This window comes from Perognathus longimembris, chromosome 1 (genome assembly GCF_023159225.1).
Source record: "Perognathus longimembris pacificus isolate PPM17 chromosome 1, ASM2315922v1, whole genome shotgun sequence".
Classification (NCBI taxonomy): domain Eukaryota; kingdom Metazoa; phylum Chordata; class Mammalia; order Rodentia; family Heteromyidae; genus Perognathus; species Perognathus longimembris.
The window spans coordinates 151,651,838-151,706,315 of record NC_063161.1 but is presented as its reverse complement, the minus strand read 5'-3'; the positions used below and the strand labels follow the sequence as shown (position 1 = coordinate 151,706,315).

Genomic DNA, 54,478 nt, shown 5'->3' with positions numbered 1-54,478 from the left:
GTCACTTTGAACATCAGATTCCCCATCTGCCAAAGGCAATGCCCAGCCTTCCTTGCAGAGAAAATTGCTTGTGTCTGACAGTTATTTAACTAGGTATACTGGTCATCATAAGATGATGGTTCTCAAACTTCTTATACCTTAAGAGGTACCTGGGAAGGCAATTCCCAGAGATTCTTGTGTGTTTTGTATTCTCATAGATTCTTGTTTGTTGGTTTTGTTTTGTGCTACCACTGGGGCTTGAACTCAGGGCCTGGACACCATCCCTGAGCTTTTGTGCTCAAGGCTGGAACACTACCACTTGAGCCATAGCTCCACTTCTGGCTTTATGGTGGTTAACTGGAGATAAGAATCTCACAGATTTTCCTACTCATGGTGGCTTCAAACCAAGATCCTCAGATTTCACCCTCCTGTGTAGCTAGGATTCCAGGCATGAGCGACCAGTGCCTTGGAACACAGATTTTTATCCGTGAGTCTAGGCTGGGACCTGGGAACAACTGTAGTTCATAATTTTGCCCAGATGGTTCTGACACAGGTAAAACAAAGATACCTTCTGAGAAACAGATTTCTAGAGCTGGCACAGTCAGGGCCACTAAATAACAAAGTTCAGGAAGCCTTTATTCCAGAATTAAAAATGGAAGTTCTGGATCTACATCCTGTCCCCACTGTCAGCCGGGTGAATGGAAACTTCTGGTAGGGTTCACAGCTTGGGCCTGTGACCAACGATCTCATCCCAGCCCTTCCGACAGGTCTGGATGATCCACTCATGCTCATCATCATCTGTGGGGGGAAAAGGAAGAACCAGTCATGCTTGATGCTCTCTGAGACCTCCCCTGCCCTGGGAGTACCCCAGGTGGGGACACGGGAGCTGGAGTGCATTCCATCACAGGCTACTGGCCTGCCGGCAGCCCACGTGTGTAGCCATGGGTGGGCAGGAGCAGACCTTTCATTGAAATCAAATCCCTCTTCAGAGCACCTGGTCTTGGGGGAAAAATGAGCACAGAAGGGTATATACTTGGTGGTTGTAGCTGCTGCTTAGAGGCATGGAGAGGTGACTTGGCCATTTGAAGCTCGTCTGATCCCAAAGGACAGCCAGAGAGTGAGGGCCTCACTGGGCTGGCAGATCACAGAGGCGGGCCTTGGCTTTCATGCCAGGAGACAGAGCCTCAGATATTGGTTTCTGTTTATTCGTGACCCTTCAAAGAACCTGTGGTTTCCCAGGGAGCCAACACCCTCTGCTGACTCAAGTGCCTTCCTGGGGAAGGCAGGAGAGGCGTGCCGTTCCCTGAGGCCTTGAGTGCAGTCATCTCCCTGCCCTCTGCTGCAGGGCCTCCGTGGCAGGCAAGATGCCACGACAGGCATTTTGGAGATGAACAAACAGAGGCTCTTGGGGCTCGGACCCCTTGTCCACAGCCCCAGGGTTAGTAGGTGGGACAGTCCGGGATCTGAGCCCAGGGCTCTCTACAAAGCCTGTGCTGCTTTTCCAAACCTCAAATCCAGGGCTGAGTCAGCCACTCCAGTCCTGGGCACTCTGTCGTCATCTTGACTTCCTTTTTCTTTATTTTTTCCCCCTTTCTCCTCCAGACCCACACCCAGCCCCTCCTCCACCACCGTGGAGACTCACTCCAGTGGTGGGAGGATATATACCCCTAAAAATGCACCCAGCACTATAAAATATGTGCTCTTGCTTTGTGTGTGAATGTGTTTTTAATTTACAAAAAGGGCATTGTGTGGCGAATTTCATTGTGTCGTACTTCTTTCATTCAGCAGGAAGGGGTCAGGATCTCTTCTGGCTGCCGCATACACCTCTAGTTCTTTGCCTGTTACTGCCACCGCTTTGTGTTCCGTGTTCCATGGTTGGCTCCCGTCCCCTGTCCCTCGCCATCCTCCCAGTGATGACAGGTGGAGGCCGCCTCCAACTTCCCCATGCCAGGACCGACACTGGGACCCACATTCTGGGCCCCAAGTCTTCCTGCAGAAGTACATGGGAGAATTTCTCTGGGAAATTCCAGGACAGTGAGCACTGATGGTGAACAGACCCTCCCTCACCCATGCTCCAGGCTGAGCACGTGCCACCTCCCTCTCACCTCTCTTCCCTCAGTGGGGAAGGGTCTCCTCTGGGCCACAGTGTTGCCAACCCACTGCCTCCTGCCTAAAAAACAAAAAAACAAACACCGGGAGGATGGAACTTTCTATCCTTGGGTGACAAGTGATTGAATCTCACTGGATCCTTTTGTCGCTGCCCAGCAGGGTGGAGACCACCCCATTTTATAGAGGACACGGACATTCTAGGTGGAATTTGAGCCAAGGTTTGGGGCCTGACTTCTCACCCAAGGGGGGACTGGATGGTGCAGAGGGCCAGGTTGCCTCCACAGACCTACCCCACTAGTCCCATTCCATTACAGATAACCCAAGGAAGAAGGCTTGCTGGCTAGAATGCCCTGGCCTTGGGAGAATTGGCCCTAAGGAACCAGTGGGCCTCAGTTTCCCTTGGGTGAGCTGCTGCCTGGGAGTCCTGACAGAGGCTAGCAGTGCAGGGGTGGGAGAGTGGTGGTGATAAGTCAGCACACAAGGAGTTAAGCGCTGGTGGAGCCCACTTTTGCCACACTGTGAGCAGCCTGGTTGATAATTACAGTTCTGAAGTCTCCAGGCTATTCGAATCAGTGCAGCTGCAGCCTCTTCAGTGGTAACCCCTGAAACCAGACAAACTGGGTGTATTGTGCGGAACCAGTCCTCAGGCCCCTCCCTGATCGTTACAAATTGACAGCAATGGACTTAACAGCCCTCTTCACTACCCCTTTCACTCTCTACCTGGCTGTACAGCCACCAATTTGAATCACAGATGCCTCCCCTCCCGGCAGCTGCTCCCCCACCCTCCCTCCACCTCCCTGCCGCCTCCCAGGCTCCCTGGCCCTGCCAGGCCAGGGTGAGGCTGCCGAAGCACATTTCATCAATATTTAAGATGGAATTAAACCTGTAGCTTTGATTAATGCCTCCCAGAGCCTGGGAGTTGTGATTACTATTTTGCAAATTGCGATTGTTGGAATATGTTAATATGATTGTCTGAGAACATCTTCACCTTCTCAGATAATTTTCCTCCTTTTTGGCAGGATGGGAGGGGGAGAAGAGAGGGAGAGGGGAAAAAAAGATGGGGGAAAAAACACCCCACAAACTCTTTAATCAATTGCAAATTATTACCCTTGGCACAATTGCTGGTGGTGCAGAGGGAAGAGGAAGAAGATTTCTGGTTTTGTTCATTGATTTAAAAGTTTCTGGTCCCTGTTGGCCTGGTAATTCCACTCAAGAACAATATATCTGTCTCGGAACTATTTAGAATCAAGGGAATATAAAATGATATACATTTAGAGTCTAGGGAGTAATCACTTTGTTGTCACTTAACAGATAACTTTGAAACAGCAATTAAATGCAAGGAACCATGGTGGCTTGGGCGGGGGAGGGGGGAGGAGGTGGTAAGTAGACACAATAAGCCACGTGAAGGAATATTTAGCAGTTACTGAAAATGATAACTATGAAGTCTAAATGGCAACATAGAAGAAATATTTTATGTGTTAATAAGCCAGGAAATGAGAAGAGACAAGAAACAAAACTATATTGACAGTATGCTCCCTGCAAAAATTGAGCAACAGAAGAAAAAAGAAAGATAATGAACTGAAATGTGAATTGTAGCCAGCTTTAAGGAATGAAGCTAGAGAGGTCCACTCTGTTCTTGCCATTTCCCAAATCTCCTTTCATCAGTGCATATTGACAATAGAAAAAAATTTAAATTAATCATCAGCCTTTTCCTTCCCTCCAATTTAATGTGTTTTTGTTGATTGAAATAAAATATTTCTAGAAATACTAACACTTGTTAGAAGTAAAAAAAAAAATCCAAGCATAAGCATATTGGTAAAATGCATAAATAGCAAAACAGATTTCCTGCAAATAATTCACATAGATACTCTGTCCTCAGAGTTGGAACAACCCCCCCCCACTTCTTTTTATATTTAGTGTATATATGTGTGTGTGTGTGTGTGTGTGTGTGTGCATGTGTGCACATGCGTATGCACATATGGCTAGTCCTGGGGCTTTTGTGCTCAAGACTAGTCTTCTACCACTTGAGCAACAGCTCCACTTCTGGCTTTTTTTTTTTTTTTTTTTGTAGTAAATTGGAGATGAGTCTCATGGGCTTTCTAGCTTTGAACTGTAATCCTCAGATCTCAGCCTCCTGAGTAAGTAGGATTACAGGTGTGAGGCACCAGTGCCTGGCTTAAAAGCCCCACTTCTCAAGCATGGGTGTATATAGCACCTTCCTTCCAAAGAGGACAGTATAGGAAGAGAAGGTGGGCAAATGGGTCATGTTTTTCCTTTGGAGAAATCTGACCTCAGCCAGGGGTTCAAAGTTAACATCAGTAGCACATTGTTAGCAGTTTGTACCATTGGTAACTCTGGGTGAAAATGGCACTTGCATTTGTGGTCTTCCTTCCCAAACCTCACAACTCTGTGTAATTAGGAGAAAAATATCAGACAAACTCCTATTAAGGGACAGTGTACAAAATACCTGCTCAGTACTCTTTAAAATTGTCATCAAAACCAAGAAAACCCAGGAGGAGCCCAGAGACACATCTGAAGGTCATGTGATATTCTGGATGGAATCTTGGAAAAGAAAATGGATAGTAAGGATAGACTGAGGAGTTCAGAGTAAACTATGAGCTTTAGTTAATATTAGTGAGTTCTAATTCATGAATTATGAAAAACTGTGCCAATTAATGGGGGTATAGGGCATATTAAGAGTGCTGGCCTGTCTTCACAATAATTATACAACTTTAAGTGCTCTAAAATAAAAATGTTATTTAAAAATGCATGAAAATCCAGTGTGCCCTGTAATGAGAAATTAGCATATTCTTCAAGAGAAGTGGAAGTCCTTCCATACTGCCAGTCATCCAAAGTAAAGCTGTTCCCTTTTCTGTTTCATAATCTGAGTCCTGAAATCTTATGTTTCCCCTCACCTTAAACGCTCTCCAGGTACAAATGGCTTATGCCTATAATCTTAGCTACATAGGAGACAGAGGTCTGAGGATTGTGGTTCCAAGCCAGACTGGACAGGAAAGTCCCACGAGACTCTTATTTCCAATTAACCAGCAAAAATCCAGAAATGGAGTTGTTGCTCAAATGGTAGAGTGCCAGCCTTGAGTGAAGAAACAGTATCTAGGCCCTGAGTTCAAGCCCCAGTACTCATATGTGCATGTACACACACACACACACACACACACACACACACACACACACAGAGAACTCATGAACTTTCAACAAAGAGATCATATCTGCTTTGTCTATGCCCAATGAATGCTTTGCCAGGTGAATCTGAATAAGTCATGTTCACTCTGGCTTGCCTCAATCGCCATTAACAAACATTTGAGCACCTTCTTGGCATCCAGGTTTCAACCACTGGTCTCATCTCCCAGTCCACATTTTCTTTGTAGCACATGCCACTCTATCTTCCTCTGTGTGTGTGTGTGTGTGTGTGTGTGTGTGTGTGTGTGTGTGTATGTTGTCTCTTCTATCTAGCCTGTAAGTTCCAATGCATCTGGGTGCCTTGTCTGCTTGTTCCCTGTGGTGTCCCTAGGGCTTCAAGAAGTACCCAGCACATAGAAGGTACACCATCAATACCTGTGGACTGAGGAAATGAATCAACAAGCTCAACCCTGTGGCCAGCCCTGTGCCCAGTGCTGGGGCCCTCCCAGGGCAAATGGAGCTCCTAAGAGGGCTTGACCTGGGGCCTGCCACCCAGCAAAAGTGAAGGGGGGCTATGCATAAGTCTCAGCTGTACTGGGCCTGCTGAACTGTGCTCAGGTCATGAGGGTGTAGTCTGCAAGGCAACATGATATTAGAGTAGGAGCAGAAGACATCGGGGCTCAGAATAGCTGCAAGGAAACGACAGCTACTCAGGAAATTAGAGGAAAGGTGGTGGCATGGTGCAAGAGCCAGAGCGTTAAATTTGGACCTCTCTGCTGCTGCCTCAGACAAGAGGCCTCACACCTTGCTGGGCCCCATTTCCTCATCTAAGGCAAGTGCCTTAGAGATTTGCCATGAGGACCCAATGAGATTGTTCCTGAAAAGTGGTTAGTACAGTTTCTGGTGCTAAAGAGAAGCCAGGAGTCCTCTTTGCAACATGGGACTTCTGGAAGCAGACAGGCCTTGGGTCAGATGCCAAGTCACCAACTTGCTGGACTATTCTGCACAAGTCTCTCCTCATCTCTGAACTAGGCTACTGTGTGTGCAGCGGTTCTGTGAACCAGGAAGAATAGCCCTTGGTGGGCATTCAGGAAGTGGAAGCTGAAGTCCTCATTCTGATGAGTCTTTTAATTCTTAGACATGATGCCTGCAAGAGAGTGTCCCCAAGGAAGTCACTACATTCTCTGCAAGAAGGGGAAGAGGGGCACATAGGGTCAGCATTATAAGGTTTGAAAGTCATACTCAACTAATGAGTTTTACTCGAAACCAGAAGGACAAGCCAAGGCAGGAGAACCGGGGAAGGCAAACAGGCAGATTGGGATCACTGGGCACCTATAGGCCAGGTTCTGCTTCTTCTTGGGGCAGAATAGCCCTGTCATCACCATTGCCATACAGGTCCCACCTGTGTGAGGGGTGGGGCCTGAGAAAGGGAGGGAAACCAGAAGGAACAAAGGGTCTTGCCTTGGAGAGGGAGAGAGATTCAGCAGCTAAGCATCTAGAAGGGTTCAGCTGTGTATGTGTGTGTGTGTGTGTGTGTGTGTGTGCCTCCATTTGCACTTCCTCAATGTGACAGTGTTACCCCCACTTCAGATGAGGGAGCTGAAGCTTAGGGGGTGCAATGATTTGCCCTCTTCATTTTATCAGGGCAGAAAGGAAGACTAAGTGTGCTCTGGTGCTAGTCACATTTAATGACACACACAGGCGTTATTTCCATCTAGTTGTTCTCACATATACATAAGTGTAAACGAGTATGAGAACATGCAAGTAGCTATGTCTGGGGTGTTTTGCACACATGGGCTGCTTGTAGTTTGTATAGCACTTATGTCTGGAGAGTACTTGGAGTCTGTGTGCTTGTGGTTGCATGCAGGGAGAGGAGACACTGCTGACCTGCAGAGTAAGTCCAGTTCAGTCAACTGGGATGGTGGGGGATGCAGGGGCTGGGTCAGGCTCTGTGGCCAGGGGCCATCTATCCTGGGGTGCTCCTCAAGTTTGCTTTGGGGGGGCTGTCAAGGAACATTCCTCAGAGGAATGTTGGTGCATGGCAAACGAGGATGCCTGTGTGTAGGCAGGTGCCTACTCCCCAGTCCTAGGGTAAACTCAGGGACATGTGAGGTGGTAGAGAAAAGCCGAGGCAGTGCCACAGTGAGGTATCCACACCCCAGAACCCCTGTCATAACTCCTAACAAGAAAGAGGCTTTGAACTCTTCTGGCAGAGGTGGCCAGAGGCCAAGGCCACAGCGTTGTCAATATTGACGGAGAGGTCATTGCCCAGGCAGAGCCTGCCACAGAGCAGGTGGGAGGCCTCAGGCTGCTCTTGCGGCTCCTTGTATGGGAACATCTCTTGGGCTGGGTTGGAGCTTGGACGTGGGGAGTAGGACAAGCCACCTCACCCACTGGGAATCAGAAGCCTAGGGTGTAGCACCCATGAGCTCATCAAGGCCTATTCAGATGTAAGGGACTTGGAAAAAGTAATTGAGTTTAAAATACCAAAAAGAGAAACTGCAAAACGGAGATTAATATGTGTTATAATTGATGCATTCAGACTTGATTAATTATTAAATTTAGAAATGAAAACAATTTTATTATTTGAGCTCTATTTACAGGCTTGATTTTTCCTTTTATTTTTGCCAGAATTCTCCAATATGCACACAATTCTTAGGAAATTATCACCAACTGTTAAAAGACTTGTAGTCAATTGGCCAAGCAAAGATAGAAAAATGTCTTAAAGAGGGACTAGGAATGTAGCTTAATGGTACAGTGCTTGCCTAGCATGCATGAAGCTCTGAGTTCTGTTCCTCAGTGCCACACATACACAGAAAAAGCCAGAAGTGGTGCTGTGGCTCAAGTGGTAAAGTGCTAGCCTTGAGTAAAAGAAGCTTAGGGACAGCACCTAGGCCCTGAGTTCAAGCCCCAGGACTCACAAAAAGAAAAAGAAAAAAAAAAAAGAAAGATGCTTTAAAGAAATAATCCATATTTCCCAAGGCAGGGTTTTTTGTTTGTTTTTTGCTAGTCCTAGAGCGTGGCTTCAGTGCCTGAGCACTGTTCCTGGCTTCTTTTTGCTCAAGGCTAGCACTCTACCTCTTGAGCCACAGCGCCACTTCTGGCTTTTTCTATATATGTGGTGCTGAGGAATTGAGCCCAGGGCTTCATGTATACGAGACGAGCACTTTACCACTAGGCCATATTCCCAGCAAGGCAGGTTTTTATTTCTCCCTTCATGAAGGAAAGCTTTACTGGATACATTACACTAGATTGACAGTTGTTTTATTTCCATGGCTACCTTGCTTTTAGAATTTCTGGAGAAAAATATGATGTTATTCTGATGAGTTTTCCTTTTTAAAAAATATTTTAATAGTTTAATTCTCTTTCCTGTACAAAGGAGTTGCCATTCAACAAAGCAGTTTATGAATAGAGAACCTCTTGATCAGTGTTGCCCCTTTCAACATTCTCACACACCCTTAACAACCCACCTCTTCTCTCACTTCTCTTAAATTTTTGGTTATGTATTGAATTTTTTTTTTTTACATTTAACAAAGTAGTTTTATATATAATGTATCTTGACCTGTGTTATTACTTCAAATTTTCACTCCTCCCAACCCACCCCTTCCCTTATATTTCTCAGTTCTGTGGTAACTACAATGAATTCTTGCCTGCATTCTATCTCCTTCCCCCCCTTCATTCTAACCCTCTCCTCTTAATTCCCACCCCTCACCCCCCCTCCGCTGCTGTCTTCTTGCAAGTACCCATTTCTGAGTACTTATTTTGTTGGGCTTTGACTTAGTCATTCTAAAGAATTATACTATTTGTGCTCTCCATAGAGTCTATTATCCCTTAGTTAATTCATTTATAAGCACTTGCATAGTGTTTAAGTGTAGATGTATAGGCACCTTCTAGCTACCACAAATGAGGGAAACCATGTAACCTGTGTTTCTCTAGGTCTGGCTTACTTTACTAAATATAATTTATTCCAAGTCTTTTTAGCAAGGATATATTATAGGATAATAGGATTGAAGTAGGGAGAATTGGAGATGAGAGAGAAACATTTCCTGCTCTCCATACAGGAAATGGGGGTTAAAGACTCAGTGAGTATGCACTGATATGTGACTCTCACTTGCAGCTTTCAACTGTCTTTGATATATTTATTCAATGTTCTTACTATAATATTATCTAGGAGTATTTCCTGCTTTTTTGGTGTTGTGAAAACCTCTTGTACTGGGATGACCCTCTTTCTCAATATTGCTGTTACTTTGTTGAACATGTATTCTACACCTATACTTTGTATCTCTCTCCCTTTTCTATACTCAGGATTCATAAGTTTGGTCTTTTGGTGGTATTTCATGTGCTGTTCATATTTTCTCTGTATTTTTTGTCTTTGATTGATCTAATTCCTCTACTTATCTTTGTTCATGGATGCTTTAATTTCAACTTGTTCCATTCTATTAGCAAGATTTTCAGATGATCCTTATTTGGCGTATTGAGCTTTTCATTTCCAGGATTTTAGATTTACTCTTTACTCCCCCTCCTCCCCTAGAATTTGTCCTTATTGAGTTTTTTCTTAATATCTTGCATTGTCTCCCTTAATTAATTCAGCTGTTTATTTCTGTTTATTCAGCTGTTTATTTACATCTTCTTTGAACTCATGCAGGTGCTTGTACATCTCCTCTGTAATATCATTGTTCATTTTAAGCATTGTTTTGAGTTTGTTACTTGAAGTTTCATTGGCTTTGCTTTGAGGAGAGACATGTTGCTGCCATATTTTCTCATATTACTTGCATTTCTACACTGGGATTTACACATCTGAGGCCATACCGTTTGTTGGAAGTTTTAATCACCTGTTATCTTTTGGGTGAAATAGGCTCAGTGGTCCTGCAGAATAGTTTAGTGGCTGTGTTACGGTATTCTTTCTCACCACTTACTCTGGGGTATGGCTCAGTAACGAAACATTCACCAGTGCTCAGGGCATTGAGCCTGATTCCCAACACTGCTCAGATCAAGGCAACAAGCTAAAGTCTCTTGCATAACAGTTATTATTATTTAGCTTCTGGGCTGCTTTCACTGTGGATGCTTCCCTTCTATATGTGATGGGATCTGCTGTTGGGTTCACATAGCTTCATAGCTTGGAGGTTGGGCATGTTCTCCCTTGCTCTGCATGCCCCCTAGGGTGTATTCCCAAGCCTTTGGATGACCCCAGGATGGGGAGAGCCAAATGAGTGCTAAGGGAGAACTGAGGGGCTTGTAGCTCTGCTTGCCAGGGTTACTGCTTACAGGTACTCTCCAGTCATCGACTTTTCTTTGTAGAAGTGTTGGTAACAGTAGGAGTTTCAAGACCTAGAGGATCTGGAATTGAGCTCTCATCTGGCTGTCAGCAAACATAGTTCAGGATAAAGGTTTCAGGGGACAGGTCTCAGTGTGTTCAGGTCTTGCCCAATAGCTTACCTCCTTTGGGGTGGTGTCACTGGCTTCCTCTCCCTCCTAGGAAGCCAGGAACTGCTGCTTTTATCTATTGCCTCTGTTTCTCCTTGCTTTTCTATCATTCTGCTACCTCTCTTTTGGTTCTCAATACTCTTTCTGTGTTTTTCTCATCAGAATATAGCCTCTCCTATATGACTTGACTCTGCATTTAAGGAATCAAAATAGTGGATGATTATATCTGCCACCTTGACCCACTAATTTAAAAAAACCTGTTTAATGTGGGAATGTGGTTACATTTTGTTTCACTATAGTGAAATAATTGTGTTAGGGTCTCTCGGGTTAAGGTAGGATTTAGGGCTATCATGGGGGCATGATCTGAGCAAATATAGCTCATGGATGTTAGGAAGCTCTTCCATGGGCACATCTGGTGGGCACCTCGCATGATGATCTCATTATGTCTTCATTTATACCTCTGTGAAGGCACAGAAGGATGGGGTTGTGAGATCTTAGTTGGTGGGGAAGGGAAAAACTTACTAGAGTCACACTGAAGCTGGGAAATCTCTTAGGAAGGCCTGTGCTGGAATGACACTGCATTCCATGCCACATACCCAGTTTTGTGACATTGCTGGGACAGAAAGCAAGTTGTGCGGTGGTGGTCTGGATGGGTGGCTGGCTTGTGTTCATAGGCAATAGTGATTCTTAACTGCTAGAGCCATCCTCTGTGCAGCAACAGCCCTGCTGGTACGGGAGGCATGGATGGGGTCCACTGGCATGGACCCCACATTCTCTAGAAAGCAAGTGTGTGCTGAATTTGGGGGAATCGCCAGCATCATTTATTTTTCTGTTCTTCTTGTTTTCCCATTTTTACTTTTGAGCACTAAGAATTGGACTCACCTTCACCTGCCATGTTTATGATTCCCAGCCTTTGCATGAAGGCAGCTCAGGAAAGCCACGAGCCATAGCTGAGGTCACCCTGCCGGCCTGACCTCGTAGCCTTTGTTCTCCAGCTGCATGTACTATAGACTGAAGAGGGCTTAGCAGTTGGGAGCCTATTTTCCAGACATGCAGACATATTCTGAGGCCTGAGCTAGGCTGGGGCAGTGGAGATAGCAAGGAGGGATGGTAAAAGCTCCACGATAAGCTGGGCAATGAGGACTCACACCTGTCATTCTAGCTGCTCAGGAGGCAGAGGCCTGGAAGATTGCAGTTTGAAGCCAGCATAGGTACAAAAGTCTGTCCAACTCCCTTCTCCAATTAACTGGCAAGATGCCAAACTGAAGGTATAACTTAAGTGGTAGAGCACCAGCTGTGAGCAAGCCAAGCTAGAGTGGGAGAGCAGAAAGAAAAGAAATGAACAAAAAATAGTTTCATGGAAAACTGATCTCATTCTAATCCTCACAGCAATCTTTTATGTTAGTGCACTCATATCTGCCTCCTAATGGGGAGGGTCACTCAGAGAGGAGAAGCATGTGTTCAGACTCACCCCGCTAGTGAGTGGGCACAGAGCCCAAGAATGTCTACCGAGCTGTGCTCTTGGCTGTTACCCATCCCCTGAGAAAACTTTCTACAGCTCCTGTATTTACTGATCAGGCTTTGAAGGATAGAAACCACACTCCCTAAACATCACCCAAGGCTGTCTCACTGGGTCTCTCTTCCTTGAATGCACAGCTCAAGCTCACTCCTACACACCAGTGGAACCCACACTGTCCTGCATTGCCTGAGGGAAGTCTCCTGGACAGCTCCTCTGGCCTATGATATGCAAACCTCAGGTACACTGCTTTGAGTACCCACAGCCCCCAATTATTTCTGTGCCTTTGCCCATGCTCTTACTTCCCTCACCCTTTATGGCCTAGCCTGGCACTTCCTGCCTGAGGCTATCATTCAATGACACTGGGGACACACTCTGTTTTCTATATCTCCTCAGCACAATGGTTCCAAGATCACTCTTGGTTTACTGGGGGAAAGAATCTCATACTTGATGTTTCAAATTAAACATGAATATAGACATCATAGGGCATACAGAATTGTATTGACATCTTTCCTATGTGTGGATTATGTTATTATTATTATTTTTTAGTTCATAAAGTATATTTTGAGGGACGGGAGGGTCTCTATGCTCATCCCTTAGGATGACTGTCACTGTGCAGCTGTTCCTCCCAGCCCTGCTCTGGTTTTAGAGAGGCAGGCACTGAGTCTTGTCCCTAAGTGACAGAACCCTGTGTACATAGGGGTTCAGTGAGGCTGAGGTGTTAAGCGGACCTGAAAGAATGAAGATGACCGAGCCCATATTCAGAAGAGACCACCAGGGACAAGGCCAAGAGGTCAGGAAACCATGGGCTGCCGATTCAGGTGGAGGCCAGGGCTCCTCCTTTGAGATGTGGAATTAAGTTGGCGCCTTCTTTTTCAATGTTTTACCCCAAGGGGAAAAATAATCATCATTGTGATCACTGATGGGCACAAGCTTTTGAGTGACTGGCATAGCCACTGTCCTAACCATAACCCTTGCATCTTCTCCCTTCACAAACCTGTCAGATGGGTCCTCTTGCTACCCCCATTTTTCAGATGAGAAGTTGAGTCAGTGGTATATAACTGCAGATCTGGATGAATCTAAAGCCTGTCTTGAACCCTGCCTACCTCTCTGGGACATGACTTTGGACAGGGGCTTCGGCCAACTACTCTGGCGTCAAGAGCATGGACTGAGGAAGAGAGGTGAGGCTCCCTGGCCTGTGGGCTCTGACCTTGTGCCACTTCTATTAAAGGAGACAAAACAAACGCTGCCTAGGCGGTCCTCAGCTGACCCCAGCCAGGGAAGGGGAAGCTGTGTCCCCTGGATGCCTCCAGGAGGTGATCCTGGGGGTGGGGAAGACATTGTTACCAGACTCCTGGGGACATTCTAATCTTAAGTTAGAAGGGGGATTTCCAGGGCCTCTGGAGTTGGGGTGGGGAGAAAGAAGGGCACCGGACAGTTCTGCAAGTCAGGGTGGGTAGCCAGTGGAAATGGGGGGGGGGGCGTCATTCCTAGAGCAGAACTCTTCAAGGGGTCTGTGGATGGCTGCAAAGTGGCTGATCCTCTCTGCAGTGGGCAAAATTCTCTCTTTCTGGAGAGAATCTATAATTTAATCTAGTTCTCAGAGAGGCTTCTGCCTCAGAAAAGGCCATGATGTACCTCACTGGTTCAAACCATGGCCTCTGCTCTCAGAGAGCCCTGGGTTCAAATCCTGGTTCTTCCTTTTTACCATGGCAAGCAGGAATTTCCTTAAAGGACTGGGACGTGGTGAGTCCCTGGCTTAGTGGAGACTTCAGTTCTCCCAACTTCCCTCCTAGTCTGCTGGCAGGGATGTATGATCTGTGCGGGCATTTTATTTGGCAGTTACGAGTGTGATATTATCCCTCTACAAAGCCTTCATTACGCGGCTGTGAACAATACCGCAGATAAAGCAAGGATGCCCCTGCGTGCCAGTCTCCAGGTGATTATAACATTTGGGTAAATTGCCTTTTGTCTCGCTGGAGAGATGATGGCAGGAAGGGGGCTGTGCTGAAGACTTGCTCGGCCATTTTGCAGAGAGCTCAAGAGAGGCTCTGGGAAGCAGTAGCCTGGGATTTTGAACAGAGTGGCAGCTGGTAATGGGGCTTTGGGATTCCAGACTCAAATCTACCACAGACAGGCTGTGTGGAGTCAGGGAGGTGATTTGCCCTCTCTGGGACTCAATTCCTCACTTGTCCATAGAAAGCAGTGGCTTCGATGCTAACAATCTTGCGGTGTGAGAGGCACTGAAAGATTCATGACCACTGACCAGTTTTTGAGTAATAAAACAGAGAGAGAAGTATCCTGGGGGAAGGAAAGCATCTGTATAATCCTGCACTTACAGGGTGTATACTCTGTGTCCCTGGGCTGTTTCCTCCCTCCCTCCCTCTCTCCTTCCCTCCCTCCCTTCTTCTCTTAGGAAATGCCTGCCACCTTATCACTCAGAACCAGCTCAAAAGTCATCGGTAGCTGTGGAGCCAGCCAGACCTGGGTTCAAATTTCAGTGGTGCCACTTTTTACCAGCTAAGCCTGGGCAAGGCATTTCACCATGCCTCAAGTTCCATCAGCTGTAAAGGGGGAATAATAAAGATGACTGTTTTATAGGGTTACTGAGAGGATTCGATGAAATGAGACAAAATAGCACAGGGAAAATGCTTGCTACCTGAAACATGAGTCAGCACACAGGAAATGCTGGTTATTATTACCATCCAGCTTTGTCTCACTGAAAGTAGACTATGGACACCTCTGCATATTAAGACATCCACTGTCGTATATTTTCCCCCCAGTGATGGAAATTGAACCCAGCGCCTTGTAAGTGCTCTCCCACTAAGTTACATTCCAGCCCTTCTGCTACCATATTTTAATGCTTTCCTTGGGTTCCCCTGTAAGAAAACACTGTATGTTACCTATCCAGTCCCCTCCTGCTTGGTATTTGGGATGTTTCCAGTTTTCAACTGTCTAAACAATGACCGCAGGAATTTTAGATCAAAGTGGCTTTTCATGTCCAGGTGTTCACCCTGCAGTTTAAATGTTACCCTTTTCTAAAGGTGACTATACCGCAGGTAAACAACCAGCGTCTGAGGGCACCTGCCTGATGCCCTTGTGGGCAGATGATCTTAGAGCTGGCCAGGCAAAGGGAAAGAGGAAGACCTTGAAAGGCAGATGAGCCTGGCTATGAAACTCATTCCTCCTGCCAATTTCCCTTAACCTCACTGAGCCTCACTTTCCTCATTTTTTAAACACAGCTCACATGAGGACTCCCCTCCCCCTTGGCCAAAGGTCTGCTTTACAGTAAGTAACTGCTTAGCCAATGCCAGCTCTCATCACTATTATCTTCCTCATCCTCCACACTCTTACCCTGGGGAAGGCAGCCATCATGTCCCAAAGACTTGCAATCACAGAAGCTAGGTCACTCTTGAGTCCCCCAATTCACACCCCTCATTCCAGTGTCCACTTAGCCCAGTGTGTATCCAAGTGAGGCGTGTGGTCTTGCTTTTTAAATTCTGTCAGGAACCCACAGGTTCAAACAGCAAAAGGACCCTCTCTGCAAATAATCACTGGTGTGTGATATTTTTAAGAAGCCAGAGCCATTGTTTCTGATTGAAGGAAAGTTGGTGCTATTTTGAAGAGCAGTGGCGTTCTCTCTCTCACCATTGGGAATTAGACGCTGTTTGAAAGATTTGTGAGCTTGAGGACGCTTGCCAGATGTGCTTGATTCGACATTTCAGACAACAAAGGGGATAATGTTGGCGGGAATCTTGACGGCATTTCTGATGATCAGGATATTCTTTGAGGATGGTACTGAGACCTTTCGGGGAAGAATTTCAGCTTTTACATAAACTAATTTGGGATGCTCACTCTCTGTCTTCCACAAAGCAAATTTAGTTCATTGTTAGCTGTACATGTTAAAATGGTTACGAGGGTGTTTTTTTCTTTGAATATTAATAATGCGCCTTTCATCTGAGACGTTCACATGGGGTATCATTAATTGGGGGGAGGGAGGAAGGATTAGTGGTACAGTTGTTTTGCAAATGATTCCTACTGGTAATGTTGAGGAGAGCAACAGCTACATGAAAGAGATACATCCTGCAAACTGCCAACGTGGCTCTGGCTTATCTTTCCTGGGAGAAATGAAAGGGATGCCTTGCAGAAGGGCACAGGGCTGGTCTCCCCATTTCCCATTATAGTAAATGTAATTATTCCAGATATCTTCAGATGCTTTCATATGGGTCACAGTGTATAAAGGAACCCTCTTCAAAACAATGACAGCATCTCATTTCTGGGACTATACAGTTTTTGTCTTAATACTATAAATGGGCCCTTGGTTGATTTAGGAAGCTTGCTAAGCTCCTGCTGGGTGCCAGGAACTGTGCCTGGTAGAGGGACAATGATGAATCAGATCGCCAGGCCCTGTCTAGGAGAGGAGATCTACAAGACAAATGGGTATATATAACTGACATGAAGAATGGAAAGAACTGTGCATTGCATTAGTCAGCTTCCAATTACTATAACTTGAGACAATTAACTTACCAACTGGAAAGACTTATTCAGTTCTGATTCTGAGAGTTCTAGTACAGGATTGACAGCCTCATTGCTTTGGGCCTCTGGTGGGGTCTGCACACCATGGCAGAAACACAAGACTGAGCAAACTGTTATATCACAAGCCAGAAAGCCAAGCATAGAGACGGAGACCAAAGTCTCACAGTCTCCTTAGAATGCATGCTCCCAATGACCTAAAGACCTCCCATCCCCACTTTCACCCCACCCTTTGTCTCGCCTCCTGCTAAAGGACCACAGTACCTCCCAACAGGACTGTATGGGGACCAAACCTTTAACATGTGGCCCTAAGGTAGATACTACCCCTACTCAAATCATTGCAATGGACTGAGGCAAGATCCAGGTTTGAATCTAATTTTGTTACTCATTAGGAGCAACTAATTAATCTCTGTGAGACCAGGTATCATGATGTAAGTGGTTGCTCACACAAATTACCCACTTGGAAAGAGAAGATAAGATAAGCTGGCACCTCGCAAGGCTCCTCCACAGTGGGCATCCTTTCCCCAGCTTTGTCTCCCTGAGTTGCAGGTATACAGGTAGAGCCACATGGCAGACTTCAGTGATTACTGGCAAAGACTTGTGGCCTCCTGTTTTGTGCTAGGCATTAAGGGACAAGGCAGACTGTGATGGGAGAGAAAGGAAGGACAGCCAGTCTGTGCTTGGGAACATGGGGGGGGGGGGAGCATTAGAGAGCACAAAGTGCTGGCTGTGTTCACCAACAGATGGCAGCTAGCCCAGGTGGACTAGAACAGGAGGTAGCCAAGACAAGCGGAGGGGGAATGGACCCTCAAAGCTAGACTGGGTCTTCAAATGCCCTAACCAAGAGCTGGCAGTCCCCAAACTCCCAGGAGCATTTCATTTACCCAGCAAAACCCCGAGGAGACAGAAAGTCCAGAGCATCCACTCTCATTTGTCTTCCTAAAGACCTCTCTGCTTTCCAGGACCCAGAGAAAGCCCAACAAGCTTCAGTGGCCCACCCCACTGCTCTTTCTTCCAGCCCGAGTCAGTGACCACCAGTCACTGAGCACCTGTTTGGGCCAAGTGCTGGTTATATATTAAATGCATACTTGACCTCTTCTTCCCTAACTCATTTTCCTACCCTCCAGATAGGAACTACCTTAATGTCCATTTAATGAACTAGGAAACTGAGGCTCTGAGAAGAAACATAATCTGCCCACAATCACGCAGCTGGTTTGAGGTGGATCCAGAATTAGAGGCCAGTCAGAGCTATGGATTGAGTCTTTAGGTCATTTGGGAGAATGCATTCTAAGGAGACTGTGGGACTTTCAATCACCACATGCTATCTCTACCCTCTCCTACTCCACTAGCCTCATGTGGGGCAAAAGATTCTAAACAAGCCCCTGTTTTGTCTTATGTTTGCTGTGCTGCTTAGAATATACACTAGCTGTGTCTGTTATTAGAAAGGTGATGTATAGAGAAGTTACGGTTACATAGGTCAGGTCAAGAGTACTTTTCTTTTTGGACAATGTTACCCCTTCCCCAGTTCTCTCCCACTTTTCCCCTCCCTTCCCCACCCACAAGTTGTAGAGTTCATTTTCAACATAGTATCTAGTGAGTACCACTGCTGCATTTGTTCACTCTTTGTCCCCCCATTTCTGCGCCTCCCCTTACACTCCTGAAGACAGATAGGTGAACAAACAAGACAAAAAGAAAAGAAAAAATTAAAAAAAAAACAAAGAAGAAAAACCTTCTTGTTTCCATTTCTTGCAGTTCATTGTGATAAAAATTATTTAATACGATCAGAGGCACATAGGCATTGTGCCTTTGTGTTAGCTGTGTCTGATTTTATGACATGGGGAGCAGGAAGGTGCATTGGAAAGGTCGCTGGGCTTGTAGTGAAACTGGGATGGGTGTGAGACACTGTGTCACTGTCACCAGGCTGCCACCCACCATGCTGGCCAGCCTGGTGTTCTCATTATTGGCTTGCCCATTCCCAGCTCCCTCCATGTGTGGAGGGAGCACATGAGCTCAGAGGGTTTCTGTTGGGGAACAGAAATGACTGCTGTTGCTGAGGCTCATACAGCAGGGAGTGGTGGGGACCTGGGACTCAAGCAGTTGCAATCATTGGCTCAACCAAACAAACCCTTGGCTGCCACAATTGGCCTGAGGTACCACTGGGTTAAGATCTTTGACGGCTGTTAAGCTGCTTTGCAAAGTTGGAGGTGCACAGAAATATAATGAGCTGCTTTTATTATTCAAAATAGTAAGTTGTCTATTATGTACCAGGTTTTGAAGTTGGTACAATTAGTTAAAAGATGGTGGAGGACTTGTAAGCAGGTGCGCTGCCTGCCTGCCCACATTTTCTTTTACAAACCTAATCAGCTCCAACTTGCGGGACCTGTGTGAAATGCTGGGGACAGTGAGGAGCCAGACACAGTCACGTTGTCTCAGGCAGCTCCTCCACTGTTGCTTGCTAAGCCCAGTTAGTGGAGGGAGGGACATCTAGTGCAGTGGAGGGCTGGAGGTGGCTCAGAGGAGGCTGCCTAGAACAGTGTCCCACCAATGGTTAATCCTGATTCTTTTGAAAATTGTGAAGTCAGCTTAGGGCATGGCAACCAGCACTTCAACAATGGTCAGAATAGGAAACACCACAGTACGTGAATACATACTCGTCTAATAATGCCGGCACATACATGAGGTCCCAATGTAAAATATTCCTGTTAGCAAAAAGCATGAGAACCATTCTCAGAGAACATGCCTGGCCCAAGTCCCTAGGCATATTATATACACATTCAAAACCTTTGTAATGAGTAGAAGGATGGACTTAAATGCTCACAGCAAGCCGAGTGCTTGGCACATTCTTGTAATCCCAGATATTCAAGGCAAGACAGCTGGGTGCCAGTTGCTCATGTCTGTAAATCCTAGTTACTGAGAAGGCTGAGATCTGAAGATTGAGGATCAAAACCAGCTTGGACTAGAAAGTCTATGAGACTATCTCCAACGAATCACCGAAAGCCAGAAGTGAGGCTGTGTCCAGTCTTGAGCGAAAAAGCTTAGGGACAGCACCCAGGCCTTGAGTTCAAACCCTAGAACCACACACACACACACACACACACACACACACACAACACACACATACACACACACACTTGCTTGAGCATAAGAGTTTGAGGCCAGCCTAATTCACATAGTGGGGGAATTTTTTTCTCACATCAATTTATCATAGAATCGTCAAAAACCTAGCTCCAGCAGACTTGGATTTCACAGACATGTTCTTTTAGAAGAACATTCTGAACACAAGAAGCATGGCCTAGGCCAGGTGGAAGCTTTGGCAGCCCCACTAGGACCTCTGCGCCATGCCCTGCTTTGTGGAAACTGGGACTAAGTGCAGCACATGCCAGGCAGACAGATGTGGAGGACCATATCCCTTTGCTTGTGGCTCACATCAGTGCTGCTCAGCAGTGGCATTTCACTTCTCATGCCCAGCTTTGTTCTGCACTTCTGGAATCAGAGCCTTGCTCTGTCTTCAGAGGCAATTCTGGACAGCAGTGCCTTCTCAAGCTCGCAAGGCAACAGCTCCAGCTGGGCAGTGCCCTCTTCTCAGAGGTCTGGCTGTGGTATCCTGGGACCTTGAAGTGACCTTCTAGACCCTTAGCTTAAGCCCTGAGGTGGAGTTGCTGTCTCAACATCTTCCTTTTATGTTCTCAGCTCTCTAAGGCCCAATTGCCTGAGCTTGTAGGCAGTTCTTTCTGCTATCCACACTGGCCTCTGATTGACCCAAGTAGAGACAAGATAAGAGTCCCCTCTCACATGGGACATGACAGGCTAGTGGGAAAGGCAGATGTTAAGCAAGTAGTGAAAGAAATGGGTGTTTAACTACAGAACTAAGAGCCACAACTGACACATCCAAAGCATATTAGTGTGGTAAGGGCCCTCAGAAACCCTTTGGTAAACAGACCTGTTTTGCATGGTTTGATGTGACATCTCTTTAGTTTGTTTGATCAAGAAACTTCATAGTGATCCTGTGAACACCCAGAATTAGTGTTCCTACTTGAGCCAGGACACGTGGACCAGTGTTTACATGTGCCAGAACACAAGGTGAGTTGCTTTTCTTTACTTTTTCTTTGTGTGTGTGTGTGTGTTGGTACTGGGGCTTAACTCGGGGCCTCACACTCTCCCTTGAGTGTTTGGCTCACACTGGCACTCTGCCATTTGAGCTACACCTCCAGTTCCAGCTTTTGGCTTGTAAATGGGAGAGAAGAATCTCTTATATTTGCCTGCCCCAGGGTTGACTTTGAACCATGATCCTCAGATCCCAACTTTCTGAGTAGCTAAGATTATAAGGGTGATCCTTAAGTGCTGGGCTTAAAGGTGACTTTCTGGTTCTTGCTGATTGACCAAGTAAATTCCCGGGTAGGGAAAGATATTTCTCCATAGCCAGTGCAGCCATTCTAGTCTACTTGGCAGTTTCCTTGTTATTGCAGTTTCCTGACCCCAGCCTTTATGGGCTCCATCAATCATTTAAGACTATGTGCAGGGGGGAACTGAGGGTACCCTAGTAGGATGATGGGGACTCCCGGAAAGGGTAAATTTAGGGCAGTGAGTGGGGCAGGAGGCTGTGTCTGGCTTTGCTCTTTTTTACCCCTAACATCAAGCACAGAAGGGGGTTCATTAAATCCTAATGGGAAAATGCATTCAAAATTCAGTATGAATACATTTGTGTGCTGTCACAGTGAGACTCTGAATGCCCTTGACTTCACTCTGGCATTGTGCAGGCTTGAAGTCTGAACAGTGAAACACACAGAGAGATAACTTGTCTCTTATTTGCACAAGCCTCTTTCTTGTCAGATGCACCCATGAGCACATGCACATGCACAATCTTTCACATGGATCAGGAAAGGTGAAACCTTACCGGCGTTTCTCAGGAAGCGGCCCCTGTAGTCCTTGACAATCCTTGAGATGGGGTTGTAGAAGCCGTCTCCACAATCATAATGGCCGAAAGGGATTTTTCTAGGTGGGTCCATATTGGTGAGTTGAGAGATACCTTGAAAGTGCATAATGGACAATTAGTTCATCTCCAAGGCTGTATCCAAGCTCAGTGCTCACTGCAGGTCAACCTTTGGCTGGCTGCTAATGTGACTGTCTGGCCATCGTGTACTGTGTGCCTGCTATAAGCACTTGATGTAAGTTATCTTACTGATAATGAGAAATAGATGGTTTTTGTTTGTGCTGGCACAAACACGTTCAGGCCTAGACACAGGACCTAGGAGCTGTCCTTTAGCTTTTTTGTTCAAGACTGGAGCTCTGCTACTACTTGAGCCACAGCTTTACTTTCAGCTTTTTGGTGCTTAATTGGAGATAAAAAATCTTAGGGAGTTTCCTACCTTGGCTGGATTTGAACTGTGATCCTTAGATCTCAGCTTCCTGAGTAGCTAGGATTACAGGTGTGAGCCACTGTGCCTGGCTAAATGTTTGCTTTTTTGGATGTGTATGTGTGTGTATGTGTGTATGCACACACACATGTACACGCACATACGTGTGTGCCAGTACTGGGGCTTGAACTTGAGGCCTTGTGCTTTCACTTGTTTGGCTCTTTTTTCTTTTTTCTTCACTCAGGGGTGGTGTGCTCTATCATTTGCACCTCACCTCCTTTTGAAAGGGAGAAACGGAGGTTAATTCCCTTGCCCACAGTCTCCTGGCTAGTACAAGTGGATCTAAGATATAGGGACTGGCTTTTCTGTGGGCTGTTGCATCTGCTCATTTCCACCTTCTCCTTTGACTTCCTTCAGTGCGCTCCAGGCACTGACTGGAAGCTGCCTTTGGTTTCCCTTTCAGTCTGGGTGTGATGGGAAGGGGTGGAGGGCCTGGATACCTGAAGGCTTCAAGCCAAAGCAGATCTCTGTGTAAAACCTTCTGTCATAGCTGTCACAGTAATGCCAGTGTTTGTCATCATACTCCAGCCCATCAGCAAAGGTATACTTGCCCTGGAAGACAAGGAACATACCTGCATCAGCGAAGTCGAAGCCTTTTTGCCAAGAAGGTCAGTGTCAAGGGAAGAGGTGGCTTCTCACTGCTACCTGCCATTCCAGGGACAATTGTGGGGCCTATCACAATGACTACGGTTGGGAGGACTAGGGGAATGGATATAAAAATAAGTTCCATGACTGCTACTATAGCACGGCAACTTCTCTGTAATGTGAACCCGGGTAGACAACCTGCTTACTCTATTGGTCCTCAGTTTCTCATTTGTGCAGTAGACAAGGATGCTGTATATTTAGTACCAAGAATTCAATGAGATGGTACATGTAAAACATTTAGTACTCTGTGAGGGTGAATTTTACATGGCAACTTGATTGGGCTAAGGGATACCCTGATAGCTGGTAGAAAAAATTATTTCTAAATGTCTATGTGAAGGTATGTGAAGAAGATTGGATTTTGAATCCATAGACTTAGTAAAGAAGAGAATTCTCCCCTGTGCAGGTGGGCATAATCTAATCACATAGGGCCTGGATAGACCAAAAGACAGAATGAGGAGCACTCTACTCTGTGCTCTATGCTTGAGCTGGGGCATCTGTTTCCACCTGCTCTCATCATCAGTGCTCTTATTTCTTAGGCCTTTGGACGTTGATCTGGTTTACACCACTGCCTTCCTTAGTTCTTGCTCTTCAAGTTTGGACCAGAACTATACCTGGGCATCCAGGTTACAGGGGACAGACTGTGAGGAAACCAATTCTTCTAAATGTAACTCTATGTGTCTACCTATATCTGATTGGTTCTGTTTCTATGGAGACCAAGAATGCACAGATACATATCACTGACATTATTCTTGTGCTTTTATTATCAGAACTAGGAAGGTCAGAGTCATTAACCATGGCCCTTTTGTCCAAACACGTGCATTCTGCTTTTGCTGCTTTAGTACTAAAGGGAGTCTCAGGATGTAGGAACTGCATTGGCTTGGGCATCAGGAAACACGGGTGGAAATTCCTACAATATGATTAGTTAGTTCACTGTGTGACCTTGGACAAGTCACATCCCCTTCCTGGGGCTTAGAGTCTCAAGCTATAAAACCAGAAGTGTTTCTTAGCCTTTATTTTAGGTCATGAGTCAAGCCCAATACATTCTTAGTGAGACTGATGAAACCTATAGATCTTTTTCCCAGAGAAAAACAAAAGTCCCAAATACATAGACATTTGTACATAAAGTCAGAAGAGCTCACTGATGCTTAAATTTTATTCACGGTCTACAAATTCCAGGATATGAACCTTTGGATTGGATGATTTATTATGATAGCAGTAGAAGTGGTGGTAGTAACATTTTATGAATGCCTACGGTGTGCCAGAAACTTGGCCAAGAGCTCATGTGTTTTGCCTCATTTACTCTCAACTAGGGCTGGTGGGGGCATGTGCAAATAATGCCTCATCCCAAAGATGCCCACTGCTGCAGCTTGTGAATATGTTACCTTGCATGGCAAAAGGGACTATGCAGGTGCAATTAAGCTAAAGATCCCAGGTTATCTGGGTGTGGCCAGTGCAATCACAAAGGGCTTTATAAGAGGGAAGCAGGAAGTTCTACATTAGAGAAGACAAGATGATGAGGAAAACAGGGAGGGGAAGCAATGTGATGCAGGAAGCAGTGATTGGAATGGTGCATGGTCACAGGCCAGGGAACGCAGGCAGCTGCTGTCACCTGGGAAAAGTGAAGGAAACAGATTCACCCTGGGAAACTCCACAAGGAACAGAGCCTGTGGACCAACCTCAGGACCATTAAGATAATAGATTTGTGCTGTGCTGATTTAAGGCTGACTGTATATTGTGTGTGTGTGTGTGTGTGTGTGTGTGTGTGTGTGTGTGTGTGTGTTGGTACTAGGGCCTGAACTCAAGAGCCTAGGTATTGTCCTTTAAGCTCTTTTGCTTCAGGCTGGCTCTCTACCACTTAAACCATATCTCCTCTTTCCACCTGTTTGCTGGTTAACTGAAGATAAGGGTCTCTTGGATTTGTCTGTCCAGGCTGGCTTCGAACCAGTATCCTCAGATCTCAGCCCCCTGAATAGCTAGGATTATAGATGTGAGTTACTATTGTGAGTTACATTTGCAATCTTAATTGGTAACTAAAACAACCATCATCTCCAGTTTATAGATAAGAAGTATGAGTCTTATAGAACTCAAATCAAGATTAGATAGCAAGTTGCATAACAGGATTTGAACTCATGGCCTCTCCAGGGCTGTTCCTGATCCTAGAGTCCAAGGAGATCAAGAAAGGGGGACAAGAGCCGGTAGAAGGAAGGTGGAAGGAAGGGGGTCTCAGACCAGGAGCACAGGGCTCCAGGGTAGTGGGGACCCATCTTGTTCAAGGGCCTCCCCTCTGTAGCCCCAGCTGATCACCTTTACAGCCAATCCTTTTTCCCAAGTGGCATCATATCGGCTCCCATTGGGAAAGTACAGGGTTCCTTCGCCATGAAACATGCCATCCTTCATGTCCCCAACGTATCTCGTTTCTGTAGGGAGGATGTATTCTGCTTTGCCCTCCATCCTGCAATGACATAAGGGAAATCTCTGAGTCTGGAATGGCAGTTGGAAGGGTAGCAAGCTCAAACTTCATCCTCATGGCCCCAGATTGTATTATCCCAGCAGTATTCTGGCTGAAAACAAAATTGTTTTGTGGGCTGGGAATATGGCCTAGTGGCAAGAGTGCTTGCCTTGTATACATGAAGCCCTGGGTTCGATTCCTCAGCACCACATATATAGAAAATGGCAGAAGTGGCGCTGTGGCTCAAGTGGCAGAGTGCTAGCCCTGAGCAAAAAGAAGCCAGAGACAGTGCTCAGGCCCTGAGTTCAAGGCCCAGGACTGACCAAAAACAAACAAAAAACAAAATTTTTTTGTTTCCCTAAAACGTTCAAAAATGTTGTCCAAGGAGGGGAGGGGGGAAGGCAGTGCTTGGTTTGCTTGTTGCCTTTCCTCTCTTTTCTTCTCGTCATCTCTCCTTCCCTTCTTCTCTTCTTCCATTTCTTTATTCATTCAAGGTGAAGTATCTCAATTCTAGATTCAGAGCAAGTCAAAAAGAACAAAAGAGCCACTTTATAGTGAAGACATCCACCCACAACAAGGACATGATTACTAGATCTAGAGTATCATTTACTCTCTTATTCTTCCAGCCAAAGTATTATACCTTGACTATCATTCATTCTCTTATTAATTTGTTGAGCCAAAACTTAGTGCATCACACACATATGCACCATGAGGGGGGAAACTGACATGCTGGGGCCTGCAAATGTCTATCCATGGTTCCACCATCCCAGAATTATGCAGTTCTGAAATCCCTTTGCTGAGGCTTTCACACACAGTCAAGCTAAGAGCCTGCTTCTTCCTACAACGTCTATTCTCTCTGCGTACAAACATTTTTCCAGCTTGCCTACAGCCACTGATGTCCTATCTAACCTTCAGGGCACATTTCAAATATCATCTCTTCCTTGGAGTCTGGGAGAAGCCAGCTGGGCTGGTCCTTTACAGAGAGCCAGCAGCAGGGCTGTACAGAAGGAAATACTGGGGTGGGGTGGCAGAGTCAGATAGGACTAGGTTTTAATGCTTGCTCTACTAAATGTTAGCTAGAAGACTTTGGGAAAGTTATGTAATTATTTCGAGCCTTGCTTTTCTTTCCCCTTTGCCAAACGGGATACCACTCTCTATCATACAGGATAGCTAGAGGGAGGGGAAGACACAGGTAAAGTTACCTGGAACACAATGTCTGCCACCTACAGGTCATCAGTCTCCCTTTATCTGCTGTGTTTGTAGCTCTCCTTTGATTTTCACCTTGTGGTGCTTCGCAACCAAATTATCCAGACCCTAATTGTGCAACTCCTCCAGAGGAAACTTAACCTTGAGGTCAGAAAGATCTTACACTGTGTGTGTGTGTGTGTGTGTGTGTGTGTGTGTGTGTGTGTGCGCGTGCGCGCTGGTCCTGGGGCTTGAACTCAGGGCCTGGGTGCTGTCCTTGAGCTTTTTTTTTTTTTTCCTTTTGCTCAAGGTTAGCATTCCATCACTTCGGCCACAGTTCCACTTGCAGCTTTTTGGTGATTAAATGGCTATAAGTATATGTGTGTGGGGTGGAGGGAAGAGGGTTCGGAGGTGTGGCTCAAGTCTTAGAGCACCAGCCAATAATGAATGAAAGCAAGCCTCAGATACCAAGTTTGAGTCCTGGTCTCAGACCCCCCTCCCCCCAAAAAAAGTATCATATATTTTCCTGCTGAGCTGGCTTCAAACTGCAATCCTCAGAATCTCAGGCTCCTGCTGAGTACAAAGGATTACAAAATTGAGCCCAGCTCCTATAATTAACTTTTATTGTTATATTACTCATGTTATAGGAAAATTAAGTCTCATTAAGACTTTATTGAAGTATAATCGACATACACAGATATTTAAAATGTAATGTGTAAGTTTTAACATATACCTGAAAAACTATCAACACATCAAGACGATTAATATATCTGCTACCTCATGTTTTCTGTCTTTCTTCACGCTACCTCTCTATCCCAGGTAACCACTGATCTGCTTTCTGTCACCATAGATTCATTTGAATTTTCTATACTTTTATATAAGCTGTGTCATACAGGATGTACTCCTTCTTGTCTGGCTACTTTCATTCAACGCTATTCTTTTAAGATTCACTTATGAGCTGGGCACTGGTTGCTCACATTTGTAATCCTAGCTACTTGGGAGGCTGAGATCTGAGGATCACAGTTCAAAGCCAGCCCAGGCAGGAAAGTCTATGAGATCCTTATCTTCAATTAGCTACCAAAAATCCAGAAGTAGAGTTATGGCTCAAAGGGGTAGAGTGTGAGTCTATACCACAAAAGCTCAGAGACATAGCCCAGGCCCTGAGTTCAAGCCCTAGAACTGGGAAAAATTCGTATGCTCTTGCTGTATCTACCAATAATTCACTTTAAAAATTGTTATGCACAAATCCAGGTAATTGATATACAACAATTTGCTTATCCACTTACCTACTAATACATATTTGGATAGCTTCTAGTTCTCAGTTATACAAAGAATGTTGCTATGAGCATTCACATAAATAAAACAGATTCCACTTTCTTCATTCAGTGTTCCTCTGTGTTTCTGTCTCTTTCTCTGTCTTTCCCTCCTTTTGCCTCTGTGTCTTTCTTTTGAGACAGGCATCACTATATAGCCCAGGCTGGTCTCAAACTCATGATTCTCTTCCCTCAGCCTCCCAACTGCTGTGCCATTATATTCACCCGACCTTCCACAGTATTAACCACAATTAATTGCAAGTCATCTATGTTATGCCTACTTGCTCCATTACATTTGAATGGGTTTGTTTTTGGAGGCAGAGATTCTGACCACGATCAAGTCCAAGGCCTGATACTTGGGGGGAAATCAGTATTTGTTGAATAGCTTTTACTATTAGTCTATCAGAATGATTTGTGTTCATAATTTCAATAATCCATAGATTATGAACTCATGTGAGGAAGGAGACTATGCACAGTTGGAGTTCTGAGCCCCTAAATTCTATATCATTCAACCAATCATGATTGAAAATATTAGTCCCTCCCTTGGTATGGAGGGACTAGTTCTGGGATTTGCACATGCTCAAATCCCTGATATAAAATGGTATAGTACCTGCACTGAATATACTGCACATCATTCTAGGTACTCCATCTTCTCTAGATTATTTATAATACCTAACAGAATGTCAATGGTATGCAAGTACTTGTTACATTGTATTAGTTAGGGGCATAATGGCCAAATAAAACCTGCCTATGTTCAGTAAAGAATAAGTTCCCCCCTCCAAATATTTTCCATTTCCTGTGTGGAATTGTCAACAGGGGAGGTAATCTGCCTGGGTCCTGGCACCAATCCTCAGTAGATACTAGGGGACATCTGTATATTGGACCCAGATTAGCCAATCACTCTTCCTCAGTCTGCCTGTTTGTTATAGCCTTTTTAGTGACGTGACGTCATGTTCTCATTTGTTTATTGTCAATGTAGCCTCAATTACACTATAAATTTCATGATAGTAGAATCTTGATATTGTTAGTAATTTTTTTTTTTGGTGCTGGCACCGGAGTTTTAACTCGGGGACTTAGGTTCTTGCTTGGCTTTTTCACTCAAGGCTAGTGCTCTATCACTTGAGCCACACCATCACTAGTGGTATTTAGCTGATTAATTAGAGGTAAGTCGCTTGGATTTGCCTGCCCCAGACTGGCTTTAAACTTGTATCCACAGTACTCAGCCTCACAAGTAGCTAGGATTACAGGCTTGAGTCACTGGGGCCCAGCTCATAAAACTGGCATATGGCTCCAAGAGGTTTTTATTTTGTTTTGTTTTGGTTTTTTGCTTATGTTTCCTTTTGCTTTGTTCATTTGTCTGTCTTTGGTAGGGTAGGCAGGACACAGAAATGGAGGGACAGAGGGTGAATAAATGCGGCAGTGGTGCTCACTAGACACTACTTGGAAAATAAACTATACAATTTGTAGTGGGGGAGGGAAAAACTGGGAGAGAGCAAGGGAAGGGGTGACACTGTCCAAAAAGAAATGTACTTTACCTTACTTATGTAAGTGGAACCCTTCTGTACATCACCTTTATAATAAAACTTAAAAAAAAAAAACCTGGCAGATGGCAAACACACACACACACACACACACACACACACACACACACACACACACACACACACACACACACACACACACACACACACACACACACACACACACACACACACACACACACACACACACACACACACACACACACACACACACACACACACACACACACACACACACACACACACACACACACACACACACACACACACACACACACACACACACACCCGGAATGAATGAATCTCGCTTTGCTTCTAATTAGACGTGTGTCCTTCAGCAAGTTACTCTTTTTTGTGCAAGTGCCCGGTACAAAGTCGCAGAGGCAAAAACGGCAGCCGTCTTTTCCAGGCCCCGTGCGATAAGGAAGCCCTTACCTCCCATCTACATATTCCCCGATATACTGGCTCCCGGTGTACTGCATGGTGCCTGCCGGCTTCCAGCCTCTCGGTTATCAATTTCGGTGGAGACACCCGCTTCACTATGACAACCAGGAGGCCGGGCGGAGCCTATGCGAGGCCACGCCCCCCACGGAGAGGCAGCATTTCCGGGTGTCGCGCACGCTGTGTCGTCACCGCGGCTGGGCGAAGCCGTGCGCCTGCGTGCCGCTGGCTGCGCATGCGTAGTTGGTGTGTGTGGGCCATCCCGGCGGGGCAAAGGGGAGTTCAAGGAGACGTGGGGGGCGACGCGGCTGAGGGCTCTAGGTCAGGGCTGGGGCTACCGCCGTCATGCCGGGGATAGTGGAGCTGCCCACTTTGGAAGAGCTGAAAGTGGATGAGGTGAGATTCGTCCGGAGGACCGGCAAACGGGACGCCGGGTTGCAGCTTCCTAGGCTTAGGCCCAGCGTGCTTAGTTCTGCGGACTCCCGGCCCGGGACCTCCGGCCTCCGTCCCTCTCTCTCCCCTTCACACGCCGACCCCTGAAGGTCCCCTAAACTGTGCCGGTAATCTACCCAATCCTAATTCCACGGTGGCTTGGGAACTCTTCCTCCTTGCCAAGTCTCCACCGAATAATGTTTAATTTTTTTTTTAAAAAAGAATTAACCATTTAATTTCTGTCGCTGAAACCTCTGCGAGGTGAGTGTCACACCCAGGTGCTCGTGTTGAGTGCAGCCAGGGAGCCTTTGGAAAACGCAGTGGGCCTTGAACTTGCTAACAGCTTGGGTGTTTGTCAGCTGTACGCTTTTAAAGCATTCATTTACCTAAGAGATACTTGAATAGCTGTGTGCACATACATAGAGTTTGTAGTATAATAGGGAGATTAAGGTAGTCCAAGTACAGTGTATTCAGTGCTCAGGAAAATGAAGTAAAGACAGATAGATAATTGACTATATAGCTAGGATGGTTAAGCCATTCCTATAGGCAGACCAGCAGGCCAGACAGGATATTGATCATTATTGGGAACCCATCAATTCATCAAATACTTCTAGCAACAATGTAAGGTAGGATATCATTGATCTTTCCATGTTGTAGAGCAGAAATAGGCCCTAAGTTTTCCAAGTGATTTGCCCCAGGTCACATAGCTAATGGCTGGTAGTCTTGGAACACAAGTCCCTGTCTGCTTTTACCCCTGTCTGCTCTGTAATGAGGGCAAAAGCTCAATAGCCAGGAGTCTTGGTAGAATCTTATGTTTTTAACAAGCCAGTACTATTTGTTGTGACCCTAATGTTGGTAGTGGCACTGGGCCAGAAGAGATATAGGGCTGAGTTAGGACTTGGAAGTAACTTTGACAAGACAAGGCCAAACAGTTTAGAGTTTATCCTATAAATTAGGTGGTGGAGAAGTGGAAGATGTTAAAATGAAACACTTGAGACAGGAATGGATAGGACAAAGACAAGAATAAAACTATCAGGCATTATGCTGAATGTTTTACTTGCATTGCTTTATTTAGTTTTAAATGCCTATGAGAATATCATCTGTCATTTTCCTCAGATGAAGAAATTAGTAGGGACTATTTAGTAAAGTGACATTTGTTAAGATGGCAGGAGAGATGCTGCCATGGGACCAGATAGCGCTTTCTTTTCTTTCTTGTGTGTTGGTCCTGAGGCCTAGCACTAATTTGTTTTCATAGCAGAGTAAAATAAGAATTATTATTAAGGAGCCAAGCATCAGTGGCTTCAACCTATAATCCTAGTTATTATTCAGGAGGCTGAGGTCTGAGAAATGTACTTGAAGCCAGCCTAAACAGACAAATCCACACCACTCTCATCTCTACTTAGTCTGCAAAAATCTAGGCGTGGAAGCGTGGCTCAAATAGTAGAGAGTCACTAGTGAGTGAAGAGGCTGAGTGAGAGCTTGAGGCCCAGAGTTGAAGCAAAAAAGAAAAATGTAGGACGTGAAGAATAGATTGAAGAGGGATGGGGAGTGGAGATCAGAAAGAATAGTTTCAGTGGCTGTTAAAATAATTGGGTAGTGGGCTGAGATGTTGCTCAATGACAGAATGCTTGCCTAGCAAGTGCAGTATCCTGGGATCAATCCCTAGTATCAAACAAAGAAAAGAGAAAAAAAATGCTTACAGAGAGGAAAGAACAAGTATGTATGTATGGAATTCATTTGATCAGCAATAGACTAGTAATGATGGCAGGGAAGCTTAAAGAATCTTGTCAGAATTGCAACCTACCATAGGATTGATGAAAGCGTAAGTAAGAGGAGGTTAAACTCCTTATAGTCCTCATTGACAAGGCATTACAATACAGTACCATGGAAAAAGTATTCCGATGCTTTGGGCTCTGTATTCCTTTGACATTTTTGCAGTTTTGAGTGAAAAAAATGCCATTTTAAAATATATAATATGTAATATATTACACATATGTATGTATTATAGTGTAAAATCTATAATTATATATATCTTTTAATTTTTTTGTGCCAATCCGGGGGTCCTGAGACTTGAATTCTGGGCCTAGACACTGTCCCTGAGCTTTTACTATGCTCAAGGCTAGCATTCCACCACTTGAGTCACAGCTCCACTTCTAGCATTTTCCCTCCTTTCCCTCCCTCCCTCCCTCCCTCCCTCCCTCCCTCCCTCCCTCCCTCCCTGCCTCCCTCCCTCCCTCCCTCCTTCCCTCCCTCCCTCCCTCCCTCCCTCCCTCCCTCCCTCCCTCCCTCCCTCCCTCCCTCCCTCCCTCCTTCCTTCCCTCCCTTCCTTTCTTTCTGCTTAACTGGAGATGAGAATCTTAGACTTTTCTGCCTGGGCTGGCTTTGAACCGTACTCCTCATATCTCAGACTCCTGAGTAACTAGATAGTAGGTTTGAACTACCAGCACATGGAAAGTATACTTTTAAATAGCTAATGTTGATGATGCACTTTTTTTTTTTTTTTTGCCAGTCTTGGGGCTTGAACTCGGGGCCTGGGCTCTGTCCCTGAGCCTCTTTGTGCTCAAGGCTAGCGCTCTACCACTTGAGCATTGGAACCACTTCCAGCTTTTTCCTAAGTAGTTTACTGGAAATAAGAGTCTCGCAGACTTCCCTGCCCAGGCTGGCTTGGAACTGTGATCCTAGGATCTCAGCCTTCTGAGTAGCTAGGATTACAGGCCTGAGCCACCAGCATTCAGCTTGTTAATGCACTTTTTAATGCATTATTTTTAATGTGTATGTCTGTGTGTGTCTGTGTCCTGGGACTTGAACTCAGGGCCTGGACACTGTCCTAGAGCTTATTTGCCCAAAGCTAACACTCACATGAGCCACAGCTCCACTTTTGCCTTTTTTTTTTTTTCTTTTTGGCAGCTAATTGGATAAGAGTCTTATGGACTTTCCTGCCCAGTCTGGCTTTGAATCAAAATCCTCAGATTTCATCCTCCTGAGTAGCTAGAATTATAGGCGCGAACCACCAATGCTCAGCCTATTAGATTTTTTATATGCAGGAATTCATTTGAGCCTCATAAGTAATATCTCGCTCCATTTTACATAAATTAAAATACAACGTACAGTATAAGTTAAGTACTATAAGAAGAAGTGCAGACATGGCTTAAAGAAGCAAAAACAGGACTGTAAGATTGGAAGGCTGTATATTTTGGTTTTCTCTGCCTTACCTTCCCACACCTGCAGACTATAATCCTCCTGTGCAGGTTGGCTGTGTGAGGCTAAATGAGGAAGGATATTGAAATTATGTGTTTTTGAGACAAAGAGCTGGATGAATTCAATAGAGTATTCATGGTTAGTAGTTAGCAGCTGTGAAAGAATGTCATTGCTCTTGGAATTTATCAGTCTTAGTTGAAGCTGGTAAGGGAGTATGGTGACATCCCAAGATCTTTGCTATGACAATGTTAGTCACGGGAAGAGGTTGAACTGGAGGTCACTGATGTGCGGGGTTCCAATTCTGCATATGATCAGCTTGTCATCTTGAACACTCATTTATCACTTAACAAGTAGATCTGATGGATGGCAGCCACCTGTCCTTTCTCTCCCTGTGAAGGATGGTGTTTTACCTGTTTGGTATACTGTACCTTTATTTTGATAGGACCTCCATGTTTATAAGGAAGCAAAGCAAATAATACTGTAGGCTTCTTTTTGAGTATGATTGCCATGGGCATATGAGTAATTAAATCAATCACTGAAGGGTATTTTAATGCATTTGGCAATGAAGTAAACAGCTAACTTAAATGTTTTTTAATATAGTAAGCTTTTTTAAAACACAAGTATGAAGCAAGGCAGAGAATGGTGTATACCTCCAGTCTCATCATTAGGGAAGCTGTAAATTCCAGACCAGCCTAGGCTATATGGCAAGATCCTGTCTCACAAAACCAAAAGACAAAAAAAGTTCTGAGTGTTGTTTTGATGTGCCCAGCTCTTTATAGGTAGAATAAGCAAAAATGTGCTACCAAACTTTAATACAAAAGCTTACGAGGGCTGGGAATAATGGCCTGGGGGCAAGAGTGCTTGCCTCATATACATGAAGCCCTGGGTTCTGGGTTCGATTCCTCAGCACCACATATATAGAAAAGGCCAGAAGTGGCGCTGTGGCTCAAGTGGCAGAGTGCTAGCCTTGAGAAAAAAAAAAAAAGCCAGGGACAGTGCTCAGGTCCTGAGTTCAAATCCTAGGACTGGTAAAAGCTTACATATTTTTAACATAATTTGTTAAATTATGACAAGTTTCACTTTATCATTACTTTTGCTTTGATAGTTCGGACTTGTAATTTTTGTAGGTATATTCATAACTTTAGTCTCCTCTTTCAATGGTGTGTAGATGTTCTTGCATTTACCTTGACAGTGACTTAATCTAACTCTATAAAGTGCATAAAAATAAAACTAGAATTTTCTGACATTAAAATTCTTAATTTTGCAAACAAACTCAGTAGTGTATTACAATATAATACACTTAAGACACTAGATTTTATTCTAGTGTGAATATGAGTCAGTTTCGGAAAATATGCTTTCTGTTACCTCTGTATGTTAATGAAAACCTTAGTCCTTCTTGATCTAAATCAATTATGATTAGAAAGCAACTCCTTCAACAAGAATAGCTAAACACCTATATCCCAGATACCAACAGAAAGTATCATACCATACTGCCTCTGAATTTAAGCAGGGGAGAAGTTGCCTATTGGCATGGGAACCTGAGGAAGGAAGAGCTTGAGTTAGAGACAAATCTGAGCTATAGTGTGAATTCCAACCCACCTGGGCTGCATAATGAGATCCTGCACCAAAAAGCAACTGAAAATAAGCAGACAAAAACAACCAAAAACTGCCTGCCGGAGTTGGGATGTAGCTCAGTGGCAAAACACTTGCCTAGCAAGTGCAATATCCTGGGTTCGATCCCCAGTGCTAAAAAAGAAAAGAAAAAGAAGCAAAAAAACCTGCCTGCCATCTTTGTTGTTCATCTGTATTGTTCTGGAGGGTTTAGCCAATGTATTAAGTTAGGAAAAGAGAAGAAGGAAAAAAGGAGATATCAAAAGAAAAGCAGTTGTTATAAATTGGAGTTTTTGTCTGATAATGTCCTTGGTTTTGCATCAGAACTAATAAGAGTTCAGTTAGATGGCTAGAGAGAATATCCACTGTTCAAGGGGCCGGGAATATGGCCTAGTGGCAAGGGTGCTTGCGTAGTATACACAAAGCCCTGGGTTCAATTCCTCAGCACCACATTTATAGAAAATGGCTAGAAATGGCACTGTGGCTCAAGTGGCAGAGCTAACCTTGAGCAAAAAGAAGCCAGAGACAGTGCTCAGGCCCTGAGTTCAAGGCCCAGGACTGGCCAAAAAGAAAAAGAAAAAAATCAAGAGAATATACAGTGTTCAAACAAACAATACCTAGTTTCAAAATCCAGTAGGAAAAATACCCTAAAGTACTGGGGAATAAACAAGAAATATGTAAGATCTCTATATGAAGGAAACATTTTTAGCTAGGGAACAAGAATGTCTTCAATATTGATAGAGAAATACTATATTTTAGATAAAAAGGTATAGTCCAAATATTCTTATTTCCTTTGTAAAAACTGTGTCTCCACTGCCTGGCAAAGAGAGCGGGTGCAACTGTGCTAGACACTATTTTGAGTGCTTGACGTATAACAATAAACATTGCATTTAATTGTGCCTTCATTTAGGGAGAATTGGTGCCTTTGCAGCGCTGTGTCTCATTATAAAGAAAATCCCTATCCTCTTGGAGGCTACATTCTAGAGTCACATTACATGTGTGACCCCTGCTGCTAGCTTAATTAAGGTGATTAAGAAAGTGTTCTCTGAGGGTAGAAATACAATATAGGGTTTGAACATCCTCAGTCCAAAAATACCAAGTCAGAAACACTCACAAATCCAAAACTCTTTGTAACTCGACATGACTCCAATAATTAGAAAATTCCATACCTGACCTCATGTGACAGGTTGCACTCAAAACACAGTACATTAAAAATACTCTATACATCTGGGCACCGGTGGCTCATGCCTGTAATCCTAGCTACTCAGGAGGCTGAGATCTGAGGATTGTGGTTTGAAGCCAGCCTGAGCAGGAAAGTCTGTGAAACTCTTATCTCCAATTACATAAAAAGCTGGAAGTGTGGCTCAAGTGGTAGAGTGCTATCCTTGAGCAAAAAGGAGCCAAGGGATAGCGTTCGGGCCCTAAGTTCAAGCCCCAGGACTGGCAAAAAAATAATAAAATAAATACTGTGTATGCCAGGTGCCAGTGGCTCAAGCTGGTAATCCTAGCTACTCAGGAGGCTGAGATCTTAGGATGGTTGTTCAAAGCTAACTTGGGCAGGAAAGTTTGTGAGACTCTTACCTCCAATTAACCACCAAAAACGTTGAAAGTGGAGTTATGACTCAAGTGGAAGAGCACCAGCCTTGAGCAAAAAAAAAAAAAGGCTCAGGGCCAGTGCCTAGGCCCTGAGTTCAAGCCCCAGGACTGGCTCTCCTCTCCTTCTGCCCTTGCCAAAAATACTATCTAAAGTTATCTTCAGGCTATGTTAACGTAAATTTTGTGTTTAGTCTTGGGTCCCAAGACAGCTGATTAGGTATATGCTAGTATTTCAAAGCTAAAATACCTTTGTCCCCGCATTTCAAGGGCAAATGCTCCACTTGAATTAGGGAAGTGTGCCTCCCCCCATTTAATGAATTTTGAACATAAATTATGAGGTGTGGGTATTTATCTTAGAGAATAGCCAAGATGAATATGAGAAGGAAGAATGAGGAAAACGTCTAGATAACAAAATACAGTGTTAAGTCACAGTGGTTTACTGGAACATTGTGGCGGTGACATAAAAGATAGTGTAGAGAAGAGGCCACAGCTATTGGATAAATGTGCTAGCGGTGGTGCTGCTATGTTTCGTCTTAAGAAAACGCCCTAGACTGCAAGTGAGCAAGATTGCCATAGTATCATCTGCTTTGAAAAAAAAGGTGCAGATTCTAGTACTTATTAATTTGCTGGGAAAGACACTCTTTCTTGCCTTATGATTTCTTAGTCCTCTGGGGCTTTCATGTATCTTTATATTGTTCATTTTATCCCTCGAGTGGAAGCTTTAATGAGGTTCCAAGAGTTGTTTCCTCCCACCTAGACCCCAGAAGTCTCCAAACTCCTAAGCTAGATTCTATTAGGACTGCCGTCTTTTCATCTATCAGATAAGAACAGTTAGGCCAACTTACATTGCTGTAAAAGTGAAGAGAACAGTACATGTAGAAGAGCTTGTGGTGTCTAAAGCAATTGTAAAGAATGATTATGACAGCCCATCTAAGTTCCTCAGTGAAATCAGAACAGGGCAGTCTTTGTGGTGCTCTGCTTTGACTGGCACAAGGTAGTACTGAGGAAGTGGCACTCTGGCTCAGTCTCTGGTCTTTCTCCCATGTCTTTCCCAGGTGAAACTCAGCTCTGGTGTGCTTAAAGCTGCGGCCCATCACTATGGGGCGCAATGTGATAAACCCAACAAGGAGTTCATGCTTTGCCGTTGGGAAGAGAAGGATCCCAGGAGGTGTCTCAATGAAGGCAAGCTGGTCAACAAATGCGCTCTGGACTTCTTTAGGTAAGCACCTTTTGGTATCGAAGCCTGTGTGGTTGAAAGATTGGGGTATTTGTAAATGCACAAGTCAACATTCATTCAATTGAAATAAGTCCAAGGGTAATGTAACTAGGAAGCTGGAAGGTTTTTGAAATCAGCTAGACCAGTTTCCAACCTGTAAAGCAGTACCTATGTGCAGTAGTGCATTACTGTGAAATTTTTAAAGAGGTATCAGAAACATCTCAGCACAGTGCTGTTCACTGCTCAGTTCCGAGCCCATTGCTGCTCAGCCATTCATTAGATTGCCACTGATTTAGAGCACACAGTTGTAATGGGGAGAAGCGTGTTGAGGCAGGGCTGGGCCTAGTGGTAGAGTCCTTGCCTTGTCTACACGAAGTCCTGGGTTCGATTCCTCAGCACCACATATATAGAAAAGGAAAGAAGTGGTGCTGTGGCTCAAGTGGTAGAGTGCTAGCCTTGAGCAAAAAGAAGCCAGGGACAGTGCCCAGGCCCTGAGTGTAAGCCCCAGGACTGGCAAAAAAAAAAAAAGTGTTGAGGCAGGCCCTTGGGCTGGCCGTTTTACAAACAAGCATACCTCAGGCTCCTCACTGTGTGCCCAGTCTGCCTGTGCTTCCTTCTCTTCTGTTTGCTCAGCTGGTCCTCTTGAGGATTGGATTTGAGGAGTAAACAGGTACCAGGTGAGTTCTCTTCAGTAAAACACACCATCCTTTCTCTTTGTGGCATAAAGTAGGTTTTGTTTGCTGGTTTGCAACTTTTGAAGGGTCTTGAAGTTGCCTTGTGAGGTAGAATTGATCATTTCTCTACTTTTCAGAAAGCAAGACTGTGAATTTGGTTCTCTGTGCCCGCTGTCCCTAACCTCTAGCCCTTCTTTCCAGGCAGATAAAGCGTCATTGTGCAGAGCCTTTTACAGAATATTGGACTTGTGTCGATTATACCCGCCTGCAGTCATTACGTTACTGTCGCAAACAGCAGGCAAAGTTTGATGAGTGTGTGCTGGAGAAACTGGGCTGGGTACGGCCTGACCTGGGGGATCTTTCCAAGGTAAGAGACTTCTATGGGAACCTGATTGACCCAGGGGCAGTGCCAAGACTGGAGGTACAGAAGGGGTCTCTGAGGACAGGGGAAATGTGAGAAGTCAAATTTGCCATACAGATCGATTATTGTGTGGTTATCCACGATGCACCCTAGTGTGTGCAGATTTGTTTCAGTTAATTATGAAATTATTTAGAGGGAGTGGAGGGGTTAAACAAAATGTTAGTGAAACACTGTTGGGTCACTTCCTTGAGTAGGATTCCCTGGGGAAACTGGACCATGCTTGTACCAGGTATTTGGAACATACCTGAGATTTAGAAAGGATGCGGTGAGAAGTTACACAGTGTGTTTTTCTCCTTCATTACTTAGCTGAGTCATGACTCTACCATCTGTTGAAACAGAACTCGAAGCCTGGATGTCTTTATTTCTCTCCTCCCTCTGTCTCTCTCTGTCTCTCTGTCTCTCTCTCTCTCTCTCTCTCTCTCTCTTCAACACTGCATTGATCATTAGTGTGTTAACATTTTCTGGAATACTTTTTAATCCTCTTACTGGCTCCATTGCTGTTACCTTCTTGTGCAGGAGTCCTTAACTGGAGCTGCATGCATGTCTGGGAGTGGAGAGTGGATCTGTTTGAGCCCTAGACATTGCATTCATTCTGGGAAATAGAATTTAGGGATAAAAGTACATCGTTAGGACTCCGCTTTAGACCCCTCTCCAGATGGAGATTCTGGCCTCTGTCTTTCCCAGCTTTCTTTTCACTTTCAAATAAACTTACTGTTTACCTTAAAAAAAAAACAAAACCCAAATGACATCTTCACTATAGGGGTGATCTCTGGAAAATAAATAATTTGTCCCTTCCTTGTTAAAACCCCAGGAGGGACTCCCATTGCAGTGAACTAAATCGCCCTTTCTGAGTCACAGCATACAGGTCCTTAGTGACCCATCCTGCCCCCGCTGCCTCATCTTAAGTGTCCTTCAGTCCTGAGGCAGCACAGGTGGCCGAACGTGGAGGCTGAAAATAAGGTTTGAGTTTGAATCCGTTCCACTACACCATTGCTATGGCATCTTGAGCCAATGGTATAGGATTTATTTTCTTTGAGAATTATACCAGGGAGCCTGTATGTCCCCTGTGTAGTATTAGGGTACCAAGTCGCCCTGTAGTTCCAGTTCCAGTTCACTTTTTTTTATATAGATATATAGCATCTGTGAATAGTTTGCTCAGAATCTTAGGGACTATCTTAGAACTCATTTATTTATGTATTTATTGGGCGATCCGACAAGTTATTTTTACTTCAGGTAACTTGTATTGCTGCTCTGAACCAGCTTATTTTAAATAGTAGGAATTACCTTTTCCCATTTCTGCCTTTTGACAGAATTACAAGTCATGCAGTTGACAAAATGTATTATTCTTGAGCCATTGTATTGACATTTTTTAAATCCCGAAAAGTAAAATAGTTATCATAGTTGTAACTTCCAAAATTGTATTTCTTTTTTCCTTTGCTTCCTTCCTTTTTTCTTTTCCTTCTTTCCTTTTTTCTCTCTCTCTTTGGTGCTAGGAGTGGAGTTGGAACTCAAGGCCCCATGTTCTCACTCAGTTTTTTTAGCCCCCTCATTCAATTTTGTATCCAGTCCTCTTCTAGAAAAGCGGTAGTCAGTGGAGTGAAGCCTTATTTCATTCACTTCTGCATTATGTTTCTGTGATTACTCTTTCTTCCTACATTCCTTGGTGAATTTCTGCTTTTTCTTCTGGTGTCAGCTTGATGTCACGTCTTTCCTTAAAGTGTCTGACCCTCCCAGGCAGAAGTATTCTCTTCCTATAATCCCATCATTCTCATACTATTAAAAAAAATTTTGAGGAGTACAGAATATCTATACATCCTAACATACTAAGGATGTACCGAATGTACATCTGCTACTTAATGTGTATTTTCCAGCTCTGTCCCATTAATCCTTTAAGGTATTCAGAGCCCCATTTTACAGATAGGGAGTTAAATATTCAGCAGACTGCTCCAAGTGGTTTAGTGATTAGTTTGACCACACATTCCTTATCATTTTGGAGGTAGTGCAGAATAGGAAGTTGCTTTATTTTTCTTACTCATTTGTTCTCCTTAATTGTTCCAGGTGTGAGAAACACTTTTTCTACACTTAATATCTTCTTCCTCTTTTTTCCTGTGCTGGTCCTGGATGCTGACCCTGAGCTGCTATCGCTCAAGGTAGCATCCTGCCACTTCAGCCGCACCTCCACTTCCAGCTTTTTGGTTAGTTTATTGGAGATCAGAGACTTTCCTGCTCAGGGCTGACTTCGAACCATGATTCTCAGGAGGCTGAGCTCTGCGGCAGGAGCCACCAGCACCCAGAAATTTCTCCAATTCTTTTCTTTTCAGAGGCAAGCAATTATTTTATGTCTTACAAAGGATATTTTTTATGTAGTTAAACAGAGGAGTTGCCATTCATAAGAGCAGTTTATGAATACAGTGCCTCTTGATTTGATCAGTGTCAGCCCCTTTAACATTCTCACCCACTTTTCCTATACTCCATTCCTTCCCTCACTTTTCTTAATTTTTAGGTTATTTGAGTTTTTGCCACTTAACAACGTGATTTATGTATGTAATGCACCTTGATCTGTTCCATCAGTAAGTGGAAGAGGTGGGCATGGATTCCCTCTACTGCTTGCACGCTAAGTGCTCTACCATTTGAACTAATCCCCCAGCTCTTCCATGCCCAAAGAGTTTCACATACCAGCAAGAGGCATTTGGAATTCCAAGCAGGAAGGAACAAAGCAAACAGACAGCAGACTACTCTGGACTTGGAGACTTCTTTCAGCTCTAGTCCTGCTGTTACTGAGTATCTTTGTCTCAGGTGAAGCCATCTCCCTGGCCCTTACCTGAGAGCTATAGGCAATAAGTGTCACTTAGAGTGGTTATAGTTATTGTGGTCAAATACCTGAAGGTTTTTTTTTTATTATCACAAAATGGTTTGTGAATTTCTAAGGTGATGGAAGGTGGCTTAAGGATTGACACCACTAGAGTAAGAATCAGAAGATGGTTGATAACTGGCAGTCTGGTCTGTTTCCTTACCTTTAAAATGAAAAATTGAGATTTTGGTCATCAGGGATTTCAGTATTTCATCATTTCTCCTGGTCTGCTGGCTCAGCTTTCTGGTTCTGGCCTTGCCTCTTTCCAGTGTAGTTTCCCACTGTCCAGCCTACAGATATGATTGGCTACTTCCCTGCCTTGGTGGTACCTATTACCATCTGGTTAACATCCTGGTACCTTTGCCCATTATTTCTTGTCCTTTGTATTCAGTCCTGGGTGTCCAGTGTTGCATGATATCGAGAAGTACAAGCTTTCTTTGGGTTTTGTGTTCTAGTACTGCTACTAGTGAAGTAGCCTCGGTGGCCCTCTGCAGATGACCTCATAGGAGTGTGAGGGCAATGGAAACACTGTGTTGGACAGTAGTAAGAGCCTGGGTAAATGCGGCAGCTCCCCACTCCTCCCACAGCCTTTTACTTTGGCCACAGTAGAGATATAGCTTTGTCATCATATGTACTCCTTGTTCACTCGCAGTGTCTTCCTCTCCACTCTTCCTGACTCCTTCCTGCACCTCCTTCAAGATTAAGCCAAGTGTTAGCTCTTCAGAAAATAGTCCAGGCCTCCCGCCTTCTGTGTGGATAAGCTACACTGCAGAGTCGTGTCTCAGTTATAATCATTAGGTACATTGTCAGTGAAGAAGCCTTCGCTGATTTCCTAGTCTGTCTCCCTCACTGGACAGTGTGCCCCTAGAGGACAGTGTAACTCCTGTTCCCTTCTGTAAGTGCTGAGTTAAGCAGAAGTGAGTCTGAACGTAAGTTGGGGCTTTGAGGTTGGAGTGGTTGGGCAGCAGGAGCAGAGAAGACCAGGGGCCTCACTGATAGTCACAGAGTGCTCCAGCCTCACTCTGAACTTTGCCTCTTCCTTCTTTACCCTCACCAGGTCACCAAAGTGAAAACAGATCGACCTTTACCGGAGAATCCCTATCACTCAAGGCCAAGACCGGAGCCCAACCCTGAGATAGAAGGGGATCTGAAGCCTGCCAAACACGGCAGCCGCTTTTATTTCTGGAGCCTGTAAGGCTGCATCCAGGGCCCACCCTCGGTCATGCAGCCTCACTGGGGCAGACGCCCATGGAGTTTGCATCCCCCGATATTGTGTTCTTTCCTGGATCACAAACATTAACAAAAATGTTAATTTATGTGACTTGGCAGTTATTCTATACAATTTCCTGTCCATTAAAATTTCTAAAGGAAACAGTTGTATTTTATTATGTTTTATGTAACCTTGCGACCTTTAAAGATGACTTCCCTTCGCTTTGACTTCTTGTGGTCCTGCCTGTTGCTAGTGCTTTGTCTTAAATAGGAGTCACTGCCGTGGCGCAGGGGAGCCGTGAGGCATGACTGTAAAGGAATGGCTTGTAACCTCCAGCAACTCCTCTGGCACAACTGTGTCCATGCATTCTGAAGCCTCAACCCTTTCCCTCACATTCAGCGTTTTAAGCAAATCTTTCCCTAAAGGTCATTCCAGGGAATCATGCAGGACAGATATCAAGAGCCTTGTGAGCCTTGCGACCAGGGCTCAGGAAGGGCTCCCAGCCGGGTCTGAGGGAGTCTCACTCAGTTTCTTAAAGAACCCTAACTTCCACCATTTCCCCTTGGTATCCCATCCTCAGGCATTATAACCCAGATGTTTTTCCTGATAGACAAGGGAGGTGGAGGCTGAACTCCCTGCTCCAAAGGCAGGAAGTAGTGAGGTCTGAGTGTCAATTCCAGCCTTGGGTGTGTTCCTTAACCTCTTGTGAGAGGTTGAGTTTGAGGACAAACTAAAGGGTCCATGCTTATCTACCTCCTGCGCAGGTTAGAGCCACAAGTGTTTATAAAGCTGTTTGGTTCAAAGCACCAGGCCCCCAGCCCCCTCCATTGAATTCTCTTTTCACTACTAGGCTATTTCCTTTCCATCTGACTGGGTTACTCTATACCCTCTGCTTGTGACTTAGCATTGCACAGCGCCCTTCATGAGTCATCTTGACTCCCTGGGCTTTGGCTTCTCGTTTGCTGGGCTGTAAAAAGTAAAGGAGATAGCTAAGCGTCTTTCTTATGGCTCTCCTAGATTCTCTAGGTGGGGAGATTGCTGGCAAGCATTGGGTAGTTGAGGTACAGGCTCCATTGTCCAAAGTGTTTGAGGACAGTTGTTTAAGAAAAAGGTGTGGGTGATCTGCCATACCCCCTCCCCACCTCCTGCAGACCCCACCGCTGGACGTATTGTGCATGAAACTCCATTTTTTTCTGCCTAAGTTTTTGCCGGGTGTCTTTGCCTTAGATTCTCAAACAACAACAACAACAACAACAAAAACCTGAAGCAAAGCCTACTAACTGCTGGTTGGCCAAGTTGTTAATCAAAAGTTTTCTCCTAGCGAAGAGGGTATGAGCGTGACTACAGATGGGCATGGACAGGATCCTTCAACCCACACGTTACTTTCCAGGTTCTCTCTGTGAAGGAAGGCGGGTCTTATATAAACAGTAACACAGAACACTCTGCCTTGAGCCAAATGCTTTGTGTCAACTCCTTCCTAGCCCAGAGCCCTTTGAAAGTTACACCCGTTTATGTCAAACCCATTTCACAGATGAAGAAACTGAGGCATAGGGAGGGGTTAAGGGGCTCCAGCTTCTTAGGAGAAGTGATAGGTAGATGATACTAATGAACTGTCTAGTTCGATGGCCACCTTGCCCTTCAAAACTGTCAATGGTGGCCCTTAGCCTTGGCAGTTCATTTGAATCATCTGGGTACCTTTGAATACTGATGTCTGGATCTCACTGTCCAGACAAACCAACTACAGAGACCTTTGCACAGCCATCATGCTATATTGTCTCATGGGTGCAGTAGGCCAGGAAAGATCACTTTTAGCCCTAGGAAGTGGAGGCTTCCTGGGGAAGACAGGACTAGTGTTTGCCTTGTAAGATAGGTAGAGGTTCAAGAGACAAGAAATGAAGGAACAATGGTTTCTTGCCAATGGATAGCAGTAGTATCCACTTAGAAGTTGGAAAGCAATTTAGTAGTGGCCCTTGGTGGAGTGTAGGGTACATGATAAAAAGCAGGGAAGGATGATGTGGGTCAGGCCAGGACCAGATAATGGAGCGTCAGAGTGCCTGTAAAGATGTGAACTTCCATTAGGATACGTTTGGGCCATGGCAGCCATGGCAGATTTATGAGGAGCAGAGGCACATGCAACAAACTGGAAGATGGACCAAATGGGGAGATGGCCAGAGGACACCAATTAGGAAGCAGAGTTAATAATCCAGGAAGAGGAACAAAAAATATCCCGGGACCGGGATAAGGAGATAAAAGGGGAAGTAGAAGTGTGAGCGATTAAAGAAGAAACACAACAGAACTTAGTACTGGATTGGAAGTTGGAGAGGAGTGAATGGAAGGAGCCAAAGATGCATTTCATGTTTTGACACTGAGAGGATGGAGACGCCACGAACTCCGATAGGGAAAGACAGGAACAGGCTTGGCAGAGGAAAAGGGGTAGATAAATTTCCTTTGGGAATGTAAGGAGTTAGGTGTCATTATTATCAAGCCAAACCAGCAGGAAGATTTTCTTAGTTGAAGTCTGCTCAGGGATCCTTCACACTGTTTTCAAATTGCTCTGTGACCTTTTACCTACTGACATTGAGACGTGCATTTGTGGTAAGAAATGATTATCTTTAATTCCTTAGCTCCTTCTGTCCTAGAAGTCTATGATGTCGTGCAATTCCATCAGGAGTACAGGAAAGCAAGTTCCTTTGTTCAAGGAATTCAAAGCGAGGTGGGGAGAGAGGAAGACAACTGCTGTCCAACTTGGGGAAAAGTTAAAACATCCTACAATTGAATTTGAAGCCATTAGCAGTTCAGGAATGTGTCGCTCGGATACTAAAGAGGTGAATTAACAGTTGGGTGGTGACAAGGGCTAGACACTGCGGTGGGACAGATTAGCCAGGCATGGATTCTGCACTCAGATACAAGCATTTTATCCCATTATTACCCAATGTGGTTAATGGACCAACATTCTGACTATATCATCACATCAAGACCTATTCAATCAGAATTTTACTTTAGTACCTCCAGAGGATTTATATGCACAGGTGTATATTACATCCTTAATATTATATTACATCCTGGTTAGTATCATATCTCTAATATTAAGGACATGGAATTTGCTATCAGATTTAATGGGGTACACCACTTACCACTTAAATCACTAGTTCATACCACCTGCTTTCTCAAACATAAAAACCAGGCCACAATCTGACTCCTTGGTATAGTTTGACAAGAGTCTGGGAACTTTCAACCTATGCCAGGTCACACTACAGAATTAATTAAACCAGACTCTCAGCCAGAGGCCAGTGGCTCACACCTGTAATCCTAGCTAGTCTAGAGGCCAAAGACCTGGAGGATCAAAGACAGCCTGGGAAGAGAAGTACAAAAAGACTCATCTCCAATGAACCAGCAAAATACCAGGCTGGAGACATGGCTCAAGTGGTAGAACATCAGCCATGAACAAGCAAACCTAAGATAATAGCATGAGGCCCTGATTTCAAGCCCTATTACTGGAAAATAAATAACAGACAATAAGAATAAAAAATCCAATCTAGGGGTGGGATCCAGGCACTGCAGTAGCTATATGATCCTAGACCAGTTACCTGGTCTTTCTGGATCTTATCTGGACCTTGTTTGTTAAAAAAAAAACAAAACATTTTTTTTTAAGGTGGGAAAGGGGACAAAATGATAGTGCTGGCTTCCTGATAGGGTCATGAATGTTTCATGAACTGTATACATAAAATGCATGCTGTGGTGTTCATGAATGGTGGCACTGTCACACTGACAATCATGACACTGGTGGGTGTGATTAAACTCCCAGTGCTGCAAGATTTACATTTTGGGGTTTTTTGTTTTTTTGCTTTTTGGTCAGTTGTAGGGCTTGAGTTCAGGGCCTGGCACTGCCCCTAAGCTTCTGTGTTCAAAGCTAGTGCTCTAGCACTTTGAGCCACAGCTCCACTTCGGGTTTTCTGGTGGTTATTGGAGATAGAGTCTTACAGACATTCCTGCTTGGGCTGGCTTCAACCATGATCCTCAAATCTCAGCCTCCTGAGTAGCTAGGATCACAGGAGTGAGCCACCAGTGCCTGGTTTTATTTTACTTTCTAGTCTAATACTCACAACATGACAGATATCCAGGAAATGACTGCCCCACATGTTTATCTTTCCAGAGAACTTCCAACCCTATCCCAATGACAAAAACCACAAACATTCCTTGTATGGAAAAATAGACGTGACTCTTTGCAGCTAAATTGCCACCTTTGGAGTTATCGAACCCAAGCTATAATGCTTTGGCTATCATATTGTATTCCCATGCCCCAATATAGATGGTGACATGCTTGGGCTTTTTCAAAGTTGCTTCTACTACATAGGAAATCTCAGTTTGGATGTAGTGATGTCTTTGTGGGTATTAATCATTTATAATGTGTGTCACTAGTAATTTGCTTAAATAAGATACTGAAATTTTCAAATTTGTGAACTTTGCAGCAGCCACTATACAGCTAGTGCTTGAGAAGTCAATTTATTGAGTGAATCCTACACCGCCACCTCTTATCCAAGAACTGTAGCCTAGTTCTTTGTGAACACAGAATAAGCACTGGTGCGATTTTCATGAAAGGGATGGAGCTTGAGATTCTGCCTTAGCAGTGACCACCATTGGACAGAAAGGAGGAAAATACCTCAGGGTATTTTTGTTTTGCTTTGTTTTATTTTCATACACACACACATGCGCCAAGAAATCCCTGTGAGAATCTCAGGAAAAATGTTGCCTATGAAATGAAGGGAGGATGCATAAAAGGTCAAATTAGACTATGGTAATAAGAAATATAATTGCATGCCAGTATTTCTTTAATTTGAAAGTTGAATGCAAATTAAGCAGGCATGCCCTTTCTGGAAGCCGTGTTTTAGTCAGTTCTGCTGCTCTGGTAGAAGACTTGATGTGAAAAAAGAAAATGATAATATTATTCCTTGTACTTGTCACTGTAGCTGTCTTATCTATATATCATCAGTCTTATCTACCATCTATAGTTGTATCCATCATCTAAGCATATATTAGACAAGTAGCACCTTGTGTGGTTCTGGTGATTTATAAGGATCTGAGGGTCTCTGGGGGTGAGCTTCAGTGGAAGAACTTTCAAGAAAATCCTTTAGTATCTGATCTCTCATATCAGTGTCATGGGCAGCCAGGCAGAGAAGAAGAGTTAGGAGGCTATGTTGCTTCCTCTCTCAGTGGGGTGGGTGTGGTCTCCACAAGTCACCTTTGGCTCTAGGTCACTTTGTGTAGCTGTGAAATAAAGGACAGGATCAAAATGACATGTTGGCTCCTTTCCATCTGGAGAATTATATGTAACACTGTATTCTTGTTAGCCAACCTATGGAGGGAATGGTAGTGGGATTTTTGATAATTTTCTTAAAATAAATCTAATCATTTAGTTGGCTCATTCTGAAAATTTCATTAGGATGAGAAGGTATGGAGGCCTCTGTTTTGCTTCATTCATATTTCCATTTGAAATAAAAGATATGGAAGAGAGTCAATCAAAGACTTCATCATTCATTTTCCTTATTAGAATTTTCTTCCATGTAGCTTTATTATTGTTTAGGGTTGAGTTGGTTAAGATTGTTACAAAGCCTGCGGCTTTACAATTAACAGAGATCTTTTGGAAATCATCTCCTCTTTGAACTGGTTTTGATGGAGCCAGGTTTTGCCCTCTTGGGTTCAGGTCTGCCTGGGCCCATCAGTAGCAGAAAAGCTGTTTGCTTCGGTTGCAGCAGAACGGTACAAAGCAACCCTGAGAAATCATGAAAAGAACTGAAGGGATACGTTGACGGGATTTCTATGTAATGTGGCTCCCTCGTATGTCAATTACACAGTGATTGTTTATACTGTTGTAACTCCATTTCTTGACTTGCGCTTCTCAATATGGGGACTGTGGCTACTTAAAAAAAAAAATGGCAGAAGTATAATAAACCCACTTTTGGCTTGTTCCTAAACCTGTGCTCATTGCTCCACTCTGAGTTGTTGGTTGAAAAATTGGTACTTTAGACATCTGGTGATGGAAGCATGAGACAGAAAATGGAGGGTAAAGTGAGTCAGTGAAAGCTACAGATCGCTCAGAGCTTCTGTCCGGTGACTAACTTTTCTCCTTTGTGGGGCTCGAGGTTTTGTTTCCGCCTCTGAGCAACAAGGGTCATGCCAGTGCTGCCCTTCCAGGGTGCTTCCACTGATCCAGTAACAAGCTCATGGCACATTGTCTGCTGTCCAGGAGCTGTGGCTCCATTACGGGACAGATGCACCAGCAGCAGTGGCTGCTGGACAAGCTCCACAGGGCAGAAAGGGGAGCAGAGCTGCAGCCATAGACTACCCAGTGGCAGCCTTGTTTCTTGGCCAAAGCAGCTCTGCAGCTTGGGGACAGCTTGAACCATGTGCTCAGCTTCCCTCTTTTGGGTAGGACTCCCATCTGCTAGTAAAGTGGGGACAGAGACAATCTCTGGCACAGGATGTGGGCTTGGGCTTACAGGCAAAAATCCCTGGCCAGGAATCAGAACATTGGACAGCAGAATGGAGAGACCTTCCCACTGGAAACCAGCTCACTCGATTTTATCCTGCACAGAGGGGCAACACTGTGCTTCACAGAGAGAAAAGGTTCAATTTCTAGTGAGATCAGACTGAGCCTGGAATTCTCATTCTTGGAGCACCTGTGAGACTACCGCGGGGTATTCTAGAACTGTGCAGAGTGGGGTGCATGAACAGGGACAGGTAGGGCTTGGGAGCAGGGGAGCAATGTGAACAGGGACGGGGAAGTGGAACTGAGCAGCCCCACCATGGAAATAGCAATCATAGTACACATTCACTGGGCCCCTTCTCTTTGCCAGGGCCTAGTGGTTTATGTGTACTGGACCATTTATTTCTCTCAGTCATGCCCGACAGAGGGATTATCCTCATTCCCATTGCATAGATGGGAGACACTGAAGCCCAAAAAGGCTGCATCACTTTCCTGAGTTGTAAGGCTATCTTAAGTAGGGTTTAAATTCAATTTCATTTAACTCCTCAACTATAAGACTTAACCAGTCTTTACATACCACACATGGATAACTGACAACTTCCATCGTTTAGAGCAAACTTCGATTTTCCAAATGCCTACTTAAAAATAAATCTAAGCATTTCCACACGTATTATGTGTGAGAAGTGTGTCGGATGCTACCACGATTCCTGCTTCGTTATCGCCTGTGATCAACACGCTGGTCTGCTAGGTAAGGAAACGTCCTCCGAGGCCCAGATAAGCGAAGTGGCCCATCCACAGAAACACAGCTGGCTTGTAGCGGAGTGAGACATCAGACTTGAAGAGATAAGCAGAAAGGACGGCCTGGCCAGGTCTCAGGAGGTGGGGAGGGATGGGGCAGGACCCTGCCCAGGGCAGCAGCCCCTTCCTGGCTTCCTGACAGTGCTATTGTTTGAAGCGGGTTCTTGGACATCCAGGAAATGGGCGACATCACTCCCAACAAAGGAGAGGAAGCTGCCTGAATGTAGCAGCTCCACCTCACACGCTGGCCCTGGGGCTGGAGATGGGAGTCTGGCCAAGGCTGCCTGACCCTCTGCTCAGCCAGGCCATCCAGCCCCCACTCTTGCCTGCCGGCTCTCTTTCCTCCTGGCAGCCCAATTCCAAGCCCTTCAAGCTCTAACCAGCGGGCCTTCCTTCTCAAGAAGCATCAGAGTCCTCTTCCTCACCCCTTTCCTGATAGCTTACAGCCCTGTAGCCTGAAGACTTCTCCACCTTGAACTCTGGGTCCCAGGCCTGACCTCAGATCCCACAAGTATATGGAGGTGGAATTAATGAGGGTAGTTTTGGTTTTCTCAAAGGGCCCCTATACCTCTACAGCTCCAAATGGTAGCACCCACCCCCCCACAAAGAGGAGGAAGAGCCAGGTAGTAGAGTTATCATAGAAGTGTGGACAAGGCAAAACTAGATAGAGTAAAAATCAAAGATGTGCTTTCTCCTGGACACTGGGATCAGAGAGACCTGGGTTCAAACCCCAGCTCTATTTCTTTAGGTGTAACACTGAGCAAGTCACTCTACCTTTCTGAGACTTTGTTCCCCTCACCCATGAAATGGCAGGCAATCAGAACTATTTGCAGAATGGCTGTGGGGATTCAATGGAGTTGAGCACATAAAAGAACACAGGCACGTGGCAAGCACATGGTTCTTTCCTGTGGGTGACTTTTCTGGCAAGAAGTGGCAGGTGCTGTCTGAGTCCTGTCTGGGAGCGACCCAGCAGGCAGTGGCAGAAGGCTTTGCATGACATCTGGCAGAGTCGCAGGTCCCTGAGGCTTAGGCTCCCCACCTCTTGGGAGCCTGTCTAGATCTAGGAACCACGCAAGTGCACTGTGCCCTTGAGCTCATCTGATTCATGTAATCTAGAGCCCAGTGATGGCAAATGACTGTCTCCCCGTAGGAGGCTAAGTCCAGGTGAGAGGTAGGTCCCAGCGTTCCTGAGGGCTCTTCTCCACTCCCTGGTCCCAGCCCACGACAAGAGCTAGCCGTGCTGGCTGTGTGGTTGGAGGAAGGGTGGGCCTTTTCTTCTGGACCTTCCCAGTGCCTCTGGCTTCCTTTGATCAGCCACAGCTGGAAACTTGGATCCTTTTTGCTACTCTCTGAACTTAGGCTTCTCTCTGTCCAACTGTGTTAAAAAACGTTCACCTGTCATAAGGTGGCAGATGGAAAAGAACCTTGAAATTCGGTGCAAACAAGGGGTCATTCCACAGCTTCCATTTCCGTGAGGGTGTTGGTGGAGTACCTAATAGAGGTCACATTATCGAGGGCTCATATGGAACCAGACTGTTCAGATAGACCCTATTGGAAGAATCCTGCTTCCTCCAGCACTACTCTCCCAAATACCACAGCGTCCCAGCCTGGCAGCCCTGCTGTACTGGGCAAGGAAAGGGAAAACAAAAAGGAGGAAGGAGGAGGAAGATTAGAGCCTCCCCCACCATCAGCCCCCACCACACCCCCGTGCCCTTAGCCCTGCCTCCCACCATAGGGACGAATCTCCAGGAAGCCCAGCGGGTGGTGAGGTCCCAGCACTGATTGCAGGAGATGGCAGGAGGGCCGGGTGGTTGCTATGGCAACTTCCTGACTCGCAATGCCTATTCCTGCTGAGGCTTTGGGAAGTCAGATGTACCTGGGCAGCCTCTGCGTCTGTGCGCCTGACTACATTTCTCCAAGGGGGGCAGGGGAAGGATGTGACAAGCATGTTCACACATACACACACACACACACACACACACACACACACACACGAGTACACTATGACAGCATCAGGCATGCCACTGGGACACACAGAGAACTAGGATGCGGACATCCACACCAGGATGGGCACAGACCCTTGATGACTGGCAGAAGAGCCTGTGAGGATGGCGATAAGACAAGGAATATAGGCATTGGGAAGGGCTACAAAGTGCTTGGCAGGAGGTGAAGGTGGCAGGGCCAGATCACGCTTAGATCTTCTTCTGGTGGGGTGCTAGGGAGCCCCAGATGAGAGCTTTCAAATGGGGGAGGTAGCATGGTCAGACCCTCTCTCCAGCAGCCCAGGCACACGAGGCAGAGGACCAGTGTAGAGGCTGCGCCTGTGAGCTTTCCTTTGGCTGTTTGGTTTCTCCATTAGCATTTACTCCTTGTAACACAGGCTATTTATTTGTTTTCATGCTTATTCCTTGTCTAGCTTCTCTGTGAAGGCATCAGCTCACAAGTGCCAAGGGCTTGATTGCTTCTTTCACGGATGTGCTTCAAGCCCCATGAAGAAGCCTGGATATGGGTTCTCAATAGGTATGCGCTAAGTGAACGAACGAGGCCTGGAGGAGACGGGCAACACGGCACAGCAGGCGGGAAGGACATGTGCAGAGGCACTCAGAGAGGCCTACAAGGTGAAGCGACTAGCTGGATGAAGGTCAAGGGGGTCAGGTACAAGGCCATGATGTGATTCCAGGTGAGATGCCGGACATTGGGACCAAGAAAGAAATGGAGAGCTGGATGGGAGAAGGTGAAACAGATACCACATGCTGGACATGGGACCTGAGTGTGTGGAGTGGGTTTAGGGGATCATTTTAACTCCAGGTCCAGGGGGTACCCTGACCCCTCCGGGGTTGCAGTCTGTAGCATCTTCCAGACCTCTGGTGTCTAGTTGAAATCAAACATAAACCACAAATGCAAGCTACGGGTCATTTCACATTCTCTAGTTGCATCTTAGAAAAGTATAAAGAAATAACACTCAGGGCCTGGGTGTTGTCCCTTAGCTTTCCTGTTCAAGGCTGGTACTCTACTAGTTGAGCCACAGCTCCACTTCTGACTTTTTGGTGGCTAATTGGAGATAAATGTCTCATAGACTTTCCTTCCCAGGCTGGCTTTGAATTATGATCCTCAGATCTCAGCCTCCTGAGTAGATAGGATTTTATGCCCAGCATAAAGTTAGTTTTAATATATTTTTACCTAACCCTACATATCCACAACATTATCATTTCAAAAGGTTATTAATGTTACAAATTATTTTTGGGTGCTAGTGGCTCACGTCTAATCCTACCTACTTGGAGACTAAGACTGAGAGGATTATGATTGAAGGCCAGTCTGGGGATACAGGCAAGATTCCTTCTCTCCCCGTAGCTGGGCACCGTGGCATGAGCCTGGTAGTCTAGTTGCCAAGGGAAGCCTAAAATAGGTAGATCTTGGTCCAGGTACATGCTCAGGCAGGAAGCAAGACTCTATCTCAAAAATAACCAGTCAATGGGCTGGGAATATGGCTAAAGATAGAGTGCTTGCCTTGCACACATGAAGCCCTGGATTCGATTCCTCAGCACCACATAAACTGGAAAAGCCAGAAGTGGCGCTGTGGCTCATGTGGTAGAGTGCTAGCATTGAGCAAAAAGAAGCCAGGGACAGTGCTCAGGCTGTGAGTCTAAGCCCCAGGACTGACAAAAAAAATAACCAGTCAAAACAGGGTCTAGGGTATAGTTCAGTGGTGGCAAGTATAAGACCCCGAGTTCAAACCCCAGTGCCACCAAAGCTCAAAAAGTATATGAAGATACAAATTATGGAGGAGACATTTTACTTTCCCATTTATGGGTACAAACTCTTAAAAAAAAACCCTGTGTATATTTCACCCTCACCTCATGTGTTCAGACTAGTACATACCAGGTGGTCAGTAGCCACCTGCAGTCAGGGCAACTTATCAGAAAGCACAGCCCTAGGCTTTGAGCCTACCAACCCTTCATGAAGCATGGCGGGGAGGGTGTGGAATCCATCACATGAGATTGCTCTGATTCAGCCCTTGCCTTTTTCATCCATTCACTCATTGACAGCCCTTTATTCAGCGGTATGTGTGAGGTGCTATGCTAGGTACTAGCATTAGAACAGTACACTGGACATGGAGGGGTCTTTCTTACTAGAATGCTATTTCTAGTTCATGCATGAGGAAGCTGATGCTCCCAGAAATTGAGTGACTTTCTGGAGGTCACAGCTTGTAACTGAGCTCTTTCTTCCATCCCCCAGTATGTAAGTAACTACAGTGAAAGTAAAGTTTCTAAAAAAGAAGGAAGTTGGACTGGGGGGG

The 54,478-nt window shown here is 45.1% G+C and overlaps 2 protein-coding genes across 2 annotated transcripts; one reads left to right on the top strand and one right to left on the bottom strand.

The window, feature by feature from the left end:
* Positions 1–599: 599 nt before the first annotated feature.
* Morn5 (MORN repeat containing 5) lies at positions 600–29,787 on the bottom strand. Its single transcript, XM_048352673.1, has 5 exons — positions 29,685–29,787; positions 25,066–25,213; positions 22,557–22,668; positions 21,597–21,728; positions 600–777 (listed from the first exon to the last, which is right to left on the bottom strand). The coding sequence occupies exons 1-5, from the start codon at positions 29,729–29,731 to the stop codon at positions 698–700; spliced, it is 519 nt and encodes a 172-aa protein (XP_048208630.1). The 5' UTR covers positions 29,732–29,787; the 3' UTR covers positions 600–697.
* A 145-nt stretch (positions 29,788–29,932) lies between these two features.
* Positions 29,933–43,061, top strand: Ndufa8 (NADH:ubiquinone oxidoreductase subunit A8). Its single transcript, XM_048341236.1, has 4 exons — positions 29,933–30,086; positions 37,583–37,746; positions 38,619–38,784; positions 42,747–43,061. Exons 1-4 carry the CDS (start codon positions 30,036–30,038, stop codon positions 42,882–42,884), a joined length of 519 nt encoding a protein of 172 aa, XP_048197193.1. The 5' UTR covers positions 29,933–30,035; the 3' UTR covers positions 42,885–43,061.
* The last annotated feature ends 11,417 nt before the right edge of the window (positions 43,062–54,478 follow it).

Bases quoted from the DNA above. Each gene is read 5' to 3' on its own strand.
- Morn5 (XM_048352673.1), bottom strand. From the start codon at position 29,731: ATGCAGTACACCGGGAGCCAGTATATCGGGGAATATGTAGATGGGAG. The intron at 21,729-22,556 runs GTATCCAGGCCC...TGCACTTTCAAG, and splicing joins CTTTGGCTTGAAGCCTTCAG to GTATCTCTCAACTCACCAAT. The intron at 778-21,596 runs GTAAGGTTTCAC...TTCCCCCCACAG, and splicing joins CCGCTTCCTGAGAAACGCCG to ATGATGATGAGCATGAGTGG.
- Ndufa8 (XM_048341236.1), top strand. From the start codon at position 30,036: ATGCCGGGGATAGTGGAGCTGCCCACTTTGGAAGAGCTGAAAGTGGAT. The intron at 37,747-38,618 runs GTAAGCACCTTT...CCTTCTTTCCAG, and splicing joins TGCGCTCTGGACTTCTTTAG to GCAGATAAAGCGTCATTGTG. The intron at 38,785-42,746 runs GTAAGAGACTTC...TACCCTCACCAG, and splicing joins ACCTGGGGGATCTTTCCAAG to GTCACCAAAGTGAAAACAGA.